At 55.6% G+C, this 69,327-nt stretch overlaps 2 protein-coding genes and 1 pseudogene across 3 annotated transcripts; 2 read left to right on the top strand and 1 right to left on the bottom strand.

Annotated features, from left to right (window-relative positions):
* Nucleotides 1-6,949: 6,949 nt before the first annotated feature.
* Nucleotides 6,950-21,670, top strand: LOC311182920 (alcohol dehydrogenase S chain-like). Its single transcript, XM_084252068.1, has 9 exons — nt 6,950-7,181; nt 10,815-10,916; nt 11,515-11,653; nt 13,246-13,333; nt 13,419-13,638; nt 14,859-15,119; nt 17,845-17,980; nt 20,434-20,572; nt 21,580-21,670. Exons 1-9 carry the CDS (start codon nt 7,113-7,115, stop codon nt 21,602-21,604), a joined length of 1,179 nt encoding a protein of 392 aa, XP_084108194.1. The 5' UTR covers nt 6,950-7,112; the 3' UTR covers nt 21,605-21,670.
* Nucleotides 21,671-28,597: 6,927 nt separating this feature from the next.
* Nucleotides 28,598-34,689, top strand: LOC311182921 (alcohol dehydrogenase 1-like; the record flags this gene model as incomplete). Its single annotated transcript, XM_084252069.1, has 9 exons — nt 28,598-28,615; nt 29,987-30,088; nt 30,796-30,934; nt 32,127-32,214; nt 32,341-32,560; nt 32,704-32,964; nt 33,102-33,237; nt 33,835-33,973; nt 34,665-34,689. 9 exons carry the CDS (start codon nt 28,598-28,600, stop codon nt 34,687-34,689), a joined length of 1,128 nt encoding a protein of 375 aa, XP_084108195.1.
* Nucleotides 34,690-50,009: 15,320 nt separating this feature from the next.
* Nucleotides 50,010-50,718, bottom strand: LOC311183430 (large ribosomal subunit protein uL30-like; annotated as a pseudogene). The gene has a single exon. The product of its transcript is annotated as a large ribosomal subunit protein uL30-like (transcript).
* Between the last annotated feature and the right edge of the window lie 18,609 nt (nt 50,719-69,327).

Here is a 69,327-nt window from a genome sequence, read left to right on the forward strand (position 1 = left end):
CACTTACAAACGGACCAAAGAGGGAAGGGTGACATGGTAAAACGAAGGCAAAGCAACAAAATCCATCCTCAGGATGAATAAAAAACTGCAAGGGATGCCCAGGAGCCAAGAGTTGGCCCTCCCTCGCTCCAGGACGAGATCCCTCAACAGCGGCCTCTTTCCAAAGGTCAAGGAACCGACTCTTTACAAGCAGAGCACACACCACCAGGATGGTGCCGTCTGCTGGGGCGCGCTGGGGCACTCCGGGAAGCCCTGAGACAGAAGAGGGGGTGACAACGGCTGGGCAGCTCCCCCGCTTGCAGGCTGAGGACTAGGCCCAGGGATGGCTCGGCCAGGCATGTGCTGAGCTGTTGCGATTTCAGGGGGACACGACCGGATGACAGATAAATACACAAGCCGTGTCCAGGGGGCCCGGCAGAGGGCGCGGCCACACCTTCCAGGGTCACCCCAGCGCCCGCGCCCTGGTGGAGGGAAGGGGAGACTGTCCCTGAGAGGTGGCTCTGCGTGTTCCCCACTAGCAAGGCTTGCGGGGCTAGAGGCTGTTCTGACCCCAAGTTTCTCCACCCGACCCTCTCCTGAGCTGCGTCTGGCTCCCGCCTCTCCCGGGGATGGCATGGGCTTCCTGCCATTTACGGAGCCAAGTAGCCCAAAATCCCTCCACCCCACTCCAAAAGCTCCCCTCGTCTCAGCTTCGGGCCCTTCCAGGCTGCGCTCCACCTGTCGCCTCCCCCCACACACACACCCCGAGGCTGCCCAGTTCCCCCCTCAACTAGGTGTTCTGCTCTCCGCCGGGAAGGCCTCTCCCCCGTCACCCGGGCGCAGGAAACTCTCTTGAGCTCCCTGCGGCCTGACAGAGCCTGTCCCGGTGCCTCAGCTGGGAGCTCGGTTCCCGTGGGAAGAGAGGGGTCCGTCTTTCAGGCCTCTTAGCCTTGTGGCCACCCCTTGCATGTGGGGGCACGGGCGCAGCAGGTGGTGGAGCCCCGGGTGTGGGGGGGGGGGCCGGTTGGGCGCCTGGGCCTGCGGGCAGGGACATAGGGTGGCGCGGAGGGTCCCTGCCGGCCTCTGTCCCTGACCTGCGGGGTGACACTGGACTCTGACGTTGTCTTCCCACTGCCTGAACCCACGAAGAACCCACCCCGCCTGGGACTGCCGCAGATCCCCCATTTCTTAGGAGGCCGCCGGCAGGGGGTGGCTGCGCCTTGGGAGGGGCCGGGGGACAGCGCGGGGGACCCAATCTCAGGGGCTGCACTGGCCCTACTGCCCCCGCTGTGCGGGGTGGGGTGCCCCGGGGCCGCTCGCCCCTCAGAGCTCGGAGGTGAAGGCCCCGGGCCCTGTCCAGCCCTCACTCCTTGCCCGAGCCACCTCGGCCCCCCTCTGTCCCCCGTGCCCCCGCCCCGACCCCAGGCCCCCCGACCTCCTCCAGCCCCCCCCAGCCCTGCACCCACCCCCGCCTGCCCTGGTCTCTCCGGGAGGCCCCGGGACAAGCCCGAGGCCCGGAGCTGCCCCCTGGAGTCATCTCCGGCTGCACCACCGGGCCTCTCCCCGCCCCCAAGGCCCTTTCGACGTGACCCACCTGCGCAGGGAGCGCAAGGCCTGGGGCAGGGGTGGGCGCACCGGGGGAGCAGGGGGGCCGTCCCCTCCACCCCCCACCCCCCTGTGCCGCGGAGCGGGTGCCCTCGGGGCGGAGCCGGCTCGGGGACTGAGTGGCCTTCGGTCTGCGGCTCCGTTTGGGGGTGCGGTCCCCCAAACCAGCGCGCGGGTGCTGGGGCCACACTGGGACCCCACCCCCCACCCCCCACCCCCCACCCCCCACCCCCCCCACCGCTGGGCTGTGGCCCAAAGGGCAGGTTCTGTGACACAACCCGGGAATCCCGTCAGTGAGGAGCCGCCCACAAAGAAGACTCGGGCCTTCCTGGGGTGCAGGGGCTCGTCTGGGTGCGACGGAGCTGGCGGAGGCCACTGCGGCCCGCGCGCCATCCCGGCCGGGGAGCATCGCCCCGCCAGAAACGGCAAGTGGTTAGAGAAGAGGGATCCAGTAAGGTGACAGAACGCCAACTCTGCGTACACGCAAAACTCACTTGTGTGTCTACACCTCGTGGTGACCCGTCGAGAGCAGCTGCAGGAAACTTTGGAAAAAAAAAAACCTGCACAGTGAAAAACCAGACAGTGCCAGTGAAAGAAGTGAAGAGCAGGAATCAACGGGAAGACGCTGCGCTGCGCGGGGGCCGCTCCCAGCCCGACCGGCGCGGCCGCCCAGGGCGAGCCCGGGTGGGCGCGGCCCGGCACAGGCCCAGCGCGGGCTCCGGCCCTGGCCCTCGGGGGCGCGGGGCGCAGGGCCCAGAAGCGCCAACGCCCCAGGGCGAGGCTGGGGGCGTCCTGCTCGCTGACTCAACCTGGGAACTCCGCAGTCTCCCCTGCAGGTCATTTCGCAGATAACGAAAGTGGGGTCTGAGCCCGAAGCGGTCGGGGTGACTCTGCGCCAAGGGCGCCCCACCAGGAATCTGAACTCGGCGTCTCCTGCGCAGAGAGTCCCCGACAGGGAGGAGGCGCCCGTCCGGGGCAGGGGCTTCCACCCCGCGCCCAGCCTGGACAGACGCCTGGGGAGCCCCAAAGGCTGAGGCGCCCCCCACATCCCCTCTCCCCGCCTCCGGGGCACAGAGGGGCGAGAGACGGAGGGGTCGGGGGCTGCTCAGGCCCGGCCTCGGGGCGGCCTCTCCTCCTGCCGGCTGCACCCGGCCCCGGAGACTCTCCCTGCTCCCCAGACCCCACGACGAGCCGTGACGACCGCGCCCAGCGGCGGCCCCGGTGCCGTCCAGGCCGCAGAGGCGCCGGCGGGGCAGGAGGCCGCGCTTCAGCCCTGGGGCGGACAGAGGGTCACGCTCTGGAGCGAGCCCGGCCCCCCCATTCCTCCAGGCCCAGGACGCACCCCGGTTGCCCCCCAGTTCTCCACCCCCAGCCCTCCCGCCCCGGGACGCCCCCCGCCCCGCGGCCGGCCGCCTCAGGGAGATGTCCCCGCCCCCGCCCGGCTCACCTGCTCGCTGCCGGCCGAGGGGGCCCCGATAATCGCACGGATGACGACCCCCGGCCGGGTCTAGAGCGACCAGGCCCGGCAGCCCCAGCTCCCCCAAGGTCGGGGAAGCCGGCGGGGGCGACGCCGCCGCGACTGCACTGCGCTCATGCGTGGGGGGCCTGCAGGTGCGGCAGGTGCGGCAGGTGCGGCAGGTGGGGGCGGCCACGCCCCTCGCGCCCTCGGTGGCCACGCCCACGGCAGGCCCGCGGCGCCCGACAAGCTGGAGACTCAAACTCAAACGGAGGCAAAGAGCCCTGTGTCCTCCAAAAATACGCCAACGAAACGCCAGGAAGCCACGACAACCGCAAAACGGGTCTGCTTGGGTTTAAAAACTTGCTCAGGGCCTCCCTGGGGGCGCAAGGGGTTAAGACGCAAGCTATGAAGCTGTGCACGGCCTCCGCAGCACGAGTTCAATCCCCGGCCGGGGAGAGACCCACAGGGCGCGCAGACCTCTCCTGTCCCCCGCTGTCCCCCAGCAGTGCATTTCGCTGGTCTGCCTGCTCTGCTCCCCGCGCTGTCTCTGGTGAATCCTCCACCCCCCACGCCTCTGACCTGTACCCCAGCTCTGGTATGCACAAATAAATAAATCTTTTTTAAAAATAAAAAAATAAAAATCGTTTGATTGAAAAAGAAAAACACTCTTTCATCAATGTGTAAAGATTTGGAAAGTACAGACATGTTAAAAGGGAAATCAAAGTCACGTACCGTGACAGAGAAAAGCCCCGTTTTGTGGTCTCATTTTTATGCTTTTTTTTGTTTCTTTGTCCCATGGACACCAAAGTTTTTGTAAAAACAAAGGACTCACAGCAGCTGCGTTGATCTCCACTAGGTGGCGCCGTGGCGCGGACACTGGAGGACACCCAGGCGGTGGTCAGTGTGGTCCGAACGTGGCCAAGCCAGTAACCTTCATCTTTGTGGGTGATTTTGATTATTTTCACGGACTACATCCTGGGAGTGACTATTGTACAAACTGAGGCTTGATAATGTTGCCAGGCCACTGTTTCCTGTTTTAACACATCAGCCAGAACTTCCAAAACGAGAGTTGTCTAGAGGAAAGACCTAGTTAATTTCTTTCCAAAGGTAAGTCTAACCACAATGATAAAGACTATCCTTCTGGGGCATCCTGGTGGCGGAAGGGGTTAAGCACAGCACTGTGAAGCTGTCTGCAGCCTCTGCAGCACGGGTTTGTTTGATCCCTGGCAGGCCAGGGAGCTGACCCTCATGGCGCAGCAGACCTCTCCTGTCTCCTCTGCAGCTCCCCTCAGCAGTGTATTTCAGTCAGTCTGCCTGTTCTGCTCCCCACTCTGTCTCTGGTGAGTCCTCTCACCACCAGCACCTCTGGCCTATACCCCAGTTATTGTATGCATAAATAAATAAATCTTAAAAAAAAAAAGGCTATCCTTCCAAATGCTCGGTGGAATTTTTCTCTCCAGGTATTTCCTACTTCTGCTCTTTGATTTCATTTTTCCTTTCCCAAACAAAAAAAAAAATCGGATTTTATGATTTGTTATTCACACACTAACCACAGCTGAATACTATGTAATAGACCAAGTTCGGTTGATTTTCCTTAGGGTGAGAGTGAAGGAAGTGATGATCTGATGTGTGGTCTAGACACAACACAGACACAAAAAAATTACACAAAGGAGTGATGTAGGAACTAATGAAACAATTATAGATATAGTAAAGATGGCCAATTTTCTACATATCAGGCATTGGTTTTTACAGATACATTGATTTATTTAGTCATCCTCTGCTGTCCTCTAAAGTATGTATTATTCCTATTATTAGCATCTCCATTTTACAGGTGAAATTCTCAAGCATAGAGTAACTGGCCCAAGGTCCTCAGAGCAGGACCTGAGCCTCAGGGTTCCTGTTGAGTCCATGCACACAGCCACGGAAACAAGGTTCCCTCAGTAACGCCGAGCAGGGAAGGACTGTAACTCTGGAGGGCCAAAGAGGGTTTTTATAATGTAATGCTTCCAAGTGACGTTCATTGAGCATCTACTATATGGCAAGCAACATGCAAAAAGCTGCATATATAACCAAAAAAGAGTGATGATCCTTGACTGCAGTCAGCTCACAGCCCAGCAGGGGACTCATACGGTGAAATACACGACGACGTAGTGTCGCAAATGTGACGAAGGCAAAGACCTGAGCATGAATATAAAAGTGACATGGTGATGTGGGGGTGGCGCGGGGGGGCCTCTCTGAGGAAAGGATGTTGGAGTCTGCAGCTGCAGGATGAGGGTGAAGCAGGCACAACAATGGGAGGAAGAGCTGGCGGGCAGGTCTCCAGGTGAGAGCTGGGGTAGGAGGAACCAGAAGGGAGGGCGCCGTTGCCAGGGATACGAGGGAGAAGGTGGCACGTGCCAGTCACTGCGGGTCAGGCAAGGGGACGGGATTTATTCCAGGTGAACGAGGGGTTGAAGCAGAGGTGGGAGGAAGCTAGAAGTTCTGATTCACTTTCGGGGTCCTTCTATTCTGTGGAGTATAGACTGAGGTGGAGAGTGGAAACTGAGAGGGCAGTTAGATGTCGTTCCAGGCAGGACATCGTGGAGGTCTGGACCAGCTGGAGGCTCTGGAAACGGAGGAAGGAGGGTTCCTGCCCCATCCTGCAGAGGTGCTTCAGGAGCCAACAGCTGTCCCGGTGGGTGGCCAGGATGTTGGGGTGAGTTCTAAGGCTCTGGCTTGGTGGGATCAGTGGATGTGAAGCTGTTTATGAGACAGAGGTCTGTACAGATTTTGAAGGGATCACAGAGAATCTCTCAAAACCCAGATCCGCAAAATGAGCGACCCCTGGAGTTCAAGCAGCTACTTTTCCTTCCATTTTTCAAGCATATTTCGAACTCCCTCTGAAGCCACCCTCTCTTCTGTCTTTAAAACAACCATAGGGCCAGGGAGCCACCCACATGGCGCAGCAGACCTCTCCTGTCTCGCCCGCTGCTCCCCTCAGCAGTGTGTTTTGGTCAGTCTGCCTGTTCTGCTCCCCACTCTGTCTCTGGTGCATCCTCTCACCCCCGGCATCCCTGGCCTGTACCCCGGTTCTTGTATGCATAAATAAATGTTTAAAAAGAGATCTATATTCGGGACAATGTGTTGGGCAGCAGCCGGGACTGTGGAGAAGAACAAGATGAGTCAGACACAGATGCTGCCTCAGGGAGCTGGTGCTGGAGACCGGAGTGGAGAGCAGGGCCCACCGCCTACATCTGTGTGTGCTGGGTGTTGTGTGCTGGCTGTTGTGTACTCTCTGTGTGTTGTGTGTGGCTGCGTCTGTGCTGTTTGGGCCGCACACCTCGGCGGCCTGAACCGGGGACACCTGCTCCCTCGCGGTGTGGGGTGGGGGCAGCAGCGCTTGGCCCCTGTGCGTCCGCGTCGATGTCCGCGAGGCCCCCCTCGGGGCTCCCTTAGGCGACGCCCCCACAGGCGCGCAGCCCCGCAGCCCCATCACCTCCCCGCGGCCCCCCGCAGGGCGCGCGGGTCCGCCCGGCCCGGCCCGGTCTCGGGCACCAGGGTCGCGATGCGCGGCCCAGCCGCGTCCTCCCACCCCGCGCAGACTCTCGGGGCGCGCGCCGGGCTGCAGGCGCCCTCCGCGGCTCGCGGCCCGGGCACCCGCCGGCCTGGCCCCAGCGCGGCCTCCGGTCGGCCCGGGCGGGATGAGGCTGCCGGAGCCGCGCCGGCCTCTCCCCTGCCGCCCACGGGCGCGCGGGCCTGGACGCCCCCGGACGGCCCAGCCGGCGGCGGCCGGGCGGACCCTCTGGACCCCCTGGACCCTCTGCGCCCGGCCGGGCCCGTCCTGTCCCCCCCCCCCCGCCCCGGAGCGGGAGCGGGGCGCCCCCGGGGCGCAGGACCCGCGTGACGAGGGACCAAAGGGCGCGCCGGGTGATGTTTACCCCACGGGGTCACGGCTGGCCTGGCCGGGCTCTCGCAACCGGAGCGGCCGGAGCCAGCCGCTGCCTTGTTTGACTTGGCCGGGCCGCGAGCGGGGGCGGGGGGCGGGGCGTGCTGCGGGCAGGGCCGGGCCGGGGCCACAGGCCCGCCTCATATGGCCGCGCCGTGGCCGGAGTCCACGGCCCCCGCCCGCAGAGCAGCAGCCATGAGCACGGCGGGAAAGGTAAGCCACGCTCTCCTTGGGGGAGTTCGGTCTCGCTAGCGCAGCACGGAAGCAGAAGACTGCTTGGTGAGTGGCTTAACGTCGGTTTGAATCTGAAAGACGACTGTGCTCAGAGCATGCTTCACTCTGCAAGGGCAGAGACCTGGTGCAGCCGCCGAGACTGGTGCGGGCATCTCTGACAAGAGTCAGCGCATCTGCCGCCTTGTCTCAGTCCCTGTGCTAGACGAGAGTGCAGAGCCTCGAGTCAACCACGACTGACTCGCAAATGCAGCGTTCGAAGTGGTTTTAATCCAGGGCTTTTTGAATTAAGAAACCAGAACTGAAATGTGTTATTCTTTGTAATGGCATCACTGTTAGGAACATAGGAAAGCTAAGTCTGACAAAAGTCTCATGGGAAGGGGGCCTCCCCGGTGGCGCAGCAGGTTGAGCACAGAGCTGTGAAGCTGTCTGCAGCCTCCACAGTGCGGGTTCGATTTCCTGCCAGCCAGGGAGATACCCACATGGCGTGGCAGACCTCTCATGTCTCACTGGCTGCTCCCCTCAGCACCGTTTTCGGTTTGTCTGCCTGTTCTGTCTCTAGTTTGTCTGCCTGTACTCCCCGCTCTGTCTCTGGTGAATCCTCTCATCCTCCTGCACCTCTGGCCAGTTCTTGTATAAATAAAAAATTTTAAAAATATGTACCAAAAAAGTCTCATGAGAAGATTTGAGTCAGAGGACTTTGAAATGTCCTTTGGACTAGTGTGGACGAGATCACAATAAGCACATTTCTCTGGAACCATCAGCAACGTCACAGTTACAGAGCCAACACCAACATGCAGTTTCTGACTCAGAGGGAATCTTTTTATTTTCAAAGATTTATTTTACTTATTTATGCATACAAGAACTGGGTGCAGGCCAGAGATGCAGGGATGAGAGATTTGCCAGAGACAGAGTGGGGAGTAAATCAGGTAGATTTACTGGAATACACTGCTGAGGGGAGCAGCAAGGAGTTGGGAGAGTTCTGCTGCACCCCATGGGTCAGCTCCCTGGCCTGGGTTCAAACTTGTGCTGCAGTGGCTGGCGAGAGCTTCATAGAGCTGACATTTATCACCCCTTGCACCACTAGGGAGGCCCTGACTCAGAAGGATTCTATGAAAGCACAGGAAATGTCCATGGAAACCCTACAGAATAAGGTCTTGACCACAAAAAAATGAACATTTTACAGAAAAATTATCTCTGGCACAGTTGGAGTTACTACTAGTATGTTGTTCTCAGTCCTCCATGGAGGCATGTCTGCCTGCTCAGAGCCCTTGCAGGTGCAGGGATGCCTGTGCTCAGTCGGCTGAGCCGCCCCACGTTGTCAGGCTGCTTAGGGACCGCTGTCCCGCACAGCCGCTGTGGCAGGCCACGTCGACAGGAGCGGCTCAGGGTGTGCCCGTGCGATGCAGCAGGCTCCTGGCAGCAGCTCTGTGGAAGCCACATGTGCAGCCAATTGTCAGCTTTCTTATTCCAGCTCGATGTTCATTCATTCTTGGCTAGCATTTACAATGCATGTTCATTCTAAATTATGACTAAAAAAGAGAAAAATTAGGTTTGCCAAAATTCAGATGGAAAGAAACGAGGTTCAGCAGCAAGTGTGTGGATGAAAACAGTAGTGAGGGGCTCACAGCTCGGCGCCATGAGGGGCTTCGTCTGCCTCTGCCCCGCCTGCGTTACGTTCTCTTCAAACACTGCATGTGATAGTGCCTGGTTCGGGGGTGGCTGTGAGAAAAACTGCAACTGAAAAGCATTTAGAATAGTGCCAAGTGCACAGAAGTGTCCCAAACATTGTTAAGCGCTGCTGTTACATCATTGTTAGTTTAGCCTCTTGATAAAAAGTCCTGTGACTTCAGGACAATCAGTCAGCACTGAGTCCACAGAACCTAATCTTTCCACCGTAAAATATACCAGCCCTTCAGCAGCAGCAGGCTGGGGCAGGGCGTGGGGTGAAGGGTCAGTCTGTGGCTCCCAGCCTGTCCTCCAGCCCTGGGGTCGCCAGTGCTGACCACAGCAGACACTGCAAAGCAGGAGGGTTGACACATGTGGAAAATGAATTGTGAAAAGAATGTTTCAATTGAATTTTTTTTTTTTTTTGCAATTACTTACCCATAGATAACTCCAGGAAAAATTTCTCTTAACTGTACAAGTTTTGCAATAACAAAGCTAGGGTTTATATTAGATTCCCAGGCACTAAGATACGTGTTTGATTTTCACTTTTAAGCACGTTTGTGGGTAAGCGGTGCTCACTGGCAAATCAAACACACAGCTCTCCTGTGTTTAGTTGTGTGTGTGTGTGAAAGAATGTGAGTGTGTGTTTGTGAATTGTGTGATTGTGTGGGTGTGAATGTGGGTGTGGGTGTATGGAGTTTTGAACTCTGACTTTTGCTCAAATATAATCTGGAAGGACTCACTACATAAAAACCAGATAATGAGATACAGTTGCCAAGGTTCACTGCCAGAGGAGCGATGTGGAAACCCTTCAGCCTTGGGAGGGGAATGGAATTGGAATCACGAAATCAGGCCATTTTGTCTTAGGCAGAGAATTGCACAAGAGATCAACAGCTTATCTTTTTCTTTTTTTTATTTCTTCTTTTTATTATTTAAATTTTATTTTTATATTCCCCATACAATTACAACCCCCTTATTTTGACCCCAATCCCTCCTTTCCCCACCCCCCACCCCCCCATAGAGTGTCTCTGGTTCATAGTTGTTTGTTGATTTTGATATTTTTTTTCATATAGTTATTCTTTTTCCTGGTCCCTTATTTGGGTTTTCTAGATTCCTGCTATGAGTGAGACCATCCGGTATTTTTCTTTTTACTTTCTGGCTTATTTCGCTGAGCATGATCCCTTCCAGCGCCACCCATGTTGCTGCAAATGGCATGTGTTTATCTTTTTTGATTGCTGAGTAATATTCCATGGTGTAGATGTACCACATCTTCTTGATCCAGTCATCTATTTTTGGGCATTTGGGCTGTTTCCAAAGCTTAGCTATTGTAAACAGTGCTGCTATAAACATAGGGGTGCAGGTGCTCTTTGGAATGGGTGTTTCTGTGTCCTTTGGGTAAATACCTAGGAGTGGAATTGCTGGATCCTATGGAAGGTCTGTGTTTAGTAGGTCCAGAAATCTCCACACAGCTCTCCACAGTGGCTGGACCAGTTTGCACTCCCACCAGCAGTGCAGGAGAGTTCCTTTTTCTCCACACCCTCGCCAACATTTGTTGTTGCTCGTTTTTTTAGTATGTGCCATTCTCACTGGCGTAAGATGGTGAGAGATCAACAGCTTTTCTGTGAACAGATACTGAATCTTTTGGAAAACCAATGATGCAGAACTTCGTGTACAGCCAACAGTTACTAAACAGCCAATTTCAGGGCCTTGTTAAGCAATCTCAGGAATAAACAACCCTTGGAGAAAAACAACTTCCCAGCGCCTGTTTTTTTTGCTTATGCAGTTGCTTCACATGTTAAAAAGGTTTCCTCTCCGCAGATCAGAGGTTGTTGCTTTTCACAGGCTCTTGTGAGATCGCAGACCCGGGGCTATGCGGGGAAAGATGGAGGATGTAAGCCCTGCATTGAGAGCAGGAAAAACCCGGCCCTCTTTCTGTTCCACTTCCAGGTCATAAAATGCAAAGCCGCGGTGCTCCGGGAGTTGAACAAACCCTTCTCCATCGAAGAGGTGGAGGTCGCGCCCCCGAGGGCCAATGAAGTCCGCATTAAGGTGAAACTTTTTCTGCTTCTAATTAATTTTAGGTTTAACCCGTTCAGAGAACAGTAAACATGGAAGTAACCAAAAATCCATTAAGAGACATCTTTTACATGGTCATCAGATAGTAGAATTCCATTTGTGGTCAAAGAACGGTATAACTTGCCACATTTTTGAAAAGGAAACCAAAGAGTATATAGTGTGATCCCAAAAACAGATAAGGGATTTTCACATCTGTACAGGAAAAAAGCACAAAGGGACATATATCAAGATCTCAAAACAAACCAGCATTAGATGTTGGAACGGAAATGACTTATTTTCTTGGTGCTAGTGTGCAAAGATTTCAACGTCTCTGAGAAAGGATGCATTCTCATATTCAAGACGCGCATTTCAGAAACAATATCTCACTGATTATTCCCAGTTGTTTGATGCCAGAAAGGAAGCAGAGGAGGGTTTTACACTGAATACTCCTGGGGTGATCTAAATCGTTTCCATTTGGGAAGAGTCGGAATTATTACAATAACGATCACCCTTAAAACTCTGGAAGCGCAGAGTCGGAAGACGGCCTCCAAGGCCGTGTGGACACCACGACCACCTCTGCCTCTGCCCACAGATGGTGGCCGCAGGCATCTGCCGCTCGGACGACCATGCGGTGAACGGGTCCTTACCCACGCCACTCCCCGTGATTCTGGGCCACGAGGCAGCGGGCGTGGTGGAGAGTGTGGGAGCAGGAGTGACAACCGTCAAGCCAGGTAGGTAGCCCCACAGGGCGGGCCTGCAGCAGCCGCACCCAAACCCCAACCCCATCGCACCTGTCAGGCACAGCTCCTGGTAGATCCTGGCACCGCGGACCCGGGCACCTGCGCGCCTGCCAGGCCAAAGTCACAGGCGCGCCACTGGTGCACCTGCACTACGGGGCGCAGCCTCCGGTGGGCCCAAGAACTGCAGGATTGAGGGCGCTGACATTAATTTCTTAATTCTAAGAAATTACTTAGCCAGTACATTCAGCTTCCTTCCTGACCAAATACTTAATTGACATGTGAATAGAAAACCGTAAGAGAAACTGCCTGGTTTGAATTTCAGTTCTTAGTATTTTCTTAATAAATTAATAATAAGTGACTCCCCTGTTTTCACCTCTGCTTCTACCACCATAGCAGGAAAAACAGATAATCCACAAATTAAGTGATTGGCTTCAAATATTTGAAATCAGGTTCTTACGCGAAAACAAACAAACAAACAACTGGGCCTCCCTTGGTGGCGCAGGCGGTTGAGCGCCGCACTGTGAAACTGTCCACAGCCTCTGCAGCACCAGTTCGATCCCGGCCGGCCCCCGAGGGTCCCACAGGGTGCAGCAGACCTCTCCTGTGGCAACTGTTGCTCCCCTCAGCAGTGTATTTCGTCAGTCTGCCTGTTCTGTTCCCTGTTCTGTCTCTGGTGAATCCTCTCACCCTCCCGAGCATCTGGGCTGTACCCTGGTTCTTATATAAATAAATAAATAAATCTTTAAAATACAATAAAATAAAACCAACTCAGTTAGGCTTGAGGTTTTCAAAGGAATGTTTTCAATTCTTCTCTGTCCCATTTTTGTTAACATTCCTCAAGAAAAGAACTAAACATGAAGGGGCCTCCCCGGTGGCGCAGCGGTTGAGCGCTGGGTTGCGAAGCTGACCGCGCAGTCTCCACAGCGCCGGTTCGATCCCCGGCTGCTCCCCGGCCACCGGAGGAGGGTCCCACATGGCGCGCAGACCTCTCCTGCCGCCCGCTGCTCCCCTCAGCAGTGTCCTTCGGTCCTTCTGCCTGCTCTGCTCCCCGCGCTGGCTCTGGTGAATCCTCTCACCCTCCCGCGCTTCTGACTGTACCCAGTGCTTGTATAAACAAAACAAACAAATAAATAAATAAAACATGCCTCTATTAAAAAAAATTAAAAAAAAAAAAGAACTAAACATGAAAAAATAAGCATCTGTTTCAAAGTGAAGACAAACATAGGCACCTTAGAAAACCAAGAGACAGTGGTTACAACGGCTGCGACCCAAACTGTGCCAGGAGGCCGTGTCTCCCAAGGCCCCGGGAAGGCCACCCACCTTGCCTCATGGCAGGGTCGGGTGAGACGGTGTGTTAGCTCCCCCAGCACAGGCAATAAAAGGGGCTGCACATCCTCACCGGCCCCACCGCTGCCTGCCCGTCGGGGATGTGCCCTTACCTGTCTTAGCCCGAGCGCAGTGGACTGCGACCCTGCCCCAGGGGCCAGCCTCGGCCTGGGGCTTCGCACGGACATGCTGACCGACGAGCTCTCGGCCTGTCCCTCTGGGTGGGGGTTTCAGAAGAATTTCCTTTATTCCTCCAGGCGATAAGGTCATCCCACTCTTCGTTCCACAGTGCAGGCAATGCACCGTCTGCAAACACCCAGAGGGCAACTTCTGCTTGAAAAACCAGTAAGTTTCCGCCACTCCCCGCGCAGCCAGTGGGTCGGGCGGGCTGTGCTCCAGCCTCACGCGCACACGTGCTTCTGCCGACCAGTTTGAAGACGCAGCAGGGAACCCTGGAGGACGGCACCAGCAGGTTCACCTGCAGAGGGAAGACCATCCACCACTTCCTGGGCACCAGCACCTTCTCCCAGTACACCGTACTGGAAGAGATGGCCCTGGCCAGAGTCGATCCGGCCGCCCCGCTGGACAAAGTCTGCCTCATTGGTTGCGGGTTCTCCACGGGCTACGGCTCTGCGGTCAAGGTGGCCAAGGTATGCCGAGCGGTGGGGGGCCAACCACACAGGCCTGTCGGGGCCTCCGGGCCCAGGACTCCAGCAAAGTAGCCCTGAAACACCCCACAGAACTCAGGGTGTTGAGCATAAGGCACTTGGGCCCGGGGAAGTGAGAGCGCGCCCTGGAAGCCTCAGAGAGACCACACGGTTGATGATAGTTAAGACAAGGCCAGGACGAGGCTCTTCCGCACCATCCACCCCAGGGCTCCAGACTTGGAGGCATTCGTGGTGCAGGGGGCTCAGCTGACCCCAGTCAGTGGCGGCAGGTAGAGGAAGGGCGCGCTCGAGGAGCGCCTGGCCTGCCGCGCACACCCTCACGCCAGGTGCACGGAAGGAGAGTTTTTGTGCTGTGTCCTCCCGAGAGGCCTGCGCCCTGCGCTGGGCCCGGGACACACTGCTGCCCGCGTCACGCCCTGGGGGAGCACCGCGCCAGCCCCTCCTGTGAGTCTCCCTCTGCTGGTACGTGCGTGCCACAAGTATGAGCCCCGCCTGTCTGGGTCGCCGCGTGTCCCTGCCGGGGAGGAGCCTGGGGGGCACCTGGTGCAGGGTGGGAAGAGTGCAGCCCTGCCCAGCAGGGTCCTTCCTGCCTGCTTCTCGGGGGCCCTGGGGCAGTCTAAGGAGCCATTCCAAGCCAGGCTGAGCACTTGTGCTGGAACCACTGAGTCTGGGGTGGGCGCTGTCACTGCGCTGTCCCACGACCTCTGAAAAGCAGGGACGATGACCAGCGTTGGCCCTGAGGGCTTCTGGCTCCCAGGCCACGCCCGCCTCCAGCCAGGGCTGGCCTGCGCCCTCGTGGCCTGACCCTCATGGCCTGCGCTGGACAGCAATCCTGTTGCGAGGGCTTGGGGGGACCAGGGCGGTGCCAAGGGCTGGCCAACCCATGGGTCTCGCACACCATGGTGGCTGTGCAGGCGCGTTGTGGGGCACAGGAGCTGGCACCGGCTGGCCACTGCTCTCCTTGGGGTGCGGTCCCCTTCCAGGGCCTGGCTAAGCACTGAGATTACAGCTCACAGGTGCGTCCAGTGTGAGCTGGAGCAAAGTCTGAGACCGGGGACTCAGCCCCACCTGTTGGCTCCAACACGAAGGACTGAAACCGCCAGGGCTGGCCAGCAGGCAGGACACGAGCATGAGGGGCCCAGTCATGGGTGAGGCGTCACGCAGTCATCACTCAACATGCTTCCCTGTTTCTGTGCACGCAGGTCACCCCGGGCTCCACCTGCGTGGTGTTTGGCCTGGGTGGGGTCGGCCTGTCTGTGGTCATGGGCTGTAAAGCGGCCGGGGCAGCCAGGATCATCGGGGTGGACATCAACAAGGACAAGTTTGCCAAGGCCAGAGAGGTGGGCGCCACCGAGTGCCTCAGCCCCCAGGACTCAGCGCGGCCGGTGCATGAGGTGGTGGCAGAGATGTGCGACGGGGGCGTGGACTTCTCCTTTGAGGTCATTGGCCGCATGGACACCATGGTAGGTCCTGGGGTGGCGCTTGGGTGGCCGCTGGTGCCCGCAGAGGCTCATGAGCAAGATTCCCAGGTTGTGTGTTAAGAGTGCTTCTTGGCTGCGGCTCTAAGGTGTGTTATCAGGATGGTCAGCTATTGTATGAGAAATCTCTGATCCATCTGACCAAACCTGTCTTAAGTACTATTTACCCTTTGGAGGGGGAAAGGGTTTTTTTCAATTAAACAATTGTAAATTTAGGGCCTCCCAGGTGGCGCAGCGGTTGAGCGCTGGGTTGCGAAGCTGCCCGCGGCCTCTGCGGCGCCGGTTCGATCCCCAGCTGCTCCCCGGCCACCGGAGGAGGGTCCCACATGGCGCGCAGACCTCTCCTGCCGCCCGCTGCTCCCCTCAGCAGTGTCCTTCGGTCCTTCCGCCTGCTCTGCTCCCCGCTCTGGCTCTGGTGAATTCTCTCACCCTCCCGCGCTTCTGACTGTACCCAGTGCTTGTATAAACAAAACAAACAAACAAATAAATAAAACATGCCTCTATTTAAAAAAAATAAAATAAAATAAACAATTGTAAGTTTACTTAACTAATGATGAGTAAAAAAATTCAAACTCAAGTAAAAATAAATAAAAAATTATTTTCTCAAATTAGCAAGTTTGATTTACCCCACATTCTTTTTTTTAAGATTTATTTATTTATTTATACAAGAACCAGGGTACAGGCCAGATGTGTGAGAGGGTGAAAGGATTCACCAGAGCCAGAGCGGGGAACAGAACAGACAGAAGGACCGAAGGACACTGCTGAGGGGAGCAGCGGGCGGCAGGAGAGGTCTGCGCGCCATGGAGGACCCTCACCTGGTGTCCGGGGATCAAACCGGCGCTGCAGAGGCTGCGGGCAGCTTTGCAACCCAGCGCTCAACCGCTGTGCCACCAGGGAGACCCAATTTTATATGTTTTAATGAATTTCAGTTTTTAAAATATATGACATGCACTATGGCCAGCTGAATGATGAACAATTCTAGGCTCAATATCATTTCATGGGAGGAGATTCTGCCCAGTCTGCACAGCAGAGGGCAAGGGCTGGCAGAGTCAGCTCCCAACACTGGCAAGGTGGGTGTCGAAAATGGGTAGATGGGCCTCCCCAGCGGCGCAGCGGTTGAGCGCTGGGTTGCGAAGCTGCCCTCGGCCTCTGCGGCGCCGGTTCGATCCCCGGCTGCTCCCCGGCCACCGGAGGAGGGTCCCACATGGCGCGCAGACCTCTCCTGCCGCCCGCTGCTCCCCCCAGCAGTGTCCTTCGGTCCTTCTGCCTGCTCTGCTCCCCGCTCTGGCTCTGGTGAATTCTCTCACCCTCCCGCGCTTCTGACTGTACCCAGTGCATGTATAAACAAACAAACAAAAAAAAAAACGAACAAATAAATAAATAAAACATGCCTCTATAAAAAAAGAAGAAGAAAAAAAAAAAGAAAAGAAAACGGGTAGATGTTGGACAAAGGGGACAAACTTCCAGTTATGAGTAAGTTCTGGGACTCCAATGTAAGCATGTAAGCATGTGGTTAATGTTAATATTGTATCATATGCTTGGAATATGCTAAGAAAGTAGAGCTAAAATGTTCTCACCCACAGACACACAATGATGACCACTTTAGACATGGACAGTGACCCACTGAAAAGGAAGATGATCAAGTGAATAAGAATAATTTTTTTAAGATGTATTTATTCATGCATACCAGAGATGGGGTGCAGGCCAGAGGTGTGGGGGTGTAAGGATTCACCAGCGACAGAAGAGGTCGGCTGTGCCATGTGGGTCAGCTCTCTGGCCGGGGATCGAACTCATGCTGCAGAGGCTGGTGACAGCTTGATAGTGCTGAGACTTAACCCCCTGTGCCCCCAGAGAGGCCCAAGAGACAATTTTTGATGATATAATCAACCTTATGTTATACTGTATTTACCATCAAACAGTTAGTTTAAAATGTCCATTTTGGGGGGATGGGGAAGCAAATACTGTTTAAAAATTAACAATGATGTAAAAAATTAAAAAAAAAATTTTAAATGTCCATTTATGGGCCTCCCCGGTGATGCAAGGGGTTAAGTCTTAGCACTATGAAGCAAATGCCAGCCACTGTGGCATGAGTTTGATCTCCAGCCTGGGAGCTGACCCACATGTTGCAGTAGGCCCCTCCTGTCTCCCCGCTGCTCCCCTCAGCAGTGTGTTTCAGTGGATCCGCCAGTTCTGCTCCCCTCTCTATCTCTGGGGAGTCCTCTCACCTCCTGCACCTCGGGCCTACACCCCAGCTCTAATATGCGTAAGTCAATAAATCTAAAAAATAAATATGAAAACAAAAAATGTCCATTTAACAAGTCAATGTAAGCTCACAGACTGCTTAAAAATCGTGTGACAACAAAACATTACCTTTATTTGTAAAATCAGCCTTTATAGATGATATATATGTGTGTGTGTGTGTGTGTATACATACGCATTTGTAACTATATTCTTTATTACTTTATAAGGGAGAATTAACACAGAGTCATTCATCCATTGTCTCATTCAAAAAGTATTTTCTGGACTTTTCCAAAACCCATAGCTAGAGGTTCTGCGAAACAATGAAGAGTGAAGAAGCAAAGGGCATCATCTCTTCCCTCTACACACTCATAACCAGCCACGTCAGTGCCGCAGGGCTCTATGGATCACGGGGCGGGGCGGGCTGTCAGAAGGTCCACTGTAACGATGCCACATGTCTGTCTGGTTGCAGATGTCCGCCTTGATGTGCTGTCATGAGGCATTCGGTGTCAGTGTCATCGTGGGTGTGGCTCCTGGTTCCCAGAGTCTCCCTCTGCATCCTGGGTTGCTACTGGGTGGACGGACGCTGAAAGGAGCAATTTTTGGTGGTAAGTTATTAGGCTTGAGAGCCTAATTCTTATTAACTCAGGATTTCTTCTGTTTTAAAGCAACAAGGTCAGGTTTTAAAAAGCAACAGGGTTAAAAACAAATTAAAACTTGGGCTTAATCAACATTTATGGGATACTGTATTCCCTAAATCCAACTACCCAATCTTCTCAAGTGCATCGGGAACATTCACGAGGACAGACTATGTGTTAGGTCACAAAAAAAATTAATGCCAGTAAATTTTTGAAGATTGGAATTATATGAGTTATCACCTCTGAAGGCAATGGTATTAAAAGCTAGAAAGCAACCATAAAAAGAAAGCAGAATAAACATCTAATATGTGGAGACAGCACCAGATACTACTGAATAACTACTGGGATAATAAAGAAATCAAAGGAGAGATTAAAAAAATACCTGCAGACAAATGAAAATGAAGATACGCGTTACTGCAATCTATGGGATGCAGCAAAAGTAGCACAGGCCGACATCAAGAAACAAGCCAGAGCTCAAATAAATCACTTAACCTTATACCCTAAGTAATGAGAAAAACAAACGAACAAAACCACCCAATAAAAGAAAAGAAACAATAAAACTTAAGAGTGCAGATAAATGCAATAGAAAACAAAAAGACAGTCCAAAAGATCAATGAAACTGAAAGCTGTTCTTTAAAAAAAAAAAAAAATCAAAGCAGACAAACCTGTAGCTAGGCTCACAGAGGAAAAAGAGGAGAAAATGCCAATGACTAGAACCAGAAATGAAAGAGGAGGTTACAGCAGACCTCTCAGAAGTACCAAGACTCAGAGGAAAGCACTAGGAATAATTGTAGGCTGATAAATTTAATAAACTAGAAGAACTCGACAAATATTTAAAAGTACACAACCTTCCGAGAGTGAATCAGGAAGAAACAGAAAACCTGAACACAACAATCACAACCCAGGAAACTGAAGCAGTAATGAGAAGCCTCCAAAAAAAACAAAAGCCCAATGCCAGGTGGTTTCACTAGTGAGTTCCCCCCAACCTTCCCAGGCCAACTAATTCCTACCCCCCTCAAACTCTCTGAAAAAACTGAGTAATAGGGGATGTTTCCAACTGCATTTTGAGGCCAATATTACACTGATACCAAAAGTAGACAAGGACAACACACACACATACGCCTGGAGACCAATAGCCCTGATGAGCGCAGATGCAAAGATCCGCATTAAATTCTTAGCAAACAACAAAATTCACAAAAAGGATCACACATCATGACAAAGTGGGTTTTTTCCACGGATGCAAGGATAGCTGAACAGCCACAAATTGATATTTCACCACATGCATGTATGATAAAAACTCTGGGAAAAAATGGGAATAGAAGGAACAAACCTCAGCATAACTAGGTCACATATAATGAACCCGCAGCTAATGTCACACTCAGTGGGAGAAAACTGAAAGCTTTTCCTGTACGAGCAGGTTCAAGACAAGGGCGTCTCTTTCACCGCGACTATTCAACATAGTATTGGAAATCCTAGAGCAATCAGAAAAGAGAAAGATATACAAGGAATCCAAAGTAGAAAAGGATTAAAATGATCACTATTTACAGACAACATGATAATCTACACGGAAAACCCTTAAGAGGACACCGAGGGAACTGTAGAAACAGTGACAGTGGCGTGCGGTCTGCAAAATCTGTGCACAAAAACGAGTCGTGTTCCCACACGCAGCCAACGAAAGTGAGGAGAAAGAACAGAGAACAGTCCCATTAGAATGCCATCAAAAAAGAATACCTGGGAAAACCCTCCACAGAGGAGATGAAACACTTCTATGGAACCTTAAAAGATCCTGAGTAGCCAGAGAAATTCTGACAAGAGAAAGGGAGGCATCACAATCCAGACTCAAAACAGTGTGACAAAGCGCGGCCATCCAAGCAGTCTAGTATTGGAGTAAAAACAACGCGCAGGCCAGTGGGACAGACCTGGGAGCCCAGAGAAAGCCCACACGTGCACAGTGTGAGCCAAGACACATGCTGGGAACGGAGGCGGGGGGCGGGGGGCACAGGGAGGCGGGCCCAGTGGGGTGGGGGTCTGGGGGCGCCTGGCGGTGCTGCGGCGTGGTCTCTGAATAACACAGTGTTATAAAGCATGGTTTCCCTGGTAGAAGCAATACAGTTAAACAGACAATGAAGTATAAATTCAAGTATAAATGGAGTATAATCCCTTTGTTTCCACGGAGTCCAAATGAAACGCGCCGTCCGCCTTAGCCTGCGGAGAGCTGTCTGTGCGGGCTCCTGCGTGCGAGGAGCCGGTGAACGGCAGCGGTCACTGGGGCGCCAGAGGCCAAAGCACCCAGGGGGGTGGACATGCGCTGCCCGCAGAGCCCTCAGGGTCTCCAGGAAACTCACTGAATTGCCTTGGAAAGCCTGCAGTTCTCTCCTCACCCTGAAGTCTCGATCTGACAGTTGGTGTCGTTTTCCTTTCAGGCTTTAAGAGCAGAGATTCCGTCCCCAGGCTGGTGGCAGAGTTCATGGCCAAGAAGTATGCCCTGGATCCACTGATAACCCATGTTCTACCTTTCGAAAAAATTAATGAAGGATTTGACCTGCTCCGTGAGGGAAAGAGGTGAATTTCACGGTTCTTTGCATGGCGGACGTGGCCCACGGGAGAGGGTGGCGGGCAGCGGGCGTGGCTCTGGCCCGGACACGGCCACTGGGGGAGGCCGCGCGCGCGGCCCAGCAGGTCTGAGCAGAGGGTGGGCACCGCGGTGCCCGACTGCGGGGGGGGGGGGGAGAGGAAGGCCACCAGGCTGCGGTCGCTCGGCCAGTAGAACCCGGTGATTTCCTCGCCCTGGGAAGTCCCGACATGATTCGGGCTGCAGCTCAGACTGCGAGCGGGTGTTCACGGTGAGCTGCCAGGATCCCACCCCGAGCAGAAAGGGCAGTACGCACGCCTGAAAGAGGCTGGTAAACACTCTCCTCACGGACTGTCTATAATGTGTGTCTCTACTGTGGTTTTTGAAGGTGTGCAGACCATGTTTTCTAAAAGTATTTATGTTCTGGAAGGTCATTTTTAGAAAGGGCATTCGTTCCAGCACACATGTCACGTTTCTGGCCTTCCCGAGAATGAGGCGGCTCCCGATACAAATAAGCTTAGCATCGACTTGCAGCGCTCCTTGAGCATTTCTCTGTGGCAGTTCCATTAAACCTTCAACACGGCCTTGCGGGGTTGCCTCTCGGGCTTTCAGTTGAGCAGCTTGGTGTCTGGGCTTAGCCTCCCCCGCCACGCCGAGAGGCACAGCCCAGAGTGAGCTGCGAGTCTCTCTCAGACTCTGCGTGTGTCAGCTGTAAGGTGGCTCTCGTATCAGAACCTGCCTCACGGCATCCTTGTCCAAGTGGGGGTTGACATGATGAAATGCACGAGGAGCGTCTAGAGAGCAGGAGCCACCCACGGCGGCTCGTGGCACCCGACGCGCGTCCGGGTCAGGACGCCGTGACTGCCCTTCCCGGAGGACAAGACGGGGCAGGCCAAGCGGACGCGCCGGTGGGAGCAGAGTGGCCTCCAGGACACCCACCTGGGCACGGTAAGTCAGCACTTGGCCGGCATGACGCTGTCTCCCGCTCCCGTTTCAGCATCCGCACGGTGCTGACCTTCTGAGAGCGCCAAGGCCCTCGCACTGCAACCCCTCAGCTCCTCCCTCTGCATCGCCAGCCAGGGAACATCATTGAGTTTTTTCTTCAGCGATGTTGTCAAGGGCCTCCCCGGTGGCGCAGCGGTTGAGCGCTGGGCTGCGAAGCTGCCTGCAGCCTCTGCAGCGCCGGTTCGATCCCCAGCCACAGGCGGGGGTCCCGCATGGCGCGCAGACCTCTCCTGCCGCCCGCTGCTCCCCTCAGCAGTGTCCTTCGGTCCTTCTGCCTGCTCTGCTCCCCGCTCTGGCTCTGGTGGATCCTCTCACCCTCCCGCGCTTCTGACTGTACCCAGTGCTTGTGTAAATAAATAAATAAATCTTAAAAAAAAAAAAGTAATGTTGTCAATAAATTACAGACAAGAATATGGATGTGGAATGATTTTCCAGCAAATGTTTACGATCTTAGTGAGGCAGGAACATGAGCTGGGTCACTGCGCCCCATAAACGCCCTCTCAGCCTTCTCCCCACATCAAGTCCTGTCCTCTTTCCCACCCAGGCGACACCCCGTGTCTTTATTAACCACAGTCAAAGCCTTCGTTAGCCCCACACACGTGCAGGGCAGACAACTGTGCCCGGCTCCGGCTCCGCCCTGCACAGGGCCCAGCAGACGCCGCAGAGGCTGCACCCCCGGCTCTCTCCTCTGGCTGCGGGGCCCCCACACAGAGGCCCAGCCCCAGGCAGGCCTGGGCATGAGGGTGGCTGTGCCTCTGGCACCAGCTCTGTCTGCACTGGCTGGTGGGGAGGAGGCAGGGAGACCCGGCAGCCCGGGCGGGAGGCGGGGCGGGAAACAGCCACAGCCCTGGGACAGCTCCCGCCCAGCACTCGTGGGCAGCAGCAGCGGGACGGCCAGCACTGCTCTTCTTCGGGGGGTAGGAGCCGCTCACCCCGTTACTGGAGCCCCAGAGTCCCCTGTTCCATCTTCAAAACTGTAAGCATTGTTGGCTAAACACCGTGCCTCAAACTCTTCACAGAGCATCAGACAGAGAGCCCACAGAGTCGGCATCTGCCCAGCGTACAGGACTTTCTGTCTCGATCGCGTCAGGACTTGCTCCCATTCCCACTTCATCATCGTTTCCATTTCAGACTGAATTTCCCAATGGAAGCGTGAAGCGCTGGCGTCCACCGTCAGTTTGTTGCCAAGAGCACAACATCACGCTTTCCTGAAAATCCACATCTTACCCCACACTCCCTTCCCTCCCTATTAGCCTGTCGCCTGCACATCATTCAAAAGGTTCCAGAAGTTCCCTCCACTCCCCATAGCCCATCCTCGTAAACAAGAGTGACCCCCGCCATGTCCCCGAATCCGAGCGGAAGTGCTCTCTGTGACCATCTGTGAGAACTGAAAAAAGAGATACGGCGGCAGGTGGTTGGTAACCCCTGGGACGTCTCTCCACGCACGACTGGCGCTCTCCTGCTGGGTAGGCAGAGGCCACGCAAGCGCGGCTTGAAGGAGCGCACATTTACACATTGATCCCTCGTGGCTTCTGAAGGTCAGACGTTTGCGTGGCTCACACTGAAATGCTGACGTCTCAGGCCGCTGAGGCCCAGGACACTCGTTCTCAACCCCGAGATCGGGTGCTGTCTCCTCTGGGTGGGCACGCAGGGACTGCACAGGCGGCGGGCAGGCCCAGTTCCCCCCAGCTGGCCTGCCCACCGCCCGGCTTCCGGGTCACCCCAGTCTTGTGTGAGGTGAGTCAGTGTGGGAGCGAGGAGACCTCCGACCTTAAGAATCCAAGGCGAACTCCTCCCTAGGAGGTGGGAATCATGGGGGTCGCCTGAGACTCTACCACAACACGGCAATACAGCTAGGAACTGGAAACCTTCCTTGCAAGTCCATATAAATCACTACAGAAAGTAATGATCTACGTTTTTAGGAACTATATAAAGATTTATAAAGCACCTATCAAATTGTTACCATGTTGTTAATGACTTCAAGACTTTCAAGAACACTGGCTTTGGAAGGAAGAGCAAAAGAGCCTCAAGAAAAGGAGGAGGAACGCCCCGTGGCGCAGCGGAGCACTGGGCTGCAAAGCTGCCCGCAGCCTCTGCAGCGCCGGTTTGATCCCCGGCGGCCAGTGAGGGTCCCACATGGCGCGCAGACCTCTCCTGCCGCACCCGCTGCTCCCCTCAGCAGTGCACTTCGTCAGTCTGCCAGTTCTGCTCCCCGCTCTGGCTCTGGTGGATCCTCTCACCCTCCCGCGCTTCTGACTGTACCCAGTGCTTGTATAAATAAATAAATCTTAAAAAAAAAAAAAGCACACTCTTCGATTTTATGCACACACACTTGTGGCCAAAACCCATGTGCTTGTGCAGAGCATGTCCATGCTCCTCAGGTGGCGTTCCCAGCACCAGCCCCGCACAGGCCACACAGCCCGAGTGTCCCCGCCTCTGAGCAGATGCCATGGCCACAGGTGGTTAAGGCGAGACAGAGGAACGAGCTACCCGTTGTCTTATGTCAGCAAAGGGGTGACCAGCCAACGGGAGACGGGAGTGTGCACCTGTCCTGTGTCTCCTTACTAGTCCTGCAATGTCCTGCCAGCGGTGACCGCACAGTGGGTCTGAACATCGGGCAGGGCAGATCTTCCCACTTCAGTTTCTTCTTTTCAAAATTGCTTTAGCCATTTTACTTTGATTGCTGCTGAGGGGAGCAGTGGGGAGACAGGAGAGGTCTGCTGTGCCATGTGGGTATCTCCCGGGCTGGGGATCGAACTTGTGCTGCAGAGGCTGCCGGTAGCTTCATAGCGCTGAGACTCAACCCCTGCACCACAGGGAGGCCCAGATGTGTTTTTAAAGAGCTCCTATCTGTCTCAGTAATCCGACTTCTAGGAATCCACATCACACAAACCATCCAAGATACAAGGGAATATTTTGTATAAGAATGCTCATTTGTATGTAGGATAAAATGCTTAGCAGTACTCCTGAAAGTACAATAGGGTGTGTTTAAACTGTGGAAGGAGTATAATCGTGGACAAAGTTCAGTAAGGCTGGAACCACCCCAGGGCTGGGACCCAGTCTGCAGCCAGCCCCGCATTCCTGCTGCCCATAGCTCAGCTATTAACCAAGTACCCCGCCCTGGTTTTTCAGCCTGGCTGGTCAAATCAGCTCAACTCATGGCCCCTCTACTTTAACACCAGGACCGACTTCTTCTTCCCAAGCAATTCTGCTTCTCAGATAAAGAAAACCTGGCAACCCGGGCCAGCCCACCAAGGGCAGCCACGCGGGAAAGGGTTTACCCACCAGCCCAGTGTAGGCACGGCCCAGCACCTGTAGTGACCCCCAGCGACTCCCCCTTCCCGGCTCCTGTTGGCTCCCCCAGCGACATCCTCCCAAACCCCAGCCAGTGAACTGTGACTCCTGTTCTTCCAAGTGCAGTTCCCCACACGTGGAGCGAGCCCTGGTCATCGGGACGGAGCTGGCACTGCCTCTGGGTGGGCAGCCCCACCACGCACGGCCCTTCGTCAGGAGGGATGTCCCCGCGGCCACACACACAGGCTGGCCTGGAGGAGCGTCAGCAGCGTGGCGTGCTCGCGGAATATATCCCTCCTGGGGGAAAACACGGCACTTTAATAAAGAGACATGAGACCACCTCGTCTGAAAGTCGGCCACCTGCGTGGGGCTGCCGGGAGGCACAGAGCACAAGCAAGCTCTGACGGCAGCGCCTCGTTCCGGTCTCCGGAAGCTGGAGGGCACACGCAGCTAAGCGTCGCCCCAGGGAGCCCCGTGGGGACACACAGGGGCCAAGAAGAGAAGGAAGGAGCTAAAATAAAATCAGGAAAAGAACCGCCAGATCAAGTTGGTCAGGAGAATGCAGGGCTGCCCGGACAGGAAAGCTGGGGGTGAGCTTCCCCGGTGTGGGAAGTCTGCCCGACCCCCAACCCCTATCGAAGCTCCCCGAGCTGCAAGGTCAGGCTACACCCTGGCAAGCTTTAAAGCCAATTACTAACCAAGTTCAAACTAATCAAGTTTAAAAGCCAGCCTATAAATTCGCCAAGCTCCGGAGCTCCAGTTACTTGAGAGCAGCCTTCATCTTTGAGGGTGACTGAAAGCAGGCGGGGCAGTGAGGCCGTGGCACCCCCACACACAACCCACCCCTCCTCCCCCCTCCTCCCCCCTCCCTTCCCCACCCACTCCCCTCCCCACCCCTCCTCCACCACCCACTCCCACCCCCACCCCCGAGAGGAGCCCGCGGGTGGGGCAGGTGGGGCTGGGCTGAGGACCAGTGCAGACTCCTGGTTCAGGGTCTGGTGATCCCCACATTTGGTGGCGGATCTCTACTATGCGCCAGCGCCCTGCAGACACTCGAGGAGAAAAACCGGGCAGGGACACAGGGACGTCGGGCGCCCGCGCGCCCAGGACATCGCACGTGCTGGCTGAGAGCAACTGAGTTCTCCGTGTGGGGTGAGTCCTCCTGGGGGGAGGCGGGGCGACATCCGAGGCTTGACAGCGGGGAGCCTGAAGCTGGGCAGAGCCTGCGAGGCGGCCACTCACCCGCCGGGGGTGAGCGGCCCGAGGGAATCGCGTTCCTTGTGCTTTGCAGCGGGCTGCTGGGTGCGGCCCGGGACAGTTGTGCAGGGGCGGCCACGTCTCCCACCCAGGACGCCAGGCGTGAGCGCCGCCCAGACGGCGGTTGCATCCTCCGGGGCTGCCAGGGTGAGCGGGGCTGCTCTGAGCAGGCGCCGACATCACCCACCAGGAGGGATTCTGTGGCCTCTTTCCCACGACGGTGGCGATGTGAGGCCGCGTGTCTGGACCACGCTGGACGCCCGTCCCCTGCGCGCTCTCAACCTCCAACAGGCCGCGGCTGAGGCCTGCAGGCCTGGAAGCGAAGGGGGCAAACGTTCTCCTGGACCCTGGCGGCCACCGAGTCCACCTCAGCACCGAGCGACTCGGGAGCCGGCTGGGCCTGAGCCCGTCCCTGTGACTACTGGGTTAGGGTAAACCACGTTTCCCGCCCGCCCCCAACTTTGAGAGCAGCCTCGGTAAGATATGGGCATCTTCCTGCGCCCCGCCGCACCTGCCCGCGCTTTCCCTGCTCCAAGCTCCAGGGCGCCAGAGGGGTAGTGGAGCCGTGTGCTGGACACACAGGCCCCTTTTGTGGACCCAGACCCAGGAAGCAGTGACGGTGAGGCCGCCCGGCCGGGAGGGGCGAGGGCCTGGGCACCTCCCCTGCCTGCTGCAGCTGTGTTTGCTCATCCCGCCGCCACTCCTGCTGGGTCCACCATGCCCTCCGGCCGCCTCTTCTCCATCTCCATCTCTTCTCCATCTCAGACACAAAAGAGCCCTGCCCAAGACAGACCCCGGGCCCAGAAGTGCAGGGGCCGCTCAGCGTGGCCAGGTGGCGCCGGCGGGGGCCGGGGTCCCTCAGGCCTTGCCTTGGGAGGGCGTTGCGCTCTGTCCTGCCAATGGCTACCTCGACCCGCAGGCCCTGGTCCCCTCGGCTCTGCAGCCCACGCTGAGCAGGAGCACTGAGGAGGACACGGGCCGGTGTCTGCACAGGTGTGCCCGGCGGGGCTCGGGTCAGACGGCCCAGCAGGCCCAGCCGCTTCCCGCCAAGTTTCCACATCAGCGCAGGTGCAGAGGGCCGGCCGTGTCCGCGGGGTGCACCCACGAGGGAGGCGGCAGACCAAGACCCTCCAAGCCGCGCAGGGCCCCTTTCCACGCTGTGGCCACAGGTCCCCCGCCTGCCCCGCCCGCACTGCTCCAAGAACAGTCGCCAGAGGCCTCGAGCCGGCCCATTGCACCCAGGGCGGCTCACGGCTGAGGCCAGAGCCAAACCCACCCTGGGAGGAACAGTTCCTTGGCTGAGTGCCCAGGCGCAGGCCGGGAAAGGGCGACACCCCAGGGAGGACTCCAAGCATCAGCAGCTGTGAGGCCCCCAGGATCCCGGAACCTGCTGCCCCGGAAGGACAGGCTCGGCAGTCCAGAGCCATTGCCTGCGAGCCGCCCCACCACCCCAGCTTCTCTCCCCCACATCATGGCCCACAGCTGCTCGGGGGCACAGAGCCTCAGCTCCCAGGGGCGCCTGGTCCCATCTAATGTTTGTGTGGAAGCCTCGGCCCACAGGAGCCAAGGCAATGACTGGGGCCCAGATCAACAATTCTGACGCCCGCCCCCAGCCCCCACCCCCCACCACACTCTGGTGCAGGAAAACCTGGAGCAAATAACCAGAGCAGACAGGGCACGGCCTGCCACGGTGACTGAGCTTGCCGGGCCTTGCCCTGCCCCTCCTCCATGTTACACAGATCTGCCTTTCTGCAAGGGCAGCTCAACTTCCCTGAACGTAAATCCTACTGATTCCCCTCAAACCAGCATTGTCTTGGGCTCTCACCACCCATCCTAACTTTGGCGTCGGGGGTGCCTGCCCATCCCGCCTGAGGCCGGTTTGAAGCCTGCTCTGTACCCGGACCTCCAAGGCCTTCCACGTGTAATCCACATGCCCAAACTCCAGCGTGGCCTGACGAGTGCCGTCTCTCAGTCACCCCAGGCTGGGCCGTTCTTAGGAGCCCTCTGCGTCCTTGTCACCCTGCGGCTCCATCTGCCTCTCACCTCAACTCCACCTGATGACCTTCACGTTCTCCTTTCCTGGGGTCACTTTGGTTTGCGTTCCTGTTGATGTTTTGGAGTTACAGGACCCCCCTCTGGTGTCACCGCGTCAGCCTGCCCCAAATCACCCCAGACCCCATCCCCGGTGCTCCCTCCCTCGGGTTCGCAGCCCATCCCCCCCTCCCGTGTCAAGTGTCCTCCTGGCCCTCACATTCATGTACCTGCCAGCCCTTTGCCCCTCTGGTTTCCGCCTATGGATGGTGATTATGTAACGATGTTCAATGACTCTTCAGTGATTGTATAATGACTTTCGGTTTGTAAAACTTATAAATAGTCACTCCGGTTTGCTCAGAAGCAGAGCCAAGAAGGGACATTCTCCTGGGTAAACCTGAAGGCACCAAGGGACCCAGAAACTCCCCATGGACACGCCGGGCAAAGTAAGTGCTGCCTTTAGACAGACCTGGGTCTCGCCTCTCCCAGCCCAAGGACACACCGAGACTGAACTAAGATGTCACTTTTTCCAATCTGATCATCAAAAATCTTTTATGACAAACCCCAGCGTTTTCCTGCCTGGGGGAACTTACACCCCACTGCTGGGATATAAATTGCTAGAAAGTTCTCAGGTGGTAATTTGACAATATTGCATCAGAAGCCTTTAAAATGTGCCCGTCATTTGACCCAAATGATGATGCATGTTCTCGTCAGCTGGGTGCTGTTCTGACAGTAATGGGGAAGCGTGTCGAGTACAAGGAAGTCAATGAAATAAGTTGTGGCCTATCGTTGAACCCAGTCCTAAGGGGCTGTACGATCACCTGCAAACTACTCAAGCTGGAGGGCACAGCGGAGGGCGGGGTGGCTAGCTAGAGCGGGTGGGGTGAGGAGGGTGTGCACACAGTCAGGTAGGTGGGAAACAAAAAGTCAAAATAAACCAAAAATACATATTCTTAATGGTAAGCGGAAGAACAGACTGCAAAACAGTATACTCAGTGGGCGCACACCTGGGTACCGGGCACGCACATGCACACACACGGGCGCACACGCGGGCACCGGGCGTGCACAGTGCACGCACGGGCGCACACACATGGGCGCCGGGCCTGCTCCCACAGTGATGGAGTGCCAGTGGCCGCCAGGCTGCGGCTTTCTGTCCCCCCTAGCCTTGCCTGAGCTTCCTAGGTTCCTGCCTTGAGTGTGTGTCACCTGACACTAGGAAAATGCCTTTCACGAGGACGTATTTTCACTTGCGTGTGGCAAGTGAGGCAGAATTATCTGCATAAAGAGGTATTTCCTGCAGCGTTTTGCTTGGGCTTCTCTGCGGCATTTCTCACGCATCACGGGTCTCTCCCCGCTGGAGGCCCGTTTCTGGCCCAGGAGCCCCAGGCTCGGCCCCAGGCTCGGCCCCAGGCTCGGCCCCAGGCTCGGCCCGCACCAGAAGCGCCGGCTGCGGGCGTCCAGCAAGGCCAAAGGCCCGGCAGGGACGGAGGGGCGGGGCGTCGGGAGTGGGCCTCGGGGAGGGCGGGGCCTCGGGGAGGGCGGGGCCTCGGGAGGGCGGGGCCTCGGGAGGGCGGGGCCTCGGGAGGGCGGGGCCTCGGGAGGGCGGGGCCTCGGGAGGGGCGCAGAGCGGGAGGAAACGCGTCCCAGAGAAGCCGCGGAGAGGACCCCGCACAGCGAGGAGCCGCCCTGGACGGAAAGCAAACGGCACGCTCAGAGCTGACAGCGACTTCGGACGATGGCGTTTTCCCGACACACCAGCGCCAAGGGTCAGGTAGGCCCGCAGCAGCCCCCGCGAGCCTCTCGCTCCCGCCTGACAGACGCTGACCTGCCGGGCCGCCGTCGCCTGGGCAGCCGACGCGCCTCTCGCCGTCGAGGACGTCCAAGTGGAGCCGCCCAAGGCAGGAGAAGTCCGGATCAAGGTAAATGCAAGTCTTTTAACCTTTACTTTTGATGGCAAATGACAGGAAATGGTTTCCCTATATTTGCAATGGTTAGTTTTGCGGGTTTTTTTGTTTTTGCGTACAAGAATTGGGGTGCGGGGGTGACAGGACTCACCAGGGACAGAGTGGGGCGCAGAACAGGCATCCATCGCTGGGGGGAGCAGCGGGAGACAGGAGAGGTCTGCTGTGCCCTGTGGGTCAGCTCCCTGGCCGGGGATGGAACTCAGGCCCCGCGGTGGCAGCCTGACACTGACCCCCAGGCCACCCGGGAAGCCCCCAGTAGTTAAACTTGAACTCATGTTATTCATGTTTTCAATCTACATGCTTAAAATTTTAAAAATCTGTTTCCCAGAGCATGAGAAAAACATTCCACAATTTTGGACACTAAAGTCCAGTGTCCCTCGAAGGCGGTGCTGCCGCCACGTGGCCATAAAGCCCGCACTGGCCGCCAGCTGACCACACAGGACACCACACGGCTCAGAGGCCAGGGCGCCAGGTCCCACCCTTACAGCCATGTGTCTCCGTCGCCCTGAGTCAGCTCTTAAGGGGGGTGGCAGCCCCTCCTGTGTCCCCGACTGTCTTGTAAGGGTCAAGAGGGATGATTCCCATAGAAGCATCTGAAGGTCTAGTCTCAGATAAAGGCAGAAGGTTCCGGGCTGGTGACGCCCACCCTTCACCCCCTGCAGCTGGTATCCTCAGGGATCTGCGGGACGGACGACCATGTGCTGAAGGGCTTGATCCCCATGAACTTCCCCTTCATCCCAGGCCACGAGGGAGCTGGGTTCGTGGAGAGCGTTGGCGCTGGCGTGAGCTCAGTGCAGCCAGGTGGGAGACGTCCCACACACAGCCCCCAGGCAGGGACGGGACATGACACGCATCCACATTCATGGGCAAACACCGGCTGGCGACTCCGACATGTCTCAGGCCAGTGTCACCCGTACCCTGTGGCTCCAGAGCCTGGGTGCCCACCATGCTGCGGATCAGGGAGGTGCCCTCGGGCCCCATGGGGGTGGTCACTGGTGGGCTCAGCCCAGGGGGCTCAGCTGGGAGACGGATGCTCTGCCCCCCTGGGACCAGGCCCGGTGTGCAGCCAACAGGAGCAATGACATTTCAGAGAGCCAAAAGGCAGGCCCATGTTCTTACTTAGGCGCATGAAAAAGGGTCTGGACAGGCCTCAGTGGGCCCCAAATGGCCACAATGAACAAGAGCAGCCACGCAGCCAGGATGCACAGGCCCCCGGGCCTCGGCAGGGAGACACGCAGAGACCCCAGCAAGTGCAGGCAGTGCAGCTCCATCCCGCACTCACTCAGCTGTGGCCAGAGGGCCCCCAGCACCAGCACAGCGGGGCACGTGGGAGGCGCCCCGACTCGTGTCCCAGGATGTGACTCAGGGGGTGACACTGCAGCGCCCTTTAGCTGGACACGTTTCAGTAGAGTTCAGTGGGAAATGCTAAGTATTTGTAGAGAAAGGACGAGAGGGCAGAGCTGCTCTCTGCTGTCCAGTACCTTTAGAATTTATAGGCGGTGAAGACAAAATGTGCCTGGTCTAAACTTACAAGAGACGTTTAATACGCAGGAGCACTGCGTGAGGTCAGAGGGGTCACGTCTCTGTCACAACAATGTCTGCAGGGCACCCAGGGACCAGTCTGGGGGCTGAGCTCCGGCGCCCAGCTGCCTCCCCGGGGCTTGCCACCAGACCCAGGCTTGACCAGTGCAGCTTCCAGCTCCGTGGCCCGAAACAGGCCGCCCAGCTGCGTCCTCCACCCAGTCCAGGGAGAAGCAGGCTGACGACTGCTCACCCCGAGAATACACCCAAATTCCTGCACTCGCCAGGAAGAATGCTGGGGTTTCTGAGACCAGGTTATCTGGCATCTCCCGCCACAGCAGGGCCCGGCTGTCTGGGCTGCGATGGCCTGCCCACAGCCACTTGTGGGGCCCACTGGGAGCTCGGCAGATACATTGTGTGCTTCTGTGTGATGAAGATTTTCCGCTAATGGCCATTTCCTTCTCACACGCAGGGGATAAAGTCCTCACGCTCATCATCCCGCAGTGCAGACAATGCAGCTTCTGCCTGCACCCCAAGGGCAACTTCTGCGAGAAGCAAGAGTCAGTATCAGCCCCTCGCCCCGGTCACTGAGCCTTCTTGGTCCTGCGCGGCCACTAAGGCGCCTCCTCTCTCTCTCTCTCTCTTCCTGCTCCTGGCGTGCTGCCCCGTCTGGGCACCGGGCACAGTGTCCTGCCATCGTCCGGGCTGATGCAGGACGGCACCAGTAGGTTCTCCTGCAGGGGGAAGCGGGTCCACCACTCCTTCCGCACCAGCACCTTCACGGAGTACACGGTGGTGCCCGAGATCGCAGTGGCCAAAGTCGACGCGGCCGCCCCCATGGACAGGGTCTGCATCTTCAGCTGTGCGGTGCCCACGGGCTTTGGGGCTGCCGTCAACTCGGCCAAGGTGAGGGAGGTGTTATGTGTGAGCTGGCGCTGCAGGGATTTCCCTGGGCCACCAGAGCTAGGCCACATCACTCAAACATCTCAACTGTCCCAGAGGCTCAATGGTTGTTCTTGTGTCTCCGGATCACCCGTCTGGGTCTGCAGGTCACCCCCGGCTCCACCTGCGCGGTCTTTGGGCTCGGGGGGATCGGCTCGGCCATCGTCCTGGGCTGCAAAGCCTTGGGGGCCTCCAGGATCATCGGGGTGGACATCAACGAGGAGAAGTTCCCCCGGGCCCGCGCTCTGGGGGTCACTGACTGCCTCAACCCGCGGAAGCTGCAGAAGCCCGTGCAGGAGGTGGTGCTGGAGATGACCGGCCTCGGGGTGGACTTCGCCTTCGAGGCCGTGGGCTGCACCGAGACCATGGTGAGAGGCTGGCGGGGCTGCTGGTGAGGGGTGCGGGGGGGGGGGGGGTGGCAGGGGGCAGCGCGGAGGCGTCTCTGCCGGGACGGGGCAGCTGGAGCTGGCATCCCCGGGCCACCCCTCATGGACGCACCCCTCAGATGGCCGCCTGGGACTCCTGCAACATGAGCCACGGCGTGTGCTGCATCATAGGCCTCGCCACACCAGAGGCACAGCTTTCCCTGCATGCGATGACGCTCATCTCTGGCCGGACCCTGAAGGGCGTGTGTCTGGGCGGTAGGTGCGGGGAGGGCGCTGGTAGCTGCTGACCTCCTTATCTCCCCGGAGAGCAGCTGCAGCTGCAGAGGCGCCAAAGACCTTGCCATTGAGTCGTGCATTCAACAAATCAGTTTTAGGGAACTTAATAAAAGGGTTTCTTCCAATTAAAATAAAAGCTTTATCTCCTGCAAAACAGATTTGGGGTTTTCCACTGTTTAATGATTCTGTCAGCATCTGAGGTGGACCCTTCTGCTGTGTGGCTTTCCCAGCCGCCCCTCGGGCTCCCACTGGGGGTTAAAGGAGCCAAGCCCTTGGCTCTGGCCGCACCCACGGTAAAGCAGCATCTGCCCGGCCTGGGACCTGCGGGAGGATGTGGGGAGACACGGGGGACGCAGGGGCCGGGGTGTCCTGACAGGAGAGCACCAGGCTCTCTCCGCAGGCTCCAGGGGCAGAGCAGCGGCGGCTTCCTCACTGACAGGTGCAGGCCTCGGTGCCCAGACCGTTCTCTGCCGGTCAGTGGCACCTTCAGAGGAACAGGGGCCATCTCTATGATTTCCTGGGTTTTCTGGGCTTACTTTGATGTTTGGGAATCACCACAGCATTTTCCCCTTGCAGACTACAAAACCAAAGACTCTGTGCCCCAGCTGGTGACCGACTCCTTGCAGGGCAGACTGAACATGGACCCGCTGGTGACCCACCAGCTGCCGTTCGCCCAGCTGCACGAGGCCATGGAGCTGTACCGCGCTGGGAAAACGTGAGTGTCGTCGGGCCAGGCTGTGCGCCACACCACAGCTAGGAGGGTCCGCAGAGTGGACATCATGACCTCGTGGGCCTGTGGGGCTCTTCGAGCGCTTGCTCCGTATCCTTGCACTCTCGTAGGCCGCGAAAGGGTCTCTCCTCCAGGCTACCCAGGGGCACGACGGCCTATTACAGGAAAGTGCCCTGTGGTCTAGGCCGCACAGGGGGCCACACGGATGCCACCTTGCACTGGCCAGGCCTGCATGGCTTCTGCCTAGAGGGCGGGACAAGCAACCTGACCTTCTGGAGTCAATGTCCCCCTCCAGGCAGATGCAGGCCCCAGAATGACGCCAGGCTGCGGGCGTCTGCTCAGTGTCCATTCAGCCCTGCAGGGAGGCCCCGGCGCAACTGGATCCAGCCCTGGTGAAGCTTCTATTTCCCAGGCTGCATCCCAGCAGGCTCAAGCTGTCTCCCCACAGCTGTCCCCACACTTTCTGCTCGTTTCCTGATGTATAATGTTTTAATCTAGGTCTTTAACTTAGACCCTGCTGTCAGGTGACCTGCTCAGATGGTGGTGCTCACAGAGGCGCCCCAGGGCCTGGGATGCAGGGAAGGGGGCGCTGCGGCCTGGGGCGCTCTGCACAGCTGGGGTACAAAAGTGTTCCTCGGGCCACTCACTCGCCTCACTTCAGTGCTTTACATTTCAGCATCCGCTGTGTCCTGCTGTTCTGAGGTCCCGGATGACGCAGGGCCGGGCGCACCCTGTGGAGCCCCCACCCACCCGGCATCTGCTCCAGGGCCAGGGCCAAAGGGCGTCAGAGACAGAGACGCGGCGGGATTCGCAGACAGGAATAAGTGCGTCTGGGGCATGACAATAAAATAAGTTCTCAGTGATCATATGCTCCATGACTCACTCTGTGCCTTCAGGCGAGACGGGACGGGACTTAGCCACCGGCCCCCGCCACGTCCCCCTGTCAGGCCCTGCCACGACCCCTGCCCGTCCCCACTGCCCAGCCCCCACTGTGACCCCGGCCCCACTGCGTACTCCTGCCACATTCCACAAGGCCCTCTGCGTCGCCTACACTGTGCCGGGGGTGCCGGTGCCGACGGCCAGCTGGTGCGTGACCCCCAGGACACAGTGAGCCCCCCGCCTCCCTATGGAGGCCTGGCCGGTGAGCCCTCCCAGAGGGCCGCGCCCCAAACTCCTCTACAGATTGTTTCTCTTCACCAAACTCAGTCATTTTCCTCTCGGGCTGGGCATCTGGAACAAGGCGGAGAAACATTCTGCCTTTCCCTTACGTTTTTTATCTCTGCCTGAGTCATTTCCATTCTCCTTAATTCTTCACATTTTGAAACACAAAAGCAAAGAGGAAAATTCCCTTTACATCTGTTTCAGTTGCCACATCACTGCCTGGGACTCAAACCCACATGGGCCCCCAGCCCTGGGGTCACCTGCTCTCCGCGGGAATCAGCTAAAGGACCCAGAGCATCAAGAGACACCCCTGTGCCTGGGACTAGTTGAGTAGAGGGGAATTAAGTCACATTCCTTACTCGCTCGGCACTCAAAATGATATTTAAATTTTAAACATAATGTTAAATGATAAAATAACCAATCAAGACACAAGGGCCACTCTCAGTGTGACACCAAAGATGGAACCACGACAAAAAAACATATTTTTGACCAAAGAATTTAAACTTGGGAGAAAAAAAAAGCCATAAGTGAAGCAAAAGATACATGAAAAAGTGGAAGAAGTATCTGTGATATATATAAAATATATCGTATATAAGAACATTTAATATATAAATATTGCTTGAACTGAATAAAAACATGATAAAAATGGAGTAAAAGCCATCAATAAGGAGCCTGCCAGGTAAGATGCAGAAGCAGATTAGGGAGATGAAAGTCCTGCCCAAAGTCTTGCCCAAAGTCAGAAGGCGCCCTGGAGCCGCGCCCGCACGCACTCCCGGGTTTCAGGCTGTGTGGGGCACAGCGCTGGCCAGGCCTCTCCAGGGGTGTGCATGTATGCAGGTGGGTGTGTACGCGGGTGAGGCATGTACACAGGTGGGGTCTGTACATGGGTGAGGCGTGTACGCGGGTGAGGCGTGTACGCGGGTGAGGCGTGTACACAGGTGGGGTCTGTACGTGGGTGAGGCGTGTACGCGGGTGAGGCGTGTACACAGGTGGGGTCTGTACGCGGGTGAGGCATGTATGTGTGTAACGTGTGTACGCGTGGGGTGTACGCGGGTGAGGCATGTATGTGTGTAAGGTGTGTATGCGTGAGGTGTACGCGGGTGAGGCGTGTATGTGTGTAAGGTGTGTACGCGTGGGGTGTACGCGGGTGAGGCGTGTATGTGTGTAAGGTGTGTACGCGTGGGGTGTACGCGGGTGAGGCGTGTATGTGTGTAAGGTGTGTACGCGTGGGGTGTACGCGGGTGAGGCGTGTATGTGTGTAAGGTGTGTACGCGTGAGGTGTACGCGGGTGAGGCGTGTATGTGTGTAAGGTGTGTACGCGTGGGGTGTACGCGGGTGAGGCGTGTATGTGTGTAAGGTGTGTACGCGTGGGGTGTACGCGGGTGAGGCGTGTATGTGTGTAAGGTGTGTACGCGTGGGGTGTACGCGGGTGAGGCGTGTATGTGTGTAAGGTGTGTACGCGTGGGGTGTACGCGGGTGAGGCGTGTATGTGTGTAAGGTGTGTACGCGTGGGGTGTACGCGGGTGAGGCGTGTATGTGTGTAAGGTGTGTACGCGTGGGGTGTACGCGGGTGAGGCGTGTATGTGTGTAAGGTGTGTACGCGTGGGGTGTACGCGGGTGAGGCGTGTATGTGTGTAAGGTGTGTACGCGTGGGGTGTACGCGGGTGAGGCGTGTATGTGTGTAAGGTGTGTACGCGTGGGGTGTACGCGGGTGAGGCGTGTATGTGTGTAAGGTGTGTACGCGTGGGGTGTACGCGGGTGAGGCGTGTATGTGTGTAAGGTGTGTACGCGTGGGGTGTACGCGGGTGAGGCGTGTATGTGTGTAAGGTGTGTACGCGTGGGGTGTACGCGGGTGAGGCGTGTATGTGTGTAAGGTGTGTACGCGTGGGGTGTACGCGGGTGAGGCGTGTATGTGTGTAAGGTGTGTACGCGTGGGGTGTACGCGGGTGAGGCGTGTATGTGTGTAAGGTGTGTACGCGTGAGGTGTACGCGGGTGAGGCGTGTATGTGTGTAAGGTGTGTACGCGTGGGGTGTACGGGGGTGAGGCGTGTATGTGTGTAAGGTGTGTACGCGTGGGGTGTACGCGGGTGAGGCGTGTATGTGTGTAAGGTGTGTACGCGTGGGGTGTACGCGGGTGAGGCGTGTATGTGTGTAAGGTGTGTACGCGTGGGGTGTACGCGGGTGAGGCGTGTATGTGTGTAAGGTGTGTACGCGTGGGGTGTACGCGGGTGAGGCGTGTATGTGTGTAAGGTGTGTACGCGTGGGGTGTACGCGGGTGAGGCGTGTATGTGTGTAAGGTGTGTACGCGTGGGGTGTACGCGGGTGAGGCGTGTATGTGTGTAAGGTGTGTACGCGTGGGGTGTACGCGGGTGAGGCGTGTATGTGTGTAAGGTGTGTACGCGTGGGGTGTACGCGGGTGAGGCGTGTATGTGTGTAAGGTGTGTACGCGTGGGGTGTACGCGGGTGAGGCGTGTATGTGTGTAAGGTGTGTACGCGTGGGGTGTACGCGGGTGAGGCGTGTATGTGTGTAAGGTGTGTACGCGTGGGGTGTACGCGGGTGAGGCGTGTATGTGTGTAAGGTGTGTACGCGTGGGGTGTACGCGGGTGAGGCGTGTATGTGTGTAAGGTGTGTACGCGTGGGGTGTACGCGGGTGAGGCGTGTATGTAAGGTGTGTACGCGTGGGGTGTACGCGGGTGAGGCGTGTATGTGTGTGTGTACGCGTGGGGTGTACGCGGGTGAGGCGTGTATGTGTGTAAGGTGTGTACGCGTGGGGTGTACGCGGGTGAGGCGTGTATGTGTGTAAGGTGTGTACGCGTGGGGTGTACGCGGGTGAGGCGTGTATGTGTGTAAGGTGTGTACGCGTGGGGTGTACGCGGGTGAGGCGTGTATGTGTGTAAGGTGTGTACGCGTGGGGTGTACGCGGGTGAGGCGTGTATGTGTGTAAGGTGTGTACGCGTGGGGTGTACGCGGGTGAGGTGTGTATGTGTGTAAGGTGTGTACGCGTGGGGTGTACGCGGGTGAGGCGTGTATGTGTGTGTGTACGCGTGGGGTGTACGCGGGTGAGGCGTGTATGTGTGTAAGGTGTGTACGCGTGGGGTGTACGCGGGTGAGGCGTGTATGTGTGTAAGGTGTGTACGCGTGGGGTGTACGCGGGTGAGGCGTGTATGTGTGTAAGGTGTGTACGCGTGGGGTGTACGCGGGTGAGGCGTGTATGTGTGTAAGGTGTGTACGCGTGGGGTGTACGCGGGTGAGGCGTGTATGTGTGTAAGGTGTGTACGCGTGGGGTGTACGCGGGTGAGGCGTGTATGTGTGTAAGGTGTGTACGCGTGGGGTGTACGCGGGTGAGGCGTGTATGTGTGTAAGGTGTGTACGCGTGGGGTGTACGCGGGTGAGGCGTGTATGTGTGTAAGGTGTGTACGCGTGGGGTGTACGCGGGTGAGGCGTGTATGTGTGTAAGGTGTGTACGCGTGGGGTGTACGCGGGTGAGGCGTGTATGTGTGTAAGGTGTGTACGCGTGGGGTGTACGCGGGTGAGGCGTGTATGTGTGTAAGGTGTGTACGCGTGGGGTGTATGCGGGTGAGGCGTGTATGTGTGTAAGGTGTGTACGCGTGGGGTGTACGCGGGTGAGGCGTGTATGTGTGTAAGGTGTGTACGCGTGGGGTGTACGCGGGTGAGGCGTGTATGTGTGTAAGGTGTGTACGCGTGGGGTGTACGCGGGTGAGGCGTGTATGTGTGTAAGGTGTGTACGCGTGGGGTGTACGCGGGTGAGGCGTGTATGTGTGTAAGGTGCGTACGCGTGGGGTGTACGCGGGTGAGGCGTGTATGTGTGTAAGGTGTGTACGCGTGGGGTGTACGCGGGTGAGGCGTGTATGTGTGTAAGGTGTGTACGCGTGGGGTGTACGCGGGTGAGGCGTGTATGTGTGTAAGGTGTGTACGCGTGGGGTGTACGCGGGTGAGGCGTGTATGTGTGTAAGGTGTGTACGCGTGGGGTGTACGCGGGTGAGGCGTGTATGTGTGTAAGGTGCGTACGCGTGGGGTGTACGCGGGTGAGGCGTGTATGTGTGTAAGGTGTGTACGCGTGGGGTGTACGCGGGTGAGGCGTGTATGTGTGTAAGGTGTGTACGCGTGGGGTGTACGCGGGTGAGGCGTGTATGTGTGTAAGGTGTGTACGCGTGGGGTGTACGCGGGTGAGGCGTGTATGTGTGTAAGGTGTGTACGCGTGGGGTGTACGCGGGTGAGGCGTGTATGTGTGTAAGGTGTGTACGCGTGGGGTGTACGCGGGTGAGGCGTGTATGTGTGTAAGGTGTGTACGCGTGGGGTGTACGCGGGTGAGGCGTGTATGTGTGTAAGGTGTGTACGCGTGGGGTGTACGCGGGTGAGGCGTGTATGTGTGTAAGGTGTGTACGCGTGGGGTGTACGCGGGTGAGGCGTGTATGTGTGTGTGTACGCGTGGGGTGTACGCGGGTGAGGCGTGTATGTGTGTGTGTACGCGTGGGGTGTACGCGGGTGAGGCGTGTATGTGTGTAAGGTGTGTACGCGTGGGGTGTACGCGGGTGAGGCGTGTATGTGTGTAAGGTGTGTACGCGTGGGGTGTACGCGGGTGAGGCGTGTATGCTGGTGAAGCGTGTGCGCGGGTGGGTGTATGCGTGTGCGGTGTGCACGCGAGTGTGTCCGTGAGTGAGGCGTGTACGCGGGGGAGGTGTGTGCGGCGTGCACGTGGGGGGCGGTGTTCGTGGGCGCGGCGTGTCTGCGGGTGTGCCCCGTGAGGCTGCACGCAGGGGCGCGTGCTCGCGTGGGGTGGACGCGGGTGAGGCGCGGGCCCGGGCCCCAAGCTCGCCGCTCCCCGCGCCCCGGAGCCGCCCGGCCTCAGGGCCGCACGCTGCCCGCTGCGGTCACCGCCGGGCCGGGAGCTGCGGGGCGAGGCAGCCCGCGGGCCCCCCGGGCCGGCGGATCCCGGCGTCGGGCCTGGCGGGAGCGGCTTCCGGGCTCGCGGCAACGGCCCCGTCACCGCCGGCTGGTTCCCCGGCGCCCGCGCGGGGCGGGCGGGGCGGGCGGGGCGGCCGGGCCGCAGCTGGGCCCGCCGCGGCCCCGGGACGTCCTGCCCGGGCGCCGGCGCTTCCCTCGGCCGCCGGCGGGCCCGAGCGCCGGGCCTGGGACGGGCGGCGCCGGCAGACGCGCCCCAGGGCCGGGGGGCGGGAAGGCCCGGGCGGGCCTCAGGGCTGAGCGGCCGCGACGCGAGCTCCGGGCGCGGCCGCCCGCGGGGCCTGGAGGAAGGGCCCGGGCCGGGCCGGGCCGGGCCGCGGAGAAGGGGGCGAGGCCGGCCCTTGCGGAGCAGAGCCCCGCGCCCCGCGGAGCCGCTGCCCGCCGCTGCCCGCCGCCAGCAGCCGCCCGGGCCCGGCGCCGGGAAGCCTCTTCTGTGTCCCTCTTTTTTGGTTTTACCTCTTACACCTTGTAGGGTGCGTATCGGGCTTTTCTGCCCTCCCGCCGCTAGGACAGACGAGACGACGGCACCCCGTGGTCCCGAAGGCAGCCTGATGGCGGCCCCTGGGGTGCGTGCACGCGGGCTGAGAGACTGGGCTTTCCAGGGCGGCGACACGGGGATGCCAGCAGCAGCAGCTGAGAGAGAGAGAGAGAGAGAGAGAGAGAGAGAGAGAGAGAGAAGGCCGGAGAGCCCACAAGGAGTGAAGACTTGCTGGGGGCTGGGAGGCGGGCCAGCCTCCCGCCCCCCAGGACCCCTGCCTGCCGTGTACCTGGTAAACCCCAATAAAAGCCTGCAAACGCCACTGAGGGCTCTGACTCCTCCTTTACCTGGTCTGCTGGATCCTAGAAAACCTGCCCCGTGTCCAGTCCTGACCTTACATCCGTGTTCACCTCAGGCACACCTGAGGATTCCGTATAGTTAACAGTCTGCAGGCTTCCCCTAAATAGAAGATTCGGGCTCCCGAGGTTGTAATGAACCACGGTAACAAGTTCTAATGTTGGGTGTTCTGACTGATATTTAGCAAATGCATTAAAAATACGTTCTAAATTGCTTGACTTGCTTCCCAAAAGAATTTAAACACAGACGGTTTAGGTCTTTTAGGAGCTCAGGCTAGAATTTAAGAAGCATCTCAACCACCAGAAATTCGGATTATCAGATCGGTGACCTCACGCCTCCCCCTGACAGATTTTCTGAAATCTCACTCTGGACCCAGCTGATAAGAGCAGACAAAGGCTCGATTGTCCCTCCCAATGAGGATACAAACAGCGAAAGAATGTGGGGTGGGATCCCGAGCAAGCACTTCCAGAATCTCCAGAAAGTGAAGCTTGAAGAATGCGGGAAGGTGATGCCTTCCAGCCGCACCTCACAGGGCCTGTGGGGCTGCAGGGCATGAGGCCCCGGCTGACACGGGTGGCTGACGGGGGTGACCGGCCTTCCCGGCCTGTGTTCACTGGGGACACCTGGGGCTGCCCCTTCTCGAGCAGCCCCCCAAGCCCTGCCCCCCTCAGAAGACCGAGCGGTGCTAGGGGAGTAGGAACCTCTAATACGATTAGTGTGCACTACAGACAAGGCAGCAAACAGTTTCTAAATCCAGCACCCCAGGGCACCCTCCCGTCGTGGGTAAATGCACCCAAACAGGCTTGGCCCAGAGCTGCCCCAGTCTAAGGCCCCTCCTGGCGGGGACCCACAGGAAAGGGGCAGTAACAGCCCAACAAGCCTGGGAGGAAAACAGCAACATCAAATCGGGATAAAAGCCGCCACTCTCACGTCCCCTGGTCTCCCCCGTGTCTGTGTCACCCAGTCCGGGACCAGGAGCCAGCGCAGCCTCCTCACACAGCTCTGCGCCACGCGCTCCTCCAGGCTCCTCCTGCCCGGCCTGTTTCCTTCAGTCCCTCCTCCAGCAGGGAACTCGGAATCTCCCCTGTGCTGGGCCATTACAGGACCTCCAGGCATAGCCTTCACGGGACGGCGTCTGCCAAGGGCGCAGCTCAGCCGTGGGGCTCACAGTGCCATCACAGAGGCACAAACCCCTTTTTCTGTGGCATAAAGTGTTCGCCACTGTGGGTGTGCAGTTGGGCCAAGCCGTGGACGTCTTTTGGGGAGTTATACTTCAAGGCATTTCCTCTGGCCTGCTGCGGTGTGCGGGCTTCTTCCTTGGAGTCTGCGGTTGGTGTCGCCCTCGCGGCAGGCACTTCCCGGGTCTGGGATGCCCGGCCGGCCCCCAGGGGCATGCTCCTAGCACCCGCAGCGGCCCAGGCAGCGGCAGCGCATTCTGTGAGGTCTGGCAGACCCCAGGGGCTCCCTCCCCCTCCGCCAGAGCCCCCGCCTGGCCTGATCCACCTGGGCTCCCCATGCAGGGCGCCAGAAGCTGCTGGGGCACGGCTGCTGAGACACAGCCTGCCCCTGGGGGCTCGTGAGGCCCGGGGGTGGCCGGCAGGAGGGGCCTGTGTGTGGCCCGGACAGCAGCCCCAGGCAGGGCACTGGCTCCAGGTGCCCCCTCCCTCCCAGCCCCTGGAGTTCAGAGGTCACTGGGGCCTCGTCTGGCAACACATAAGCCTCGGCCCTGGACAAACTGTCCATTTCCTCCTAAGGCTCACGCAGACAAGGGCTTTTCTGTTCATGCACAAAGCAGTCCACAGTGACCCAAGCAGGGCTTCAGTGTGGGCAGGATGCTGGACAGAGCGGCCAAGCGGTGACCCCACGGGCTGGAGCGGCAGGTTCCTCCACCTTCCGTGATGCTGTTGAAACCTTGGAGAATGAAACCTGGCAAACCAGGCCACGCAGGGCTGATGGTGTGCTTTATGGCAGCTCCTTGCACAATGCATGTTTGTGCATAAGCCCCTTACGCCTATGATTTTGCCATTATTAATGACACAGACTTTTATGAAATGCAACTCATGAGTTTATATGTAATTTCAGACAATGCCAGATTTAGGAAAGCTGCTTGTAATGTTAGGCAATCCACATGGAGCTCAGGGGACCGGAGGGTGGAGGTCAGGAGGGATTCCAGGCCACACCTGCTCTGCAACAGAGTGAAAAAGTCTAATGAGGGCAACCAGACAGGACCTTGCTAGGTTCTCTATTAAAAGCACAAAGCCCCGGGAGGACTCTGCAGGAGCAAGCTGAAGCCTGGGGTGCGGGCAGGATCCAGGCCTCGCCAGCCCCCTCCCTGCTTGTCCTACAAGACCCCAAGTGAGCGTCTTCACTGCGCCAGGCTGCTAGCTCCTCGAGCGTCCGCAGCGGCCTGCTCCCTCTCCTGGAACTGTCGCTCAGGCCGGCGTATGGCTGGAGTCGTAGTGCGTGCTCAGTAATCTAGTCCAGGGAAAGAGGAAGGGACGGAAGGGCCAGCAGCAACTCAGGCGACAGAGCCGCTCGGGGTGGCAGGGCTCGAGCTCAAGCCAGAGGGACAGTGGATCAGGTAACATTCTACCAGCGGTTGTTCTGTTTGATGAAGAAACAGACAAGATTGGGTGAGTCAGCCGTGAGACCCTACCCGGACCTGCACTGGATTTGCCGACTCAGCAAAGTGTCATGACCCCCTCCGACGACCCCGCACAGACCCCACCAAGGGCCTCGGCGCCCGTCGCCACACGCTGGCTCACTCCTCATATAAAATGCTAGAAAGAGGCCTAAAGGCCTGGAACAAGTAGCTGCAGGACTTTCCTATTAGCCTTCATGCCAGTGGCTAGGCCATGGTGGTTCTAATTGACTGTAAAGAGCGGATGAGTAACATAAAACATGAGAGACGCGGGGGCGTCTTCCCCCACATGCACCCCAGGAAGAATCACTTTAGATCAGAGCGTCTGGGCTCCTGTCCGGACTCGCCAGAACATGGCCGCAGGACAGTGCAGGGGCAAGTAAGTAAAATCATCACATTAAAGACTCGGCAAGTTCGAATCACCATGGTTTTCAATGGAAATTCGATTTTGGAAAAATACAGTGTTCATCTTCCTGCATTTTTTTCAAAGTTTTTTTTTTTTTTTTAAGATTTATTTATTTCTTTTATACAAGAACTGGGGTATAGGCCAGAGGCACCGGAGGGTCCGAGGATTCACCAGAGCAGACTGGCGACATACACTGCTGAGAAAAGCGCGGGCAGAGCCTGTGGTCTAGAGCAGCGGGGGGTGCTGTCAGCCAGCGCCACCTCCAGTCTGTTTTTTTAGAAGTGGGGAAAAGCCAGCTCTTTAGTTTTGTTGCTTCTTTGATGCCGGTTCCTCCTCCGCGAGCTTCCACAAACCTTCACCATTCTTTTGAACTTTTCTCTCCTCATTTTTTACATTTCCTCATTATTCTTCCCCCCCAAATCAAGGAATCGGAAATCTTATGTGGCTCCAGCTAAAAGCAGCCGCAGCGAGTGTCTGCAGGCCGGCTGCTGCCAGCCCGGGTCGGCTGCAGGAGACCCCGCGGCCCCACCGCCGGCCGGTGACCCGGCAGGTCAGGCGAGGCTCCCCGCTCCTGCCTCTCCCGCTTTCTTTCCTAAAACCCCATTTCCTTCCTTCCTTCCTTCCTTTCAGTAATTCCTTTTCTGTTCTCTTCAAGTCGTCTCACCCTCTTCCCCTCCCCGCTTCCCTCCCTCAACCGCCCGCCTTCCCCTCCCACCCGAGGCGTGCAGACTATAAACCCCGGCGAGCGCCGACCACGGTCTGTCTTGTCTGGCGAGGGGCATCAGCGGCGCATCTGCAGCGCGGGGCGATGGAGCAAGCCGGGCCGACGGAGCAAGCCGGGCCGACGGAGCAAACTGGGGCGACGGAGCAAGCCGGGCCGACGGAGCAAGCCGGGCCGACGGAGCAAGCCGGGCCGACGGAGCAAGCCGGGCCGACGGAGCAAGCCGGGCCGACGGAGCAAGCCGGGCCGACGGAGCAAGCCGGGCCGACGGAGCAAGCCGGCCTCTCCACGGAGCGGGCGAGCCAGGTAAGTGGCGGCTGGGCTAAACACAGTCTGTGTCTGAGCCACCTGCAGGGAGGACTTTGCTGCCAAAGGCCGCGCTGCAGTTGCCATGAGGACAGCCATCTTTACACAATGCCAACATTCCTGGCAATTTGTTAGGGGCATTTTTAAGAAATGAGAGCGTACGTGTGGTAACATCAGAAATAGTCGTATTTAAGGAAATGTCTTAATCAGTCTTTCTGTAAAGTAAAAATATTCTTAGGTGAAGCTAAAATCATCCGCTAACTGCAGCCACCTATTTTTTATCTTTATTTTTTTTCCTGCATTTTGAAATCTTTATTTCCAGTTTATACTCTTCCAGTTTTTCAAAAAATCTTTTTTTTAAAATAATAAATTTTATTTTTATATTCCCCCATACAATTGCAAATGCCCCATTCTGACCCCAATCCCTCCCCTCCCGGCCCCCACCCCCCATGATCCCTTCCAGCGCCATCCATGTTGCTGCAAATTGCATGTGTTTATCTTTTTTGAATGCTGAGTAATATTCCATGGTATATAGGTATTTTTTATCTTTAAATCGTAAGTATACATATATTTTGTTTTTAATATAATTTAAAAAACAGGCCATGTGTATGTATGACTTCCCAGCATCGCTGACCTGAGTAGGTCCACTCTGGTGAGCTGCTAACCATTTCAGGTGCTGGTGCAGGCAGAGGGAGAATAAAACGTGTTTGGGGCGTGTAGCAGTAGTAGTGATCGACGGGGCTGGGGGGCAGTGTAGCAGGAACAACCCCGTATGTCATGTGCCAAGTTCCAGCTCTCCAGGCCAGAAACGCCCAGCCCAGCCACAGAGCCCCCCACTTGGCTGGCAACCGCAGGGGGTACATGGACTCCACACAGAGACGGGGCTAGGCCCAGAGGCAGGTGACGCATCCATCCAGCCCCCCAGGCCAGCCTGCCACCCAGTGGCAGCAGGTCAGGCTCCGCCACTCTGACAGACCCTCCTTGGGAGCGAGGCTGTCTGTGGCAGCCACCTAGTAATACAGGGGAAACACAGATAAATATTTAAGCTTGAGCTATGTAGAAACTTAGATATCAGAGTGCAACAGACAAGTGTGTCATTGGGAACTAAGTGCCAAGGTGAGAGAAAATGCTCCAGGAGGTATTTCGTAAGAATGAATTTGACCAAAGAAGCAAAATTAATATTGTTTCTTTTGTCCTATATCCAAAGGTAACACCCAAGTTTTCATACTATTTCCTTTGCATGATGAATTCAAATCTTCTCTATTTTAAATAAATGAGTGATATTAGAAGTTATAATGCAGAAATTTAGACTCTAGAAACGGAACTGAGCTTCACTTGGCCAAGGTTAAAATCTTGTGACACCTGGAATGTGGGAGAAAAAAACCCTAACAGGAAAGAGGCTCTATGAGATGCCTGGAGCAAAGCGAATTTTTTTTTTTAAGATTTATTTATTTTTATACAAGAACTTGGGTACAGGTCAGAGGCACAGGAGGGTGAGAGGATTCACCAGAGACAGAGCGGGGAGCAGAACAGGCAGACGGACAGAAAGCACTGCTGAGGGGAGCAGCACCATGTGGGACTCTCCCTGGCTGGGCCGGGAATGGAACCAGCAGTGCAGAGGCTGTGGACAGTGCTGCGCTCAACCCGCTGCGCCGCTGGGGAAGCCCAGCAAAGTGAGTTTTTAAGCTAAGATGCAGGGGTGGGTGGACGTGAAGCTGCGGCGTCTGCGACCGCAAGTGGGTCTGTGTGCGAGAGCCGCTCCACTCCGGCGTCTGCTCCCCGTCACCCTCTGCACTCCACATCGCCCATTACCTTCTCCCCCCATTCCAGTTAATTAACTTACTAGTTTTTTTAACCAAAAGCACACATCCTATTTTCTTTGCATATAAAAATATTTCTCCTACTATTTCCAGTACTTTTAGTTACATTTATTAGAATTATTAATGCTTATAACCCTTACTTTTTGGTGAAAACTAAGAAGCAAGCAGTTGGGAACTGAGGGGCCAGCATTTCTAGACAGGCACCGTGTGCACCCAACACCCCGCCCCTCTCGGCCTCACAGTGTGCCGAGCTCGCCAGCCAGGACACTTTCTCAGGACACACTCTGTTGTTAGCTAGGCAGACTGCACACTTGATGATTTCTGGAAACATATACCTCCTTCCAGGACAAGTGTTCGATGTGGCACAGACTAAGACCCAAATTTAGCTTTAGTGCGTGTGCCGTAAGAAGACAAAAGACAAATCTTTGTTTAGTAATTAGTGCTTTGGTAGTTGATCTTACCTGAATGAACTAGATAGCAATGGATTCTCCAACTTTTATGCTAAGGGTATGAGTTACAAAAGAGGCTTGGGGAACCATATAAGCAGACATGTAAAAAATAACTGCAGAAATGTCCGCCTAAAAATCCGTGCCCCACTTACATCTATTTAAGCCAATTGCGCCCAATAACTGTTTACTTGGGGGACCGGAGAGGCTTATCAGAGGGATGAGCTGGGGGCAAACTGCAGGCTGCTTGCTTAAGATCACACTCCCGGGAGGGGCTGATATTGCAATTCAGAGAATATTGATACTGGCTTAACATAACCAGCTCTAGTTTGGGGCCTGTTGTTTCTCAATCCTACCTGCAGAAACTTGATAAGATATTAGGTAAAATCAGCCATCATCCCAAACTACTTTGTTCTGGGGGCCAACAAGTTTTGTAACAGTGGTAACACGAGCTTACTGGCTAACAGCCCGCAGACAGCAGTGCTGGCTCACTGCGCCTGAGCTGGAAATGCTGCAGCCGTGCCTGGTTTTATGAAGCCAAGAAACATAAGCTAGCCTTTATTTACCAAAGATTGTTCCAGATCATGTGAACTTAAAAAGCATTGGGCTAGTTTCTAGATTTATATCAGGGATTATTTTATGCCAATTAGATGGAGCTCTTTCACAAAAAATTTGGCAAATTTGGACATAAAAAATATCTTACATCTTGGGCCTCTGGATGATGCAGGGGGTTAAACGCAGTGCTGTGAAGCTGTCCGGCAGCCTCTGTAGCACGAATCGATCCCAGGCTGGCCAGGGAGCTACCCCCATGGAGCAGCAGACCTCTCCTGGCTCACCCGCTGCTCCCGTCAGCAGTGTACTTCTGTCTATCTGCCTATTCTGTTCCCCACTCTGTCTTCGGTGAATCCTCTCAGCTCCCATGCGTCTAGCCTGTACCCCATTTCTTGTATGCATAAATAAATAGATCTTTAGAAAAATAATAACTTACATCTCTAATTGCAGGGTGTGTGGGGTGTGGGGGGGGGGCTGTGGAGTGTGTGTGTGTGGTGTGGGGGGGTGTGGGGTGTGTGGGATGTGTGTGGGGGGAGTGGGGGGCTATAGAGTGTGTGTGTGGTGTGTGTGGGGGGAGTGGGGTGTGGGTTATGTGTGGGGTGTGGGTGTATGGGGGTGTGTGTGTGAGATGGGTGTGGTATGTGTAGTTGCTCTCAGTGCCGTCAGTGCCCTCAGTGTGTAGCTGTTCTAAGTGTCCTCAGCGGGGTGGTCAGCAGTGCCCTCAGTGGCTATGGGGCCATATGTCTCACTGTGGGATGCGCCCGTCGTGCTGTCTCCGGCAGGTCATCCGGTGCAGGGCCGCGGTGGCCTGGACAGCAGGTGCACCCTTGTCCATCGAGGAAGTTGACGTGGATCCACCAAAGGCTGGCGAAGTCCGCATCAAGGCAAGTGCGGCGTGCCTGCAGCGGGCCGGGTGTGGGGACACGGGTTTCCCATCTTGTTTGCAGTTTTCCTCATCCGTGGGTGTTAAGTGTTATCCAACGCGCTCTCTGCATCTACTGGTACTAAGACTTTTATCATTTTGTAGAAAGGCAATATATTGATTTGCGTATATTATAAAAATCCTGGGCCTCCCCGGTGGCGCAGCAGTTGAGTGCTGGGTTGCGAAACTGCCAGCAGCCTCTGCTGCACAGGTTCAATCTCCGGCCACCAGAGGAGGGTCCCACATGGCGCGCAGACCTCTCCTGCCGCCCGCTGCTCCCCTCAGCGGTGTCCTTCGGTCCTTCTGCCTGCTCTGCTCCCCGCTCTGGCTCTGGTAAATTCTCTCACCGTCCCGCGCTTCTGACTGTACCCAGTGTTTGTATAAATAAATAAATAAATCTTTAAAAAAAAAATCCTTGCATCCCTGGGATAAATCCCACTTGATCATGATGTACATTCCTTGTGATATACTGTTGAATTCAACTTTCTACTATTTGGTTGAAGATTTTGGCATCGATGCTCATCAGGAATCTTGGCCCATGCTATTATGGGGATGTTGGCTTCATGAAAGTTATTAGGAAGCATTCTTCCTTCATGGATTTTTAAAAACAGTATGGCCAAGATGGGTATTAATTCTTCTTTAAAGGTTTGGTAAGTTTCATTTGTAAAGCCTTCTGTAACTTGGCTTTTGTTTGGGGGACGAGTGGTCGATCTTTCAATTTCCAAATTTGTGATTGCTTCCTTCAACTTTTGTGTTTCTCCCCAGGCTAGTCTTGGTAAATCATACTGGTCCTGAATTTTGTTTCTCCACAGCAGCAATGCGCTGGTGTCCAGGTGTTCGTAATACTCTCTCCCGGCCTTTGCTTCTGTGCCATCTGCGGGATCGTCTCCTCCTTTGTTTCTGAGTCTGCTTATTGCTGTTTTCTCTCTCCTTTGTGAGCCTGGCTAGAGGGCTGTCTGTTTTGTTTATGTTCTTGAAGAAACAACTGTTAGTTTCATTGATCTTTTGTATGGTCTTCTGATCTCCAATTCGTTTCTTTCCACTCTTATGTTGTTGCCTTCCTAACTTTGCGTCTTGTTATTCCTCTTTTCCAAGTGCTTGAGGTGCTGTGCTGTACTAGGCTTTTTATTTGGGATCTTTCTTGCTGCTGCTTTTTTTTTTTTTAATTTGAAAGCAGTTACTATCTATTATCTGACCAGATTACAGAAGAATATCAAGGTGGACACCTTACTTCATCCTTCTAGTAAACCTGTTGATCTCGTCTTCCCTGTTGCCAGCATCTGCACCTTCTACAAAACGGGTGGCGTCTTCTTCATTCCATGTCATGGAGAAGATCATCTGACAGGCCGGGGGAAGCTGGAGCATTTTCCCACAGTACAGATTTCATGAATCAGATCCTCCATACCAGTGACGCCATGTCTATCCAGAGATCGAGCAGTCAATGCATTGTCCATAGGCCAATTCTCTTCTTGTCGATTTTGCCATAACCACACTTATAGATTGAATCATTTACTGACTTGAGGTCTGGACCACCCCCCCTCACCCCTTGCAACATGTGGTTCCACGCCTTCAGCATGTCAGCAAATGTGCTGCTGAAGATCTGGTGAAGGCAAAGAAACTGTAACACCCTTCTGACCTTTGGGCTCACACCACAGATACCTCTGATCTGATGACACACGCCAATGTGGGTTTAGCGGTTATGTAGAAATTCCCAGCTTGTCTTGCCTTTCGAATCTCAGTTCTGTACATCTGCCTGTGTTCCTTGTGCTAGGGCTTAGCCCTTTCATAGATAAGCTTCCTCCTTGGCCCTTGAAGCATCTTTTGGGCAAATATCTTTCTCAGGTGCTTGATCTTCAGCTCTGGAAATTCCTTCGTTTTTTCGCAGTGGTTTCTGGCACAGCAGCACCTTCTTTCTCTTCTCCTCTGCAGCCTCCATGGTTCCGGCAGGAAAAAGAAGTTGATTTCTTTCTTTTTAATGTGGGCCTGCATGCCATTATCTTCCTTCTTGACACCTCTTTTGCTGTATCCCGTAAATTCTTGGGGACGGAATTGTACCCTCATTTTTGTTAGTCTCAAAGTATTTTCTTATTTGTGTTTTAATTTCCTTTTGACCCAACAGCTACTAAGCAACATTCTGTTTAGTCTCTATGTATTTATGTTTTTCACATTTTTTAAAGTTGACTTCTAGCTTCATGGCATTATGGTGAGAGAGTACTCGGTCTAAAGTCTATCTTTGTAGTTTCATTGACCACATTTTTCACAGAGTCTAACAGTTACTTTTATTTTGCTTTGCAGTTTTTTCCCTTTGGTTATTTACATGCTACAAATGAGCAAAACCAGGTAGTAACTGTCTTTCACGCTCTGACTTATTTCAGTCACCTCAAGTTCTATCCATACTGCTGCAAAAGGTTTCACCTTTTTTTTTAGTAACTGAGTCATGTTCCCTTGAGAGTGTGTGTGTGTGTGTGTGTGTGTGCGCGCGTGCGTGTGCGTGCCTCACAACTTCTTCACAACTTTCTTCTGTTTAAGTGGAGCTATCAAAACAGACCGTGAAGTGTGGCCTGTGAACACAGAGCTCCTCATCTGAGGAGCTAGGAATTAATTCAGTGGTGTCTGTGATCCTAAAGAGGCCCAGGGGACACGACAGAAAGACAAGTGGAGTGTTCCCGCGTCAAGACAGCAGCCTGCTGGCAACACTCAGCAACACGTCAGATTTATGTCCCAGGCTTCAAAAAACCAATTCTACCCCCACACGTGGAAATAATGCATTTTTCCGGACAATTCCATTTTATGACATTTATCGGCATTTTTCTCTCCAATCACGCCATTGCCTTCCAGATTCTGTCTTCTGGGATCTGTGGGACGGACGTGCACATCCTGGAAGGGAGAAACAAAATGCCTTTCCCTGTGATTCTTGGCCACGAGGGCGCTGGAGTGGTCGAGAGTGTGGGGGAAGGCGTCACCGGCCTGAAGCCAGGTAGGTGCTGGGGCAGGATACAGGCCAACCAGTCACCCCACGTTTCCCAACCCCCTGGCACGTCCCCTAACTGCCAAAGAGAGAGCTGAACTCATCACACATCAGAAAGAGATATAAATGCATCCACCCCACAAGTATAAAAGGCAGAGTCTCCTACTTTGTATTTTACTAAAATCTCTCAAAGACAAAGATAGCATCTCTACTCATTTCTGCAGAGATAATCTCTAGTCTACTTACTCCAAATTAAGCTAAAAATTGCCAAAAATACACAATATATTGGAGTATCCTTGGATTAAACATGCATATGGTAAAGAAGCTTCTTCCTGTGCATGTGCACAAGCGCGCACACGCACACACACACACATGCACACACATACACACATACACAAAACTAACCCTTTAGGTTGTCTGAACCAGGCACCTTCTGTATATAGTCAAGTTACTCCAGAATTTGTAGTTGCTGCTTCTGCATCAGACATAATTCATGTTTTTATTTATTTATTTATTTATGTGTGTATTTATGGATTTATTTGTTTTGTTTATACATGCACTGGGTACAGTCAGAAGCGCGGGAGGGTGAGAGAATTCACCAGAGCCAGAGCGGGGAGCAGAGCAGGCAGAAGGACCGAAGGACACTGCTGAGGGGAGCAGCGGGCGGCAGGAGAGGTCTGCGCGCCATGTGGGACCCTCCTCCGGTGGCCGGGGAGCAGCCGGGGATCGAACCGGCGCCGCAGAGGCCACGGGCAGCTTCGCAACCCAGCGCTCAACCACTGCACCACTGGGGAGGCCCCATAATTCATGTTTTAAACACTTTGTAAGATGTTTTGCAACTCTGACAATAAATATCTATCACAGACCAACAATTCAGTTGAACTAGCTGTTGAATGGCACAGCTAGGAGTAGAACACAGGGCTGCCTGGGAAAACTCTGGGCTGTTACTCAGCAACATCGCATGCTGTGCGCTAATCCCAGCAGTCACGCGCACTGCTTCTCTCTTTGAACAGATACTGACTGAGCAGACACAAGGGTCGACATTCGGCTAAGTCAGAAAACTCACACACAGGCAGGCCTCCCGCTACGGGCACCGGGGCCATCTCACTACGCTCTGTCACTTTTGACCCTCAATGTCATTAGTGACAAATCCTCAATTTTTATTTTGTATTCTGAAGGTCCATTTGCGTTATAATTAATGTTTCCATTCCAAAATGAAATAATACAGCTTAAAAAGAATAGCTATTATTACAACAAATTGATAATGTCCACCATGGGCAATTTCCTGCCACTACACACGGTGTTGGCAGCGCCGGGCCGCCCGCTCCCCAGCAGCCATTCCGCTCTGCTCTTCTCTCCACAGGAGACAAGGTCCTGGCGGTGCCGCTGCCACAGTGCAGAGAATGCAGCTCCTGCCTGCACCCCAGGGGGAACTTTTGCCTGAAGGAAAAGTCAGTCCATGCCCCGTGTCCCCTTTCGCTCGATTTGCGTTGGCCGCGCTGGTGCTGAGTGGGGCTGACGCTCCCTTCTCTCCCCGCCCACGGCCAGCGTCCTGTCTCCCACCGGGCTCATGCTGGACGGCACCAGCAGGTTCTCCTGCAGAGGGCGGAGGATCCACCACCTGTTCGGGGCCAGCTCATTCACGGAGTACACGGTGGTGGCCGAGATCGCGGTGGCCAGAGTCGACGCGGCCGCCCCCATGGACAGGGTCTGCATCTTCAGCTGCGAGGTGCCCACGGGCCTCGGGGCTGTGCTGAACACAGCCCAGGTGAGCAGAGCGTCGCGAGCCTCCACGCAGAGGCCGAGGGCTCTTCTTTCCCCTAGCGCGGGAGAGTCGTGTGGTCTCTCTTCTGGGTCTGCAGGTCACCCCTGGCTCCACCTGTGCGGTCTTCGGGCTCGGGGGGATCGGCTCGGCCATCGTCCTGGGCTGCAAAGCCTCGGGGGCCTCCAGGATCATCGGGGTGGACATCAACGAGGAGAAGTTCCCCCGGGCCCGCGCTCTGGGGGTCACTGACTGCCTCAACCCGCGGAAGCTGCAGAAGCCCGTGCAGGAGGTGGTGCTGGAGATGACCGGCCTCGGGGTGGACTTCGCCTTCGAGGCCGTGGGCTGCACCGAGACCATGGTGAGAGGCTGGCGGGGCTGCCCCTGGGGTCCGCGTCACTGACTCACGAGACGCGAAAGCGCTGCCGTTGTTAAGTAGCATCTGAGCGCCTCTTGCGGGCTTGCATTATGCTGAGCTATTTACTTGATTTGCCCCATTTTATCTCCATGGCATATTATGAATGAAAACTAACATTCCCTTTCAAAGGTGGGCAAACTTCATGGTAACAAAGTGAAGGCAGTTTGTCTACGAGGTCACGGGGACCGGGCTCTCCTGCTGCTTCTCCCCACCTCGTAGCTGCTCTGAGCGCGTCTTGGGGTCACACGTCAGTGCGGGGGGAGTGGGAGCGGCTGAGGCCACCCGGTCCATCTCTGACCCCAGGTCGCGGCGCTGGAGTCCTGCCGGCTGAGCTACGGGGTGTGCGCGATCATTGGAGTGGCGCCTTCCGACTCAAAGCTCTCCTTCGACCCGTCGCTGCTTCTCTCCGGGAGGACCCTGAAAGGGGGCGCCCTGGGAGGTAGGTCTGGACCCCACACTGTCTTTGCCAAGAACCGGACACCCTGATTCTCCTTCGCAAAAAATAGAGGGGTGAAAAGGCAGGAACATCCACGTGACAGGAAACAGAAAAGCACAGCTCGGCCTCCCCGCAGGCGCCAACGCAAGGGCAGAAGCAGCCGCGCTTCGCTTCGCACTGTTGTCACAGCAAGACACCGTTCCGGGGGCCAGACTCCCCATCGCAGGGGCGTCCCCCTCCTCCACCACACAGGCCGAGACGAGGAGGCGTCTCACTGCTTGACCCCCACTATCACTCTAACCAGCCCGCCCAGCTTCCTGTTGAAAACCAAGGCCGAGAGCGCCACCTGAGCCCCTCTCCTGGCCCACACGGGGTGCTCCGGCCAGCCCTGCCCCGGAGAGTGCGGCCTCTGTGGTACGGGCAGCCACTGAGCCCCCGGGGTCGCGTGTTTTGACTTTTTTCTTCATTGGAGCCACACTGTGTTCCTGCACCAGGCAAGCGCCAGGAGCGCACGGCCAGTCAGCGTGCACGGGACGGGGTTCTGGTGGGGCGGGGGTTCACCTCTAAGGAAGGTTCCGGCAGCGCGCGGCGAGTTTGCAGACAGGAGGGCAACTGCTCAGTCTCAGGCGGGGGAGGCCATGTTCAAAAGGGCAGGTGTCTCAGGGGAAGAGGCCAGGAGGAGACGGTGCTGGCGCAGAGCAGGCGGGAGACAGAGCTGCCGCTGAAAGGGGCCGGCGGGTCAAAAGAGGGGCCGGCACAGGCACCAGCGGGCGGCCTGGGGACTGGCAGCCTGGGGACAGGCACTGCGGTTTGCCAAGGAGGATCTGTTCTGACACAGTGTTTTTTGGGGGGTTCACACCTCCGCGGACCATCTCCATCTCTGTAGGAGTCATCACCTAAAGATTCCCTGTGCCTAAGGAATTCCGTAGGAGGTTTAACGACAACCTGAGTCACTTCCACCCCACCTCCAGTTTCTGGCCTTGTGAAGCCTCCGGCCCAAGTTTCTGCTCTAAGGCTGCACCGCATGCGCACCACATGAGGCTGCCGCTGAATGTCCACTTCGGTCGCTCCCCATGTCGCTGCTCCCTTTTCTCCAATTTCCCCACCTTCCTTCCCCGTTCCCTTCTGGTGAACACAAGTCGATCTAGAGTCCAAAAGTTTGTTTTTGTTTTATTTAGTTTCCCCGTTTGTTTTCTCTACACACCGGATCTGAGCGAAATCCCACACGGCAGGTCTTTCTCTGTCTGGCTTCCTTACCTACGCTAATGCCCTCTAGATGCATTCATGCAGTTACAAATGGCAGGCCCTCATCTCTTCTGTAGCTGAGTAGTAGTCCACATTGTACACGGGCCACAAGTTCTTGATCCACTCATCTATTCATGGGCACTTAATTTGAGCTGCTGAAAATAGTGACGCGCTATTTACAATAGCCAAGATATGGAAACAACCTAAATGCCCCAAAACAGATGACTGGATCAAGAAGATGTGGTCTCTATACACGATGGAATACTACTCAGCCATCAAAAAGATAGTCATACCATTCGCAGCAACATGGATGGAGCTGGAAGGATGGTGTTCAGTGAAATAAGTCAGAAGGAAAAAAAAATCAGATGGTTTCACTTACAGGAGGAATATAGAGGAACCAAAGCAGGGATGGGGGGAAAAAAGGACAAAACTAGCAGGCAAACTGTAAATCAGAGAGATTCAGCGGGGGAGGGGGAGGGAGTGGTCAAAACAGGGAAGGGAAGAGCACAAGAGACTATGGTGATGGCTCACAGGTGACTTGGTGGTTTTAACTTTATGGGGAGTACGCCTGAGGGGAGAAATCAAACTTGTACAAAAATGAACAATGATGCAAAAATATATAATTTTTTTAAAATGGGGGAAATAAATAGCCTCCCTGGTGGTGCAGGAGTTAAGCCTCAGTGCTTTCAAGCCAGAGAGCTGACTCACAGCACAGTAGATCTCCCCTGTCTCGTTGCTGCTCCCCTCAGCAGTATATTTCTGCTCCCCACTCTGCCTCTGGTGAGCCCTCTCACCCCCCCCCAGCTCTTGTATGCATAAATAAATCAACAAATCTTTACAATAAATAATTAAGGGATAAAAAGAAAACAGTGCTGCAGTGAGCATGGGCTACATGTCTCTTCAAGTTAGTGTTTTTGTATTTTGTGGCTACATACCCAGAAGTGGGATAACTGGCATTTCTATTTTTAATCTTGAGCAGTCACCATACTCCTATCCTAGTGTTTATTTCAAGTTACACTCCCTAACAATGCGGGAGGGCTCCCTTCTCACCACATCCTCTCCAACCCTGGCTTCTCGTCTTTGGAGTAACAGTAGTTCTCGCAGATGCAAGCTGACATCCCACCACCTTTTTGATTGGCGCGTCTCTGACATCGTCTCTGACATAGGGGATGAATATTCCATGTTCGCCCTATTGGCCATCTGTATGTCTCCTTCAGAGACGAGTCTATTCTCTGTTCAGGTTGTTTGCTTTTTATTGTCGATTTCTGAGTCCTCTGTATATGCTGGGTTAGGGTTAGGGTTAGTGTTTGCACATCATTTATCTGATGTTTACACATCATTTAATCAGATAAATGATGTACAAACATTTTCTCTTAAGTAAGATGTCTTTTCATTTTGACGTTTCTTAAAAGCAGAAGCTTTTAAGGTGAATGTCACCTCACTCACTTACTTTGCTTTTGTTTCCCCCACTGTTGCAGCTGAGTCCCCAAAGATATATCAGATGCTGATGTCAAGAAGGACATTGCCTATTTTATTCTATGTATTTTATGGGTTTAGGTCTTTAATCCATTTGAATTACTTTTTTGTGCGTGGTATTAGATAAATTCATTGTGCATGTCTGTGTGGTTTTATTGCTGGGCTCGCAATTCTGTTCCACTGATCTGTGTGCCTATTTTTAATTCCAGCACCATACTGGTTTTTGTTTTTTTTTTAGTTATTTATTTATTTATACAAGCACTGGGTACAGTCAGAAGTGCGGGAGGGTGAGAGAATTCACCAGAGCCAGAGCAGGGAGCAGAGCAGGCAGTCGGACGAAGTACACTGCTGAGGGGAGCAGCAGGCGGCAGGAGAGGTCTGCGCGCCATGTGGGACCCTCGTCGGTGGCTGGGGATTGAACTGGCGCTGCAGAGGCTGTGGGTAGCTTCGCAGCCCAGCACTCAATCGCTGTGCCACGGGGGAGGCCTAGCATACTGTTTTAAATAGCACCACTTTGTAATATAGTTTGAAGCCAAGGAGTATGATGCCTCCATTTTTGTTCTTTTTTCCCAGGAATGTTTTGCTGCTTGAGAGCTGATAAAATTCCAAATAAATCTCATGAATTTTTTTTTTTTACATTTCTGTGAAGAATGTCATTGGGATTTTAACAGTGATTGCATTGAATCTATGCATTGTTTTAAGGAATACAGCTTCTTTAATTGTATTTCATTTTAATTAATCTAAGTTTAAATAGACACCTATGCCTACTGGCTGCCTTCTTAGAGAGCGCAGCTGATGATCTTGTTCTCTGTCTTTGCTAGAATGCTCAGACAAGATCAACTGCGGGACTGCGCCATCAGATCGCTTATTAGACATGTAACGGTGGCAAGTTATTTAAACTCATTCGTTGCTAGTCCCATCATCTGAATAACAGGGTAAAAAGTAGTCCCTTTCTTACAGTGTAGTGAGAACTAAGTAAGAAAATGCAGGTAAGCACCTGCTAAGCCCACTGACAGGCTCAAAGCCAATGTGTAATGGCAGCAGCAGCAGCAATGAGAACAGGCGCTTATTGGCACAGGAAAAGACGAGGAGGAAGCACAGAGATTGCAAAAGACAACTGGAGGACAGTTTGCTGCTCTGAAACATCTGGGTGTTCCTCCCTTGTTCTGAGATGGCTGAATCTGTAGATGAGACTGCGCTGGTGCCCAGCTGGTCAGAGAAAACTGATCCACTGAACAACCTCCCATTGTGAAAAGTTTCTTTCATTATGAAAAGAAACTCTAGATGTCTGATTTTTCAATTTGAATAAAAACACAACTTAAAAATTAAGCTATTTCAAAGTGCTTAGCTGGAGCTGGAATGACTCAGAACACTTGAGAGGGATGTTTCTTCTCAGCATGAACAGTGTTGGCCCCAGGAGGCTCTCAGCCTTATTCCCTCTGCACGTTGTACAAACATGGCAAGGAAACCGCCCTGAACAAGGTCCTCACTGGATGGCAGAGTCGTGCTGGGCTTTCCTTTATTCACATCCACGTTGCCAAGTTTGTAATATGGTGAAAATTCTGCATACAAACTACAAATGACCATATTAAGCAACATTAATTTGCAGCCAGGGCTCCACCAATGCCAGCTGAGGGGTTGCCGGGGAGCAGATGACAGAGGGTGCCAGGGTCTTCCCAGAGGGACTCAGCCTTTCTGTGTGTTTGTTTTTAACTGTATCTGAAAACTGCATGTTATTTGCGAAGAACGTGATGTGTAGGGACAGAGCCCTGGCAGGGATGTAAACACTGGGCTCCAGGCTGGATTGCGCGACCTTCCAGACAAGCTGCTGTGCTGTTAACAGCACCAGGGTTTATTCAGCAGGTGTGACAGGATGACTGACCAGAGACTTGCTGCTCGCAGACCCAGGAGCAGGGGCGCCAGGCCACACAGGCCCCGGAAGGGCCAGCCGGTGCAGATGGTCAGCCAGCCAGGCGTCGGGTGTGTCTGGTGCCTGAGCCTGGGGGACTCAGGGCAGCGATAGTGACCTTGGGTCCAGCACCTGTCCAAGAAGGCAGGTGTAGGAGCCCCTCCCCTGGTTAACAAGGCCCTGAGATGTCAAAGCAGCAGAAAATAAAAAATAATACAATCAGTGAAAACATTTCACTGCTGTAAACCTCAGTGCACTCCAAGTTATAAAAATGGGGAAATAAAGCCAGTGTCAGCCTGATTCCCGGGATCAACGAGTAAGTGGGGCCTGGGGGCACCAGCGCCAGCCGGGCTCACCCATTCCCTGCAGACACCCCTGAAGGAGAGGGGCTGCTGCTGGGGCCTCGGTGCCGGCGGGTGCCATGAGCAAGACAGCGCACCCACACAGCAGGCTCCGGCCAGGGTGCTCCAGGAGGCCTCAGGCCTGTGCAGCGACGGGGCTCCGGTGTGAGCAAACGGCCCTGTTGTGAGGACGAAGAGAAGCCTACAGAGAATGGCGTCCTGTCTCCTGTGACGCTGCCGCCGACCGCACACACTGGCGATCGCACAATGATTTTTTTCACGTCTTGTCGGCCTTTCCTTCCACAGAATACAAAAGCAGAGATTCTGTCCCGAAGCTGGTAACTGACTACCTGCAAAAGAGAATCGACATAGAACCCCTGATCACCCACAAGCTACCTTTTGAGAAAATCAATGAGGCGTTTGGATTGCTCCGAGATGGAAACTGGTGAGCATCTGAGTGATGTGCGTGTGTGGTGTGGGTGTGGTGTGGTGTGTGGGATGTGGTGTGTGTAGAGTGTGGGGTGTGGGGTATGGGTGTGGGGTGTGGTGTGGGAGTGTTGTGTGTAGTATGGGGTGTAGGGGGTGGGGTGTGGGCTATGTGTGGGTGCGGTGTGTGGGGTGTGTGGGGTGGGAGTGTTGTATGTAGTAGGGGGTGTGTGGGGGGGTGTGGGGTGTGGAGTATGTGTGGGTGGGGGGGGTGGAGGTGTTGTGTGTAGTATGGGGTGTGTGGGGGGGTGTGGGTATGTGTGAGTGTGGGGTGGGGGTGTTGTGTGTAGTATGGGGTTTGGGGGGGTGGGGTGTGGGGTATGCGTGGGGTGGAGGTGTGTGGGGTGGAGGTGTGTGTAGTATGGGGTGGGGGGTGTGGGGTATGTGTGCATGTGGGGTGTTGTGGGGTGTGGTGTGTAGTATGGGGTGTGTGGTGTGGGCTGAGGTGGACACGGGCTGTGCAGACAGGGCACAGGCGCTTGGGGGGCTGAGCGGGGTCCCGTCCAGAGCGCAGGAGCCTGGGACTGGGACACGCCCGGGGTGACCCGGCCGGGACTCGGCTCTGGGGTGGCCGCAGCGGGGCACGCCCCGGGGACAGGGCCCGGCTGACGGGCGGCGCCCAGGCCCCCCGAGGCGCTGGCGAGGACGCACAGAGGCCGTGGGCGCCCCGGAGGTCGAGTGGCCCCCGAGGGGCGGCCGTCGGGGCGGGGGGCCGCTTCGGGGCGGCGGGAAGGGGCGGACAAGGAGTCGCGAAGGGCGGGCGGCAGCTCTGCGGCCCCGGGCCTGACCCCGCCCGCCCGCCCCGTCCAGCATCCGCTGCGTCCTCCTGCTCTGAGCCCCCGCCGCCCGCCCGCCAGCCGCGCGCCCGCCGAGCCGCCCCGACGAGACGGACGGACGGCGCCGGCCGTCGTGGAGACCCTCGCACTCGGCCGGCCCGCGCCGGGGACTTCCAAGCGCAGGGCCGAGGCCGGGCGGTCAGGCGGGGGGTCGCGCTCAGCGCCTCCCGCGGCCCGGCGGTTGGGGGGCGGGGGGGGGGGGGTGGAGGATGGGGGGGCGGGGGGATGGGGTTGGGGGCGGGGGGGGGGGGGTGGAGGATGGGGGGGCGGGGGGATGGGGTTGGGGGCGGCGGGGGATGGGGTGGGAGTGGGGGGATGGGGTGGGAGTGGGGGGGATGGGGTGGGAGGAGGGGATGGGGTGGGGGGGGATGGGGTGGGAGGGGGGATGGGGTGGGAGGAGGGGATGGGAAGGAGGGGATGGGGTGGGAGTGGGGGGATGGGGTGGGAGGGGGGATGGGGTGGGAGTGGGGGGATGGGGTGGGAGTGGGGGGATGGGGTGGGAGTGGGGGGATGGGGTGGGAGTGGGGGGCGGGGCGCTCCTTCCCGGGCCCCTCTCCCAGCGGTGGAGGCCGCGATGGCGCCGCAGGGGGGGCAGGTCCCCGCGGGCTCCTGCTCTCACACCCTCCAGCGGCCGCTTCCGCTCCTGCGGCAAAGCGCACCCCCCTCCAGAGACCCCGGGAACGGAAAACGCTCCAAGAGCAGCGTTTACAAAAGCGTCCTTCGCAGCAGCGCAGAAACGGCCCCTGGCGGCAGCAGAGCTCCGGTTTGGGCTCAGGGGTCACACTCCCCCCCCCCCCCCGTTTCTGCTCAGGGGTCACCCCCCGCCCCAGTTTCTGCTCAGGGGTCACCTCTCACCCCCCCCACCCTTTCTGCTAAAATATAGTATGATTCCACTAGGAAATACTCAGGATTTACCTCAAAATCATAAAATGGTTAATAAAATTACAGGTGGATTTTATTTCTTTTGCTCTGATTTGTATGTTGAAACTTTCCATAATTTATATTGTATCTGAAATAAGACTGATGTTTTATTTAAAAAAAAAGATTTATTTATTTATGCAGACAAGAGCTGGGGTGCAGGCCAGAGGTGCGGGGGGGTGCGAGGATTCACCAGAGACAGAGCGGGGAGCAGAACAGGTGGATCCACTGAAACCTACGGCTGAGGGGAGCAGTGGGGAGGCAGGAGAGGTCTGCTGTGCCACGTGGGTTGCTCCCTGGCTGGGGATCGAACTTGTGCTGCAGTGGCTGCGGACAGCTTCACAGTGCTGTGTTTAACCTCTTGTGCCGCCAGGGAGGCCCCCAAGACTTACATTTTAAAATATCATTTAAAATTGTGTAACAACTATCAAAAACATATACTTGTGTGGCTGAAGACTGGGAAAATCACATAAAATGTAAAAACACTAGTACTAGAATGGATGATATTTTTTCTACTTTCTTTCCAAGTCACTTATATTTAAAATTAAAAATATGATTTTAAGAGATTAAAAAACATTTAATCTGGGTGTTATAGAATCCTTAAGGCTTCATTTATTATCAGATGGTTTTCAAGAGACCAAATTCTTATTTTTGTTTTAATGATAAATCCAGTACTTGTGCAAGACTCATGCTCACAGTTTTATGTGCACCTAAGTCCCCTGGTCTTGCGCAAATGCAGATTCCGACTTGGCAGGTCTAGGAGTTGCTGCAGCTCGAGAACTCAAAGGCCATCTGACACCTCCTGCCCCAAGGGCACGTCACACTGTCAGCAGCCAAGGTGCAGGTGTCTCTGCCAGACCAAGCAAGGTCGAGCTGCAGAGTCGCACCATGGATGACGCTTTTTGGACAGTCCCTGCCGAAAGCAAGCTGCTATATTAGGGGAAACTTCAATACACTTTCTCTTTTCAAAAATGTAAAGTGCAGTGATTATGACGCACAATTTGATTTTTATTTTCAGTTAAAAACCCTTGTCTTTAAAATGACAGCACCCACAAACCCTGAGTCACAAATTCTGTAAGTCCTCGTCATGAAAGCAAGGTATCAGAATGCTCTTTAATGCTGCCCATTTCCCCCCCTTGCTGCACCTCCCCCTGCAGTGACCTTCAGGGCTAATGGCTGTTGCCATGGTCCCTGAGGTCTGGAGTGGGCAAGGAACCATGCACGCAGGGGGAGAACAGCAAACTCCCTCAGATGCAGAGAAGCCGAATGCCTGACAAGAGATACCGACCACCAGAAGCCGCCGCAAAGAAAGTAAAAAGGAATACTGAACACACAAAACCTTATCTCGCTTTCTCAAGGCCCACAAACTTTATTCTGCTATAACTGTCTTTCTAAAATCTTTTCTTTTCCCGGTCTAAAAAGGTCATTGATTGCTGATTAAAAAACATATGTAATTTAATAACTAGACTAATTCAAATGAAACATTACTAAATTTTGTGTAATAATAGAATGGTTAGTGATTTCTAGGTTATACGCTCAGCTTTGATAGCTTTGATGTTAATAAAAAAAACATTGCATTATAAAAGGTAAAATAAGTTAGTGGTAGTGAATAGTTATAAAACAAAAAAGTAATTACATAAAACAAAATAAAAATTATTAGCCTGACTACTTAGGAATGTGACTAGGTCCAGATGTAACTTCGGACGTAGATCACTGCCCTGTCAATGATAAGCTAAACCTATGAGCCAGCTGCTTTAGTTCACTGATAACCGATCCTATGCCTTTAGAAAAACATAGATATACTGACCACTGACTCAAATTAAATTACACTCAAATTTTCACTCTCTTGAAGTGTGTCTGTTTGTCATTTATTCGCCGAATCCCTGACCACTCCGCGCAATCTCTCAACCCTGAGACAGCCTCATTGTCCACTGCTGTACTGGTCCGCGGCACCCCCTCTTCCCCCCCAACCTCCCTTCTCCTTTGGCAGGTTATAAGCTGCAGAGCAGCACCTGCCGGGGTGCAGGCCAGCCCTCTGCATTGAGGAAGTGGGGGCACCCCCCAGGCTCACGCAGGCCTGTGGGGGGTTCCCCCGGGAAAGGCAGGGCATCAGACCAGGGCAAACTTCACTTGCAGGTGCAGGTAAACAGGCTTCACCCCCGCCCCGAGGCCAAAGCACTGATGAGTTATCAGTTGTTATTGATAATGGGTGCAAAGTTTAATTGCACAATATTAACATGAATCATAACCCTAAGAAATCACTTTGGATTAGAATTAGTCAGGTTTTCTTTTTTCCAGTTGTCAGTTATGCAGAAGTATTATCAAAAGGGGAGAAAGGAGGGAAACCAAACAAGGGTCAGGGAAAAAGGAGACAAAATTAGCAGGAAACGGTAGACCCCTGACATGGCAGGGGTGGCCAGCAGGGGGGAAGAGCACCAGAGACTGGGTGAGCGGTCCCTTGCTGATGGGAATTTTCTAGGGACCACACCTGAGAGGAGAACGAACAACGATGCAATATATAAATATATATTTAAAAGGCAGGGGAGAAAGGTAGTTTGGTTCATGTAGAGGCCACAGGGCTGGTTGTCTAGGATCTGAGCAGACGGGTAAAGGAAGGGTCCTCAAGCCCTCGTGGCTTTCTCAGGCTTTTATTGAGCTTTACATGCATTGCAGCAACCGGGTACGCGGCCCTCCAGGCCCCAGGCAAGTCTTCACTCTGGGCTTCTCTGGCCTTCTCTCTCTCTCTCTCTCTCTCTCTCTCTCTCCCCCACCCCCCCCTTCGGCTTCTCCCCCGGGGGGGTGTGCTCAGGACCCCCAGCGGGTTCACACAGTTCCTGATCCGCTCTCTCCCCTCTAGCTGGTTAGTATTTATGTTCCCTTCCAGTCCCCTGAAGCAAGTGTGAGCCCTGGACGTGTGTTCTCTCCATTCCCTGTACCCATGGATCCCACTGGCTTTCCCTGCTCGGCGGGAGTGCCGAGCTGGAAGCACGCGGCCGGGCTCCCGAGCTGTCAGGTTTTCAAAAGACGGGGAAAGGCAAGGACTGTTCCCTAATGTAGTTTCCTTTGTTCTTTCTCAAAATACCCACAGGCTCTCATGGCGCAGCTTCAAGGCACCCTGCCCACTGGCGCCTCCCGGGCTCGCGACCTTTAAGGAGGCTCTTTCCCGCGCTGGGCAGCCCGGGCCGCAGTGACCAGCCTCACACCAGGGGCTCCATTTCCTCACTCCCAGGACAAGGAAACGCCAGGCTGTCCGGGCCCTGCCTCCGCGGCGGGCGCCGCCGAAGCCAGAGCCGGGCACAGCGCCTCGCCCGGCCAGGGCAGGGCTCTGCGGCCGCAGCCGCCTCGGCAGGCCTGGGCGCGGCGCCTCCCTGCCCCGCGCAGAGGCCGCCCCTGAGGACGGGGAACTTGGGGATTCAGTCAAAACGGGCGTCAAGGCAGCGGAAGCCGCAAGCCAGGCCCGCGCCAGGGCGTCTCTCCGGGAAGCGGGCGAGGTCCGGCCGGCCGGCGCCCTCGGTGAGCGGGGACAGCAGGGCGCGGGCGGGCCCCGCGCTCCTGGGGCGCAGCACCCCCGCCCCGCGGGGCGCACCAGGGCCCTCCGGCCCCGCTCCCAGGGGCCGCGCCCCGCGCCTCAGCCCGCCCGGCCTCACCCGATGAAAGGGCCTCGAAGGCGGGAAGGGGGGACGAGCCCGCAGGTGAGGCCGGCGGCCCGTCGGTCACCGCCGCCCCACGGGGCGTCCGGGCGAGGCCCCAGGGCGGGGCGGGCACAGCCCCAGGACGGCCCGCGGGGCAGAAGCGCGAAGGACCCCACGGAGGCCGCCGCGGCCGCCCAAGCCGCTCGGGAGCCCCCAGCGGCGCCCTGGCGCGCCAGCACCCCGCGCCCCAGACACCGCGGCCCGCCGGCCGGCCGCGGGGCAACCCAGGCCGCCAGCCCGGAGGCCGGGGGGCCGCGCCCGCCGCAGCGAGGGCCGCGGGCCGGGGCAGGCGCCTGGCAGGGCGGGTGAAGGGGCCGACGGCCGCTGGGCCAGCCGAGGGGAGCCCCCCGGCCGCGGGAGGAGAACGACGCGCCCTCGGCCCGGGGCCCAGTCGCGGCCTTCACAGCCGCTCCCGCGGGCGGGCGTCAAAGGCGCTTCCCACGCGGCTCCACCGCCGCCGCTCACCGCCCACACGGCGCGCGAGGGACGCCACGCGGCTCCGGGAGCGTCGCCCGCAGAGCGGCGGGGCCAGGGCCCCCCACGGCCTCCCACGCGGTCGGCCTCCCACGCGGGACCGCGCTCAGCCCGCAGGGCCGGCCCTGGAGCCCGACCTCTCGGCCGCCCAGGTCTCTGCTGAGGCCACAGAAGGGCTTCGCGGCCCGATGCGGCCGGACAGAGGTCCTGGAGAAGTCAAAGCGTGCCGCCCCCAGGGCCTCAAAACGGGGGAGACGGTGACAACACTGTGTACTGAGTGGTGTTCAGGGAGCACAGCCGCCAACTAGCTCCTGTGCAAATTTCAATTACATGATCAATGTAGGCAATGACCATCCATCTTTCTGACAGCTCAAGAGGCACCAGGTGTGACCTGCTGGCGTGAACACGCATAAGCCGCCCTTGAGGGTGGCCGTAAAACCACCGGGCCTGAGTCAGAGCAAGCCTTTCAGGAAACGCTCCTCCCTGCTGCCGCCTGCCTCTACCAGGCTCCGCGGCTGTGTCTGGCTCCTGTCTGGAAAAAAGGAATCTCATTAATCCTAAAAAGACTGTGGAATTATTTATAAAATCGGAAAACCCAGAGTGCTCTGTATGGGGTTTACATCTTAACCTTCATCATTTCTTTGGTAGCAGAAGCTGTTTTTTCATCCATGCACCCAACTGAAATTCTTACTAAAGGTAATTACACCATAATTCTTCAAAATGTTCACCTGATACATGACCCAAACAGCTCTCTCAAAATGAGAAATGAATGCTGGGCCTTTATATGATAAACCAGAAACAACAGAAACCACGAATGATGCATTTGGCAATATAAAGAAACCGTCCATTTAAAAACTGTATTTTAAAGACATTTTAAAGATCTGCAAACTACTGACAGTTAATCTGCTTTTCCAGAGAGCTATCACATTCAGTCTTCATTTTTTAAGTTTGCAATTAAAATAATACTTTTTGAGGGCCTCCCTGGTAGTGCAGGGGTTACGTCTCAGCACTATGAAGCTATGGCCAACCACTGCAGCCTGAGTGCAATCCCCGGCCAGGGAGCTGACCCACAGGAGGGAGCTGACCCACATGGCGCACAGACCTCTCCTGTCTCCCTGCTGCCCCCCTCAGCCGTGTGTTTCAGTGCATCCACCTGTTCTGCTCCCCACTCTTGTCCCTGGTGAGTCCTCTCGTCCCCGCACTTCTGGCTTGCACCAGAGGTTTTTGTATGCATAAATAAATCTTTTCAAAAATAAAATAATACTTTTTTAAATACAGGGGGCAACACAAATACTTGTATGTGGTCAAGCCATAGAAATAAAACTGGAGGGCCTCCCCAGTGGCGCAGCAGGTTGAGTGCCATGCTGTGAAGCTGTCCACAGACTTTGCAGCACAGGTTCGATTCCTGGCCAGCCAGGGAGAACCCCACATGGCATGGCAGACCTCTCCTGCCTCGCCCACTGCTCCCCTCTGCAGTGTCTTCAGTCTGTCGGCCTGTTCTGCTCCCTGCTCTGTCTCTGGTGAATTCTCTCACCCTCCCGCGCCTCTGGCCTGTACCCCAGCTCTTGTATAAATAAATAAATCTTTAAAAAATAAACAAATAAAACTGAAACAGAACCTGATTACTCCAAAGGCAAAAGACATTTAAAGATTTGGATTCTGCAACACAATAAGATATAGTCTGTTTTTAACTAATTTTAAAAAATTTAATAAATATAAATCTTAAAGAATATCCATGCATTGCTGGCAGCCCATCACCCTAAGGAGAGGCAGTCTTCGGAGAATACCTGTTCACCCTGCACACAGAGTTCCAGAATCTTAGAAGTACTGCAAACAGAACTTCCTCCCAGAGTTGACTCCTATTCTCTGAGGAGGTGCTGGCTTGTGCAACTGTTCCTTACTAATTAGAAAAACTTGTTCCAGCAGTGACTTCATAATCTGTATAAGCATTAACACAATTGCATGTCATTCTCTTGTTCCTTGGTTCCTATCTTTAATAAAAGCCTGGGCTGGGAGAGTGAGAGGCAGAGCTGCTCGTGTTGGCTCTCCCCAGCCTCCCCCTGTTGCAAATTCATTTAGACTCCAAGTCTTTGTTAATGGCAGAGAACATCATCAGCTGTACTGTCTGCAGCAATGCATAGGAGTCACAAGACTTGAATTCAGAAGACAGTGGAATCACAGCATATTCTAAGAAAAAGGTAGCTCAGACACTTATTTAGTAAACGCTACCACAGCACCCTCTGGCGGTCCCCGTTCCCCAGGTCCTGAATCCAGAGGAAAAGAACCGAGGGGAGAACGTGACCCCACGGGGGCAAGACAGCCTGATTAAGAAACGGTGCTGGGAAAACCGAAGAGCCACACAGAGAGGAGCTGGGCCACTCACTAACCTCACACCAGTAAACTCCAATGGGTCACAGATGCAGACCCTGGCGGGATAGTCCCATGCTATGGGAGAGCCCACCCATAGCAAGGGAAATAAAAACAAAAATAAACAATTGGGATTACCTCAAGCAAAAAAGTTGTTACACGGTGAAATATAAAAAATAACACGATGAAAAAGACACACACCCCCCCACCCACCGTGGGAGAAAAATAGCCACACGACATGGAGCTGGTGGGCTAACGTAAGAGGTATGAAAACCTGATGCGATTCCACAGGAGGAAAAAAAAAAGCCAAACAACACAATTAATAAACGGCACAGACATGAACAGACAACCCACCATGGTGGCTGTCCAGAAGCAGCCGCGCAAGGAAGACTTTCGTCTTCTCTGCCTGAAAAGCGGCCCCCAGCCAGTGCTGGCGAGGCCGCAGGGAGGACAAGCCTGAGACACTGCTGGCAGCAAACAAACCAGAGTCACCATAAAGAGCCAGAAATGGAACCGCCATAGGACCCCACAGTGCCACTCCTGGGGTGTATTCAAAAGCCAGCAGCTGCCGGGGCAAGATCACCCGTTCTGTATTGTCCACTGGGTAGTATTTACGAGGCCAGGACACAAGGAGCCTAAAGTCCATCGGTGGACGATGGTGAGAAGACTGGGCTAAAAGAGGAATGGATGACATCTTTCATATGGTTTTAAACAAAATTCTAACTCTAAATTCAACAAATAAATGACTTTTTAAAAAAAAGATTTATTTATGCATACAAGAGCTGGGGTACTGGCCAGAGATGCAGGGGGGTGAGAGGATCCACCAGAGACAGAGCGGGGAGCAGAACAGGCAGATTGACTGAAATACTCTGCTAAGGGGAGCGGCGGGTGAGACAGGAGAGGTCTGCTGCATCATGTGGGTTGCTCCCTGGCCAGCCGGGGATCGAACTCGTGCTACAGAGGCTGTGGAATTGCTTCATAGGGCAGTGCTTAACCCCTTGCACCACCAGAGAGGCCCAAATAAATCACTTTTGAAAAGACTCCTGATGGGTGGCCAACAAGTCCTGGGCCCAACAACTTTGGAGACCAGTTTCTTCCTCTGGTCAAAGTGGAGTTTGGGGGCCTCCCAGGTGGCACAAGAGAGGCAACCTATGAAGCTGTCCACAGCCACTGCAGCACGAGTTCGAACCCCAGCCAGGGAGCAACCACATGGCGCA

The sequence above is a fragment of the Talpa europaea genome (genome assembly GCF_964194135.1).
Source record: "Talpa europaea genome assembly, chromosome: 13".
In the NCBI taxonomy this organism is placed as follows: Eukaryota; Metazoa; Chordata; class Mammalia; order Eulipotyphla; family Talpidae; genus Talpa; species Talpa europaea.

Coding starts and splice junctions, on each gene's coding strand:
- LOC311182920 (XM_084252068.1), top strand. CDS start 7,113: ATGGCCGCGCCGTGGCCGGAGTCCACGGCCCCCGCCCGCAGAGCAGCA. Junction 10,917..11,514: donor CCAATGAAGTCCGCATTAAG/GTGAAACTTTTT, acceptor CTCTGCCCACAG/ATGGTGGCCGCAGGCATCTG. Junction 11,654..13,245: donor AGTGACAACCGTCAAGCCAG/GTAGGTAGCCCC, acceptor TTATTCCTCCAG/GCGATAAGGTCATCCCACTC.